Here is a 51,526-nt window from a genome sequence, read left to right as displayed (position 1 = left end):
TTTGGAGTTGTGATTTCTACGCCAGGCTTATAACGTGAGGCTTTCTGTGTCAAGAGTATATTTAGCGATGGCTTTTTGTGTCAACTGGATAAAGCAGATGCTTTTTGTGTCAGTGGCATAAAGCGGCAGCTCCCTGTGTTAAGTCTATAAAGCGGTGTCTCTCGGAATCAATGGTACGAAACGATGGCTATCATTTGCTCCACGGTTCCAATCGTGCAATCTGGTGCTTCAATATAAGACCATAATAAGACACGAGATATATACGTTTTTTTTTAGACATAAAGAGTGACTATTGACAAGACATAAAGAGATCACCTTACCGTACGATTTGAAAGTTTAGCTTTATGTTAAATTACTTCCATCTGGTAGATTTATTTCGACCACACTCATTGGATATGATTAGGAAACGTCTTTCATTGTCTTAGTAGTACTATACATACGCTTACATTGTCCGGGGTCCCGGGTTCAAGTCATGTTTTTTTTGTGATTTTAACCAAAAGTAGATGTCTCTTAAATTTCCGTACAAAATGTATGAACTGCTATAAGTGAATCAATAAGTAGTTGTATAAAAATACTTTAAAAGGGACAAGCAATTTGAATAGTTTATCATAAATATGTTTTCAAACAAAAAATGACACATATAGAACTTTGAGTTGCTGTGTAGAAATAGAGTCGGAGAAAATAATGCAGAGGGGTTACACAATATTAAAGGAAATTTGTAAGTATTTGAGCTACCATTTTACACGGGCATAGATGTATTCAAACATTACGTAGAACAAATTACTGTTTTTCTTTCACGTCAGCACAGAAAGACCAATATCTTGAGTCAGACATTGATATGATTGAAGAAGAAATTAAAAAAAAAAAAAGACTCATAGAATTGGAATTAATGCTAGAAGAAAAAGAAGATTGGTTCAATCTTAAGTCACAGATGGTAAAGAAGCTTGCATTGAGGGAGACTTAATAAGTTTCCTTCAAGCTTCTTTACCATCTGTAGTTCAATGAAATTATGTGCATGCACGCCACCCGGAACGTTTTACCTTTGACGACAAAGGGACAAGCTTAGTTCCCAAATCATTGAACCAAACATTTAAAGATCTGGAGCGAGAAGAAACATTCCGTACAAGGTACATGCCAGTTTATCATAGAGAAATCGAAGTATTCCGAAAACGAGGCTAATACCCAAATAATGTCCCGTATTTTAATGAAGTTTCCATCGAAACGGAATTTTTAAAACACAAATATTAAGAGGCATTTGGAGAGTGTTTTTCTTTTGATGACAAAAAGAAATATTTTCCAATAAAACCAGATCCGTCCCCTCATACACACCTGAGACCATCACAGTCAACATGTATTAAACAAGAAGGTAACAGAAAATTCTTGGTTTTCGGTCATCTTGGTGAGGTAGAGCTACTCCCAGCTGTCACAGAGGCATGGGATCTGGAAAGGTTTTCCGACATTCCTGTAAACCCAGTCTTTAACCGGGTTGGATGATTTAAAAGTTGTATTTTCGATAGAAAATTTAACCAGGACCAAAAATAGCCAATATGATGAAGATTGCGACTTGAAATACTAGTACATGAGATCGATAAACATTGCATATGAACTCAAACTTGGTAGGCAAGTCCATTTTAATGAGAATCAGATGAGAAAGAAAATGGTAAAACACTTACAAAACCAGGAATGATAACAAACAAAACCATTGAGAAATGCTGGCAAGATGGAGACAGTTCTTCTAAGACAAGACCAAATTGCTTGCACGCCCAAAATCACCATCGCCATCTAATGATAAAAATCAAAGATACTATTCTAATGTTGAAGAATTGACCAATGGGAATAATCTATTCAATATTGCGAGTGGAACAGCCAAACAAATCCCAACTGACACATCGAAAGAATGTGTTATTAAAAGATTTGTTAGCATGGGATCCGTTTTCGAAGGAGATGGTACAAAAATGCGCCCAAATTTTAAAGGGAGGATAGGCGACGAATGTGTTTCCTTAGAAAAGTATAGAAATGTGTACATCAGAAATCCAGAAGAATTGTACGAAGCTGTCAAAAAACAAAATATTGAAAAAGAGGAAAAAGAAGACCACGAAGAAAATGTATTGTATCACGAAGAAATCAAAGCTAGTCTAATTTGTATCGATAATACTAAAATTATATCAAATTTAAGAATTTTGGATAGTTTGATAAGAGATAAAGAAGAAAAAGAAAAAGCTAAATCAGCACTGAAGCAAGTTTACACTGTGAATGCTGATCATGCAATTGGTGTTACCCTTAATGATAAAATACGAGCCGAGGAGGAAAAGACAGTTCTGCCACAAGACCAACCAGGAAGTTGTTATGAGGATATATAGACGGTACAGTCAGTTATGAAAAGAAAGTTAATACCAGTTTTGACATATTTTTTGAAAACCCAAAGAAACGTATGTCTAGACCCAATCTATCCTCGAAAAAAAGAAAAATCTTCAATATGATACCTAACGTAACAGACCAGAATAGCAAGAGCAATGAAAATAAAGATGTTAAGATGGAAGAAAAGAAAAGAAATACTAGTTTTGATATTATGTTTGACAGTCAAAAGAAACAAAGGACTTAACCAAAACTCACTTCTTGAGGAAGAAAGGCACAGTTTCAATTGAAACATATTGATGACAAGAAAGGTAACAGGAATGATAACAAACAACAAGAAGATGCAACAACTGCTGACCGTCAAACTGATGTTGAAAATATTGATGGTACATACAAAGAAGAGCAGGAATTGAAGAAAAATGAAAGTTTTGATGTCTTCTTCGAGAGTCCCAAGAAACTAAAACCTAAACAAAACACAATATTGATGAGAACGAAGTCGAAAAAGAACAGAAGCATGAGAAATCGCAATCAATACCTAGTAAAACAACTGAGGTAAAACTCGGAGGAAAATCTATAATTGGAAAACTCGGAGGAAAGTTTACAAATAACGTTTTGATTAAAAAGAAAGATAACAATGAAATAAGGTTCAGATTCTCAATTTTTCATGGTACCACAACTATCACAAGCAGGATCCCTATACTGGTTAGGAAATTTAATGGAGAAAACACGTCTTTAACCAGACTAAATAATGAAAGGCCTCACGTTTTTTCAACCTGATGCATTCCTGTCCGTGTGTTGAGGGTTACAAACACCAACAAAACAACATAAACTGGTCCTTTTGCTGTAAGATCGTTCCCGGAGAGCAACCTATCAGTACGAGGAACTGATCTCAAAATCAATAGCACAAGGAATGCTTAAAGTCCAAACGATGATAGTGGGTTGCCTAGAAAAAGAGAGAGAGGCACAAAATTGCCCATGCAGAATCACCAGAAAATCTAGAATACCGATCCGAATAAAGGGCTATGTATAATCACGAGAGTGAATGCAAGCGAAAAATAGATGAAAGTAGACGCTTACTTGCACCTTTGAGCAGAATTCCAATCCCAAAAGATAAAATACGTCCAAGTGACTGCATCATACCAAAGCTCGATCCGAATGAACATTTATCCCAAATGTTTTATGTTTTTCAGAGAGAGAAGAGCAAGTTAAAATTTTTGAAGCAAAACGGAATCATGTTTCTCCTATACGGTCACGTGAGCACAGGGAAGAAAGGCGAAGGACCAGGGTCAACATCAGAATTCTTTCAATTACCGTCAATAACTATCCAGAATGCAATGGTAAAAACAAGTTATCCTGTATCACCATCAAGATTAACTTGTCTCACGCAGATATAAGGTAGAAATGAATCCTTAGATGAAAACAGAATATTGTCGCCTTCTGTTATGGCAACGTTACCACCAATAGTCAAAAGGAATGACACTTATATAAGCCGACCCCTGTCAGCCTCTTGATTCGCAAAACTTCCTCCAATAAAAAGCACAAGCAAAACGATGGAAATGGATGCTCCAATGTCGTCTGATAGGTTATCACCGGTGTTTACCGCATTCGAAAATACAGACAACCGACCATTTTCGGTAAGTGGATCACCAAAACTTTCACCAATTCATGGAAATCCATTTGAAATATGTCGTCCTACGTCATCAATATCTGGGTATACACTACTCCCACCCATTCCGAGTTATAAGCGAGTATAAAAAAGAAGATGTGGTATGATTGCCATGCAATGAGACAACTATCCACAAAAGACCAAAATGACACTAACATTAACAACTATAGGTCACCGTACGGCCTTTAACAATGAGCAAAGCCCATACCGCATAGTCAGCTGAAGACGACCAAAAAGCCTATGTTGAAGAATCCAACCGTGAGGAAACTGATTTATCACCAAACAGGGCAGAATAATTATGAAGCGCTTTTTTTATGCTATTTGTTTGTTTATGCGTTATATTATTGATATAAAGATTTTATCCTATATACACGGATTTATATATGATGGAAAAAAGTATACAAAGGAAAACATTCAGATAATTTTTGTTTAAGAAACACAAAGAAATAAGTGTTTTTTTGGAACTGACATTGGTGTTTTACATTTTTGAGGGTCTGTATGGCGGATGAAGTTTACTCTACATTTATTTAGTCTCTATTTTGTTTGGTCATATTTCTCTATTATTTTAGAGATAAGCCTTCGGGAAGATTTAGATATCATGAAGTCCCATAAAGTTTTGATTTCATGCAATCTTCACCTAAAAATGTATTTCATAAGTAACATCTTACAAATCATGAAATATATGTTGTAATCAGTATTGATATGTTTATAAAAATCTTTACTTTTGGAATGCTAAAATCTATAGATGAAAATAACACTCTGTATAAATTTTATGCGTCCGATGTACGTTCTAGATTGACCTTCATCATGCGCGCTCTAAACCAAACAAATGAAAGCCATGCATGTATAAATACTAAGTATAAACGGTAGGAGCTATAGGATCTAAGGGACAAAAAAAGGTTCGAAGTGTTTTCTTGTTTGTTGTGTCACTGTCTTAAGTGTACGGTATTTTCACATCTCATTATAATTAGCGCTCATTTGTACCTAGTCATCGAGAGGCCTCCAAGACTGCGAGAAAAAAAATGCACGTGTCATGGTGGTCAGCGTGTCCGGCCGAATATCGTGACTCAAGTTTGATATTCATCAACGGGACCCGATCAACAAAGAAGTATTGAAGCGCGACATTAATTTCAATAGCAAGCACAAAGACGGGTGTCCCATGTGGAACATATTTGAGTACCCTTCCAGAGAAACTGAGCCCCCCAATTTTGTTTGAAAGGGATTCGTGATGCGCTTGCTTAAGTGTTCAGTAAGGCGCTTTTTAATATTTGCGCCGTTTCTACTGCTTACTGTCTTGGTTCTCATTTTTCCGGAAAAACAGTTGTTAAATTTCAAAATTTCTCGTTTTGGTCAAGTTCAAGGGCAATAAAATTTACCCGACTGATGGTTTACCAATTTTGTGATGTGCTTATGGTTAGGTCAGAGTCAAATATTAATTAGTTTTTGAATGATGCCTAATCAATTGGGATACATAGTTTTATAGGAGCATGGAATTAATATTAAATATTATAAGGTACGCATGCATATACTAAACTTAGCTATCCTTTTATTAATAATCGGAGCATCAGAGAGTATTTATCCTTACAAACAAATCTTAACTGTTTTGTCGAGTCGTCATCGAGCCATGCATGAAAATGAGATCAAGGACAACAGTCAATGGACACATGACAAACGGAAACTTCATGACACAAAGCATCGATCAATATACAAAGTATGTCGAGCTTTCTACAACAAAAGTCGCAGTTTCGGCAAAAATCAAAGCATACTTTCAGTTCAACTTGGGTTTGTTTAGACACTTCGTAGAATAAATCAAATTTGCGTTTAGTAATTGCCATGGAATTTAAGTATGTGATGTATAACTTGGATTGGCTTTCTCAACTTTTTACATATATGCTGGAATTGTTACACGAGAATCCCAATGTTTATGTAAAAGTACGCAGGGTATAAAATTAGAAGGGGCCTACAGGCCAATGGCCCCTAAAATTTGGTGTGGGTTACTCAAATTTCTCATTTCTTTTGTATAGGACTATATATGTGGGATACAACATTTAAGCTGTGGGCCAACTTTGCCAAATTTCTATCCCCGATACACCTTTTGAAAACATGTGTGCCCGTTTATGATAAGTTTATCTTTGGACATATCTTGTTACAGTAATCTTAAATGCAGATCTTACATTGCTGGTCCTTGTTGTGTTAAGATTTTATTATGTTGAATGTATTTCTTACGATCTATTTTAGTTTGTGTGCAATAACTGCACAAGAAAAGACATCTTTCAATGATTTCATATTTCAGACACTTAACAATAATTTAATCAACAAGAACCTCTCAAGAGTGCCGGATTTCCTGCAGAGGTCGAACCATAAACAGGTCAGCATTAACACACAAGTTATGAACTTGGATTGTGATTGAATATTGGAATTTGACGCGACTGTCACAGGTTAAGCTAGCTTTTAAACCAGGTTTAATCCACCATGGTCTACACAAGAAAATGACTGTACCAAGTCAGGAATACGACATTTGTTATCTATTCGTTTGATGGGTTAAAGCTTTTTATTTTGTAATTTGATTAGGAACATTTCGTTTTGAATTTTCCTCGAGTTTAGTATTTTAGCGATATTAATTTTTTAGACTTGGCATAGGTTTGGGACACATACTTGTGAATTTGGGAAAAGATCAGACAAATTGGAAATTGAACATTTATCCATCATGTTGCATTATTCAAATCAAAGTTCATCGTTATTATCAGCCAATGACATATATAAGAAAGGGTAATTACTCATAATATAAACAAAGAGTTCAAACCTCTGAAATGACATAGAAATTAACACCCATCAGGTTATTTTACACTATTCTGTTCAAAGGGAAAGAGTCCATGGAACATATATGCCACTTTCTCCCATGTTATAAAGGGAAATAACATATCTTTTGTGGAAAGTTGTCTCATTGGCAATCATACCACATCCTTTTTATATAACTCAAGAACTATAATGTAAGGCTACCCCAATTTGTAATAGATCTGAGTTTTGTGTATATGTTTCATATTTGATTGGGGCAAATTAAGTAAGAGTTGAAGGAGAGAAGGGAAATGAAAAAAATCAGTCAAGGGAAATCACTCTAGAACAGTAAATGTAACAACACCAAACTTTTAAACTGTTTTGAGGTAACAACTTACAAGCATTGTGTAGAAGTTTCATATCATTTGTAAGATAAGAGAACAGAAAAGAAAATTCTGAAACTTTTCCATTTCTGAAGGGGCACAAGTATTGAACTGTAAAAGCGAAACCACTAAGATTCAAACTTGATCCGTGTTTTGTGTTAAAAAGCATTGTGTACAAGTTTCATAATTGTTTAAGGCAAATTTTATAGATAAGAGAGTCGAAAGGACAATTCAGCAATTTTTCCATTGGTAAAGGGGCATAACCATAGAACTGTAAAAGTGACACCACCAGGAATCAAATTTTATCTGTGTTTTGTGTTAATAAGCATTGTGTATAAGTTTCAAACATTTAGTTGCGGTTAATGAAAGTTTGAAATCAAACAAGAAATTCAGCCATTTTTCAATTTGAATAGGGTATAACTCAAACAGAAAAGCGATGCCACCAAAATTCAAACACATTGTGTTAAAGTTTCACAACATTCAGTTGAGGCAAACTAAAGTTCGAGAACAGGAGTCAAAATAAACTTGCTAGGATTTTTTATTGCAAGTTTTCTTTTGTGAAACAGACTGTATATCCCATAATAAATAACCAATTTTACATTTGAAAATCCGGTTATAGACATTTGCAATCAAGACATCATTTAAAAGTTTTTCGAAGTATTTTATACCAGTTCTGGAACTTGCAGAAGGACAAGGGAAAACTTAATGCCTCCAATTTGGCATACAATAATACAAGATTATATGGATTCGAATGGTAAGGGTTAATGCACAGATTTGAACAGACAGAAAACTGACCAACTTCAATAGCATACCGATTTTTCTTTGCACTATAAAGGCTATATAGTAAATAAGGAAAGGAGGTTAAATGAATACAAACAGTTTTTGGAGCTCTGATTTACCTGAAGATTTTAAACTTAAAGTAATAAACACAAGAAACCCACTGACTTTCATGATTATGTTCAATGGAAAGCAGTCAATTGTCATCATAAATACAATATCAAGTCTCACTAGGGCTTGATTCAGGCAACTCAAATATACAACTGACCAAAACATTTCTGTTGACTACAAAATCCTTGAAAGTTTATTCAAGAACAACCACTAACAAAATATCAAAAGTAAGTTTAAAGATTTAATAATTTACAAAACTTGTTCCACTGAGTGGCAATTGGTCTCCTTGTACATTTGTACATGATGTTTGGATCAAAAGATCACTGATAGCACTCAACAATATTTTTTCAATCTATTTTTTTTATATCAACAAACACTCTTATGCCAAAGTCTACATTAAAGAGCAAACAAGATCATGAAGGCTACCATAATACAGAAAAGTCCCATAGCTTCAGACAAAGCAAATCCTAAAATAGCATAGGAAAACAATGCTTGTTTGAGTGATGGGTTTCTTGCATATCCTACTACCAAAGCTCCAAATACATTTCCAATTCCAGCCCCTGAAATAAAATAAAAATATTCATGTATTCAATGGTCATACTTGGCTTAAAATGAAAATGGGTTATTCTTGGAAATAAAGTGTACCTAGGGGGCAAAGTGCTAGTGATTAATCATTGTGTCTAGTTTTTCAAAAATTGTACTTTTTATCAAAATGAGTTTGTAGCATGCATTAATTTCATGTGCTTACTATTTATTAGTATGTAGGATGGTAGCTAATTTAATTATGTCAATCAATTTAGTCCAGCAGGTTTACATTCTACTATGTAATTCCTTTAAGGCTTATGAAGTGTTCTACAACTGAGCAGCCATAAAAATCTAGTCTTCTGGAATTTTAATGTCATGATCAAAATTCTTAATCCAATCACTAATAGCTATAGTAACATAGGAGAACTTCAAATTGAATATCAATAAAAAGTTACATCTGTACTGTAGTTATTTATTTTTTCGTTTTAATCGTTAACACCCTGACTGAGTTTGCAAAATCATTTTCCCCCTGGTGGTCCTTGAAGAAAATCTGGTCCTCACTTTTGATCTATTGAAAAATGCATAAATGTGTCAGTCCAATACAAAATTTTGGTGGTGAAATCCCGAGGACTGACACTTTTCGCAAACTCAGTCCTTGGCTTTTCACAAAAATCATCTCAAAAGGTGAATCCCAATAACAACAATACTTAAAGAGGGTTACACAGTTAGCTATATAACTAATCGACAGAGTTGAATATTTTTACACTAGTCTACATAATTATCCATATTACAAGAGCCCTAACCTGCCTGGGCCTATATTTCATCTTTAAATGAGGGATCCAAGAGAATTTTTCCGATGTATTCAGTATAGTTTTGGTTTGTGCCTTTGAACTTAAAGTCGCTTAACTATGGCAACAGAATATGCATGCTCGAAAATCCTTTCTGTGATTGGACAAAATGCTGTCATTGTGGGTGATTTGGTTGTGTTTGAAAAAACATCTCGTCAATTATATTGTGATGGAAAGCAAGTGAAAAACTGTAAATATTTGAACTAGATCTTACAAAGATTTATATTTTTGAAATAATTGTTTCTCCAAAAGCTCTTTAAGCTGTTTATTCGGGACAATTATATAATTTTTAATGTAAACTTTGTTGTACGAACGTTTTAGAACGCTCCTACACATAAGAGATTTCCGCAGGGTTTTGGTGAATGTAAACAGAAAGATACGAGGACTGAGAATACTGTCGGAACACAGAGAAAACGGTATTCTTCTTGTTGTTTGCACTGGATTTTTGACAAAATGTTTAGGTGTCGTCACAATATTCTTATATATTATTGCCTCAATATAACCAGAGAATTTCCAGTAGTTACATTCAGATGGAGATTCAATTAAAGAGGTCCTGCATCATTAAGTCATTGTGCTTCTGAAGGTTATCGAAATGATAGTTTTAAACATATACTCACAATTTAAATACGTCGGAAATCTTTTTTAAAGATAGTTCTCGTTTTAACTATAATCTCATGAACTAGAGAATACTATTATTACCTGATCCTGCTGCTCCTACTGTGGCAGCTCCAGCACCAATATATTTGGCAGCCTGATCAATATCTTTTCTCGATGCACTAGTCTGGAAATTTCTAATCTGAAATTTAAAACGCATTCATAGTAATACATATATTCTGAACAATAATGTTGTTTTTATAATTTTCATATGAATCTGAGGATATAAGAGTTACTGTATAAATTTGTTTTGTTGTTTTGTAACCTCCACATAAAGAGTTTTCTTAATAAGGCACAAGAGAATACTGGCGTTTCTGCTGGCATTATCCAGCCTATAGACCTGTTTTGTCATTTCTTAACAAAACAAAAACTATCCAAGTTGACTCTTCCACTCGTTTAAATTGTTAAGAAAAATAAAACTATTTGCTCACCCTTTTAACATGTAAACATTTCAAAATTAATGATCCATGATTGAGGGTCTAGGCCATATAATCTCCATGAAATGGGATTGCAGATGTTAATTTAACTGCATACCAAATATCATTGGCTTAATACCATTAGTGGTTCATTTTGACATGACCTAAGTTACCCAATGGTTTACTTGCATGTAAAAATCACATAATATTAAAGTCAGTGGTGGAAAAATAATCACCATGGATATAAGATGTGCAAATGCAACTGTCAAACACACAGACTAACAGTTAGAGATTCCCCTTTATCTGTAAAACCACAAACCAACCTGTAAACTTATTTTAAACAAAGCAAAAATTTGTCAGTAGAATATGACTATAGGCACAATATATACAAAATATTCTCCAATTAGTATCTTCCCTGAAACTTAGTCAATCACAAACTTTCCCATTGTTGATGCAAAAGATGCAGCAAACAACATCATACTCAAGTCTTGCCTCTTTTACTTCATGGGAGACAAACATTGTCATTAAAGGGCAATAACTCATATAATGAGTGGCCTGATAATCTCAGTCTTGTTGACAATTTGTTTATCTTGTATCGATATATAAAGGAGTTGATCAAGATTATTGCAAAAAAAAAAAAAACTAATGAGAAGGTAAAAAGTAAACTCATTATAAATACCTAGCTTATCAAGACTGTTTTTGTACAAGTTACTATAGCAAATATTAAATTACCTGATTTATGATTGGTGAAAAATTTGAGTTAACTGGAACAATACTTTGACCAGACAAACCACTATAAGCAGATAGACTACTCCTTGGTGCTACCTACAAAATAAAATTAATTAATAAACAAACTTGTATATAAACAACTGTAAACCTAAGTAGGTTAAACACAGCATCAGTGCTTAAAATCTGAGGAAATCAAATAACTACATACTTGCTCGATATTTTATTTTGATGCATATTATTCACCAGACACTAAATTAACAAAATATTTCCTTCACAGCAAGACTTTATCAGATGACAATAGGAATATTTAAAATAAGGCACATCATGAATGTACTAAATTTCGGGTGCGTTCTGATTCTTAACTATTGAACAAGAAAAGAAAGTCTTTAGTTGAAATCTATGTCAGTCACACACTCTGGATGTCTTCTGGTTATTTTTGTCATTTGGTCAGTTTTTACCCTCTTATTTAATAAATGAGTTCCTAACATTTTTCATGTCTTTTTTTTTTTTTTTTTTTAATGTAGTCCACATGGACAACAAAATATATCATTATTCAGTGTAAATTTACATTTAACATACCTCCTGGTTTTGTGAAACGGCTGCGCTGCTTAAAGGTCTGGCTAAAACGCGACCTGCAACCTGAAAAATGAAAACTTTAACATTTTAATATCTTGTGGTACAATATTGTTCAATGAATTACTTCAAATCAAAATTTAGTTACAAGAACAGATTTCTTTGCAGAGTATTTTATCTGAACTGTCCCTCATGATCACTTACTTAGTAAATAGATCTGACACACGTTTCTTACTTCCATACTATGTAAATGCCCATAGTTTTCACTTCTTACAGCATTCACACTTAACTTGCGAGTCCAAAGACAGAAGCTAATTTTTTTAAATTTGAACAGCCTAAAGGATGCAAGACTTGTGGTTAAGCATGAAGACTACTAAATTTCATTTAAGGTTGAACAGGTTGGGAACAAACCCCCTGGATGGTGATTATACCTGTATAGAGGGATAAACCTTGTATAGAGGGATAAAATTATCCCTCTATAGAGGGATAAAATTATCCCTCTATAGAGGGGTATTTTTATTTAGACTGGATTTAAATAAAAACAGGGCAGAATGGCATTCTCTACTTATTATGGCAGTAACCTGCAACAGTTGATGCACCAATTGATGTACTTAGTTTAATATGCACATGCCCAGTTTGCTGCTTATCTGACTAAATATAAAATCTTTTGTTCACCATGATTGAAAGCTGTGATGATCAGGTAAATTCTACTCACTTATGCCCCACTGAACAGAATTTCTATTGTTAGATTTAACATGAAATTTAAAGGTCAACTATTCCTTTTGATGTTGATCAGGTGTTCAGATAGGTATACAATAGATTTCAAGTTTTGTCACTTTAGCAGAAAACAGGTTATCCCAATATTTAGTAAAGTGCATATGTTGATGCACCTACTGCTAGAGATTATAGCCAATATAATTAGAAAATGCCATTCTGCCCTAATTTGATTTAAATCCAGTGCAAACACAAATACCCCTCTATAGAGGGATAATTTTATCCCTCTATAGAAGGTTTATCCCTCTATACAGGTATAATCACCATCCAGGACTATATTGTTTTTCAAAATTTATTTTTTTGCCACAACACAGGTGTTAAAAGGTCTATATATCAGGTCTTTCAGTAGATCAATTGAAAATATTGCACTATAAACTGTCTTCACTATATGAACTGCTAAATCTACAGCCTCGGAGCTCAATTTTTGAAATTTTTTAGTTGGATTCTGTTGGCCTGTAGATATGAATTTTACAGGCCCGAGAGCAATTTTACAAGACAGGGCTGCCATTCAGTGTGAAGACTAAAATATTCTTATGGACTTGTATGATAAACAAAAGAATTTGGTTTGGCCAGAGTCCTTCACAACAACCTTGAAAATTTTAACAACTTTTCTTATGATTTTTAAGAAATAATCTTCAGTAGATTATCCACTGAATGCTAATCTGCCAATGTATCACACTCATACTTCTATATTGTGTACAACTCTGAATTCAATGTCCTTGAAGGACAGATGTATCATTTGCAGTGAAACAGGTCTATTGAGAAATTCCAACTCTCATAATTTAAAAGATTTGATTGCAAAACTTGTTAGACAGTTCTGCATAACATATAATTTTGAAAAATGTTAATTAATAACAGTAATCAAGTCATTTTTGGAAATGACAGGTCAAAGGTCGCCGCAATGACATTATAAATATACATTTTTTCTCAACTCCCTTGTTGATTATATGATAAATTTGTAGTTGGTTAAGAATTTACGACTTCAATAAATGTTGCTCTTGATTTGTAATATCAAAAGTTCACTGGTAACATCAAATCAAACTACTAAATATATAAGGATCAGTTGCAGTCTTACACCTGTATAAACGCTTGTTAAAACATGAAAATATACACAAATAACCACTATATTTTCTTGTATATACATCAAATTCATTCTCCCTAAACTTTACAAAACTCACCATGCATCTACTGGCCGGTGTCATCAACTTTGTACAGTACATGTTTGTTGTTCGGCTGTATACCTAAATAAATATCTGCAAAAAAATTACCGGTATATTTCAATGTCAAATTTAAGTATCGATAAGTAAATGAAGTACGTTTTTTGCAACTCTCAAACAATGCTACATAGATTTAAAAATATATTTTTCTTCTAATTATTTATCAACTTGAAAATTTAAAGAGCTGTCATCAGTAGGATGAAATAGATTGTATAAGCAGTAAAATTTCTACAAAAGCTTACCCGTCGTCCGGCAGAGGAGGTTACTAGTGCGCATGACCCTTGCAATTTCCGGTAAAACAAATTCTTGAATTATTTATTAGTGTTAGTGTTTTCGTTAGCCATATTTTGCCTTCTTTTACTTAAAAAAAAATTGTTTTTTAATAATTATACCTTGAGTGTTAAGAAATATTCGGATATTTTCGGATTATGCAAATTAGATTTAAGGTCAACCGATCGCATTTCACTCCACTGCGCAGATGGCGGTCTTCCTCATTAACGAGTGTAAATATTTGGGCTGTGGACTGGAATTCCAGTCGTTAGGAGACTTGATTCGACATATAGAAGACACTCATATTGGTATATTGTTGTTCTACGTTTTTTATGCATGATCTAAGTGAAATAGGCCGATACCCAAATTCCTAGGTATTTGTTTACACCTTGGAAGTGCGGGAAAATGTCAGTGACGTCACTCTAAATCTGGAAATCCCCTCTTCTATCAGCTGATCAGTGTATTTTTGAAGGCCCATTTTTGAAAGATTCGTTCCAACTCCAAAAAGTTTAAACAAATTCGTCCTAAGTTGCTTAATTTTTTACAGAATTGAGTTCACCATTTGAACTATTAAAAAAACATTAAAATTACTTTAATTTTTTAAAATGCTAATGTTAGTAATGAAATCACAGTCGCTTGAATTTTAGCACAGGAGTTTGAAATCCTATCAGTAAGGGGGTAAAAATATACCAAAGTCGACTATCACAGTAGAGCTTCTCTCGAAGAGAAAAAAACTCTCTTTGAGAGAAGCTCTACTGTGATAGTCGACTTTGGTATATTTTTACCCCCTTACTGATAGGATTTCAAACTCCTGTGATTTTAGTGATATATGTATGAAAAAAAAACTAAAAAAAATACTGTTATATGTATAATATAGGGGCCATATAACAGTATTTTTTAAATTTTTTTTTCATACATATATCACTAAAATTCAAGCGACTGTGATGAAATGTATTTGATAATATCCTCGTGTATTGTATACTGAGTGCCAATGAAAACGCAACACTTGGTTTTTCAAAAATAAAATTAATATAAGAAATGATAATCTTTCAAAGTAAATTGTTCTTGAAAATTAACTATTCTAACAATAATTCGATATCAAACAAAAATGTTTCATAGTCATCTTTCAGACGCTATAGGTAAACAAAACATCCAATGTTGAATCATCAACTCACAGTCCTAACAAAACATGTAACAACCCCGTTGTGCAGCGCAATCTCGACAGCGCCGTGGAATTAATCATCCCGGACGTTTAATGTGATCCCGAGGAATGTTGTTCCACTTGTCCCGCATATCAAACTCAAGCTGACTTTATCAGTTTATGATATTGGTGGTGGTTTTCATCGTCTAAACCATGTCCAATTTGATGCAAAATTTGCTCAATCGGACCAAAATCAGGCGAAACACATGACTTTTGGCCAAGATGGGTGCCAAATGTCTATGTAACCACCACTGACGTTTTTTGGTACACAACGAATGATTTTTGGTCTACAGAATTCAATATTTACGCCTAACGGCCGTTTAGATGTCACTAAGGAAAAACTTTGGTGCTCTTTAACAATTTCTGCGCAAATGGTGCTTTACTGAAATTGCTCCAAAGGATCTACCGTGACCACCATTGAACTCTCATGATCTTTGTACACCATCAGAGTCAATATCGAATATGTTTAAGACCAAATGTATCTGTCTGGCTGAGCGTTTCTTGCTTTTTGTACCCCGGGATTTCGATTTTCATAAATGGTCCATTTTGGTTGAATTTGTGGATGATTTGGGTTATTGTAGAGGCTACAACTTCAGTCTTCTCCTAATTGTATGCAGTGAAAGGCTTCATTGGATCATGCCCAAAACTGCATGTCGCTGGTTGTCAGAAAGTCCTGGCATTTACTCAGATGTTTATTGCAGTTTCCTTACAATAAGGGCGGGAAAATTCATGACATTAGCTAAGCTTTAAATGACAAAATCGTGAAAATGGTGCGCATGTTGAAAAGCGGTGAACTCGGTTTATGTCCGTTCAAAATAACCCTTACTTCGCATTTGTTCCAAAAATCACTCAACCATAAAGTTGTCGTCAATTGTCTTAAAAATCATTTTAAACCAACTATACAAAGTTCTAATATAAATAAAATTAAAATTATAAAAACAAATTAAAAAACAAAAGTGTTGCGTTTTCATTGGCACTCAGTATATTTTCGACCTACTAACATATTTTTCGGAAATTCCCAGTTATATGTTTGAAGATGGACATACCTAATATTTTGAGAGTCGCTAGTATACTTGTGCATAAAATAATTGTATTGGAAATATATTTCGATCTTTAATTTATTTTTTCATTTGAGTTCATTAGATCGATGGCACCTTGGTTGACAAAAACAAGCGTCTTGTGTTTTCGACCTATCTAAAAAACGGGTCAAAAGTCGGAAACGACATGTCGTACATATCCGGAATTGGTTTTAAATTTGATACCAAAGTTTATACCAAAGTGTTAGAGGCGATCAATCTTATGACTTAAAGAATTAAATGGTTAAATATACAACTATAAGATATAAAATATTATTTTGTCTTTTTTGGACAAGTTGTACACATTTCAGAATGAGGCACTTTGGAAGACTTGTATGGTCTTGTATACATTCATGTTTTTTGTTAAATACTTTGGTTAATCCATTGTGAAGTGAGGTTGGTGAGTATTGTCTGTAATTTCCACTGACACTATTTTTTCTGTAAATAAAATTTAACTGATATTTTATTTTTTCGGTAAAAAGCTGTAAGGAGCATGCGTATTGATTTCCGTATTCAAATTAACTTTAAGTATTACAACTAACCACCTGACAGTCATGTGACTTAATGACCTTGAAGTTAACTTTGCATGCAAAAAGACCTCTGTCATAAGTTTCGAAAATTTGTATATTTTAGACCGATTCTTTTGGAAGATAAAACTAGTATTAGTGAAAAGGGTACAAAAATTTGATATCAAATAAAAAAACGTAAATACTTAATATTATAACTTTATTCGAAAATTGTTCATCCCACGTGGTATCATTTGCTATTGTTACTAAGTATAGCAGCCAAATATGACGTCATGCGGGCATGCACAGCATACGGGAAGTGAAAGTAGAATAAGGTCGAAAACATCAGACGGTCGAAAACACAATACGAGACGATATATCCAGGTGTAATGATAAGTCATTATACTAAGGCTATTTTTTTCTTATTTTTTCTGTAGACTTAGCTTTCATTTTTTATAACCATGTATTGTCAAGCTTGGTAACTCGTAATTGTTTGTCAGTAACTAAATGTACGATGCTGTCTATATATATATTGATAAGACATAAAATAATCTACAGGTCTTGTCAAATTGTTCGATACATTAATATCACCTATACGTAGTTAGTCCGTTCGTCCTATGTCAGGTTAAAGTTTTTGGTCGAGGTAGTTTATCATGAAGTTATAGTTGCATCCATTTGTAACTTTGCATACATAGTCATTATGATTGGGAATTTCTAAAAACTACTACAAATTTAGGTTTTGGTCCACATTTCATTGTTGATTTAACATGAAAATGAGATTGTGTGAAACAGCTCTTTCTCAGGTTAAAGTTTTTGGTCGAGGTAGTTTATCTTGAAGTTATAGTTGAATCCATTTGTAACTTTGCATACATGTACATAGTCATTATGATTGGGAATTTCTAAAAACTACTACAAATTTAGGTTTTGGTCCACATTTCATGGTTCATTAAACATGAAAATGAGATTGGGTGAAACAGCTCTTTTTCAGGTTAAAGTTTTTGGTCGAGTTAGTTTATCATGAATTTATAGTTGCATCCATTTGTTATTTTGCATACATAGTCATTATGATTGGGAATTTCGAGCTGTAGTCATCAACTTGAAACTTAATACACAGGTTACATTTATTATCTCCAACTAAAATGCATTACAAATAAGAATGTTGCCCTCAATTTCATTTGACAAAGCGGGGCATGGTGTCTTTTGGACACATACTCTTGTTATTCCTATATCCTTTACATTTTAAAAATTTCTGAAATTCAAAATCCCACAGTAATAAGGGGGGATAGGAACTTTATCGAGATTAACCCTTTTAGGATCCGGAATTCTTTTTTCGGGATGCTCGGATTTTAATTTATTTAAAAATCAGGACCTCAGGATTTTGTTTTATTAAGCCTGGAATTTAGGGATCAGGACCCCTCCTACCCTCTCAGTAATTAATGAAGTTGTTTTATTTTTAGAAACAGACCCCTCACAATTACAGAATCAAGAACTGGAACAGCCTCAATCATTGGCTCCTAGTTATATACTTAGGTATGTTTTATAGAATGTTTGAATAAACATTGTTCTTTTTGGTACATGTATAATATTGATATTGTTATTAGTAAATTAAAACTATACTTAATATTATTGTTGTATGTATTTATATGCACATGTTTTTACAGATCTACACACTCTCAATACCTGTATGTTGGCATTGTACAAGGTCATGTTTTTATCTGACTAAATTGAGTTACAAACACGTCTGATGAAAGACCTGTATCAGATCATTGTGATAAATCAAACAAGCTAATATAAAAAAATCAAATTTGTACAGAAAGTAACTTTTTCTAAGGAAGAGTGGTACATGTAGTATAATAAGTTTAAATTGGTACATTTATGAATGATTTGTACACATGGGAATGAAAGGGAAGTAAGTCTAGCACAAATTGTGTGAATCAAAATCTATCTATATCTAGTTGGCAGGCAAATTATTTCTGCATGTCTTCTAGCTAAATTTAAAGCAGAAGTTTAATAACATATGAAAATTAAGCTATGTTTGTTCTGTCACAATTTATCAAAAGAAAACAAGTAACCCCTGTTAACGTGATCATCTTATTTCCCCAAAGCAGAAGTCAGGAACAAGTAAGACAGATACTACCAGTTGTATTGAATTAAAACAAGATACCAACTTTGTTTTAATTGTTAATATAATACATGTATATCTGTCTGTGAAAATTATCAAAATCAAAACAAATTTTATTGGTAATTGATTAGGAGGAATTCCCATAAGCATGATAAGTGGCTATGACTACATGTAGATCAATTAAGAACAAATAAATGTAAAAGAGATTTTGAAAAAAAAACCCATTTATACTGGTACTTGTAATTACTTTATTAAGCTGTAATAAAAGAAATCAGTTTATTTTATTGAAAATTTTAAAACATAAACATGTATTATTTGTATATTGACAGATTTTACACAGATGCTGATTTAAAGTTCAAAGTGAGGCCAGTATCTCCATCCTCCTCTCTCAGGAGTAGTACACCTATAGGTTAGTAGATATACACAGACCAATACTACAAGAGTATTAATTTGGCATTGTTAAAGGACACAAAAAAGCTTGACTATGACTTTAATTATTGGTTTTCGTACATTATCTTGTTGAAAATCATGACTCATAAAATATTGCAGATACATTTATCTCTGTTAGAATTTAGAACAGTTATGAGTTAACATTTATTTTGGTGTTTACTTGCATTCAAAAATTGATTTACATGGATTGAAATAAAATCTAGGCTAACATAAGTTCATAATTTCGAAAAATTTCTGTGAATAAGACTACGGTAATCAAAATTGATAAGAAATTATAAAAAGTTACAGACCTTTAGCCAAATCTGCATATAAACAAATCTGTTTCAGGAAGTGAACTTGATGACGAAGATTTGCAGACGGACGGGTATGAAAGTGATGATTCAGTTTCTGTGTCATCAAGTCAGGAACTTACGGCTCCACTTATACTAAGGTAAACATCAGACAGAAATATCATCACCTTTGCTGAACTTTTGCAGAAGGCGAGACGTAGGTGTTGCTTTTCTGTTGACAAAACTTATTCCTCATTGTTTTAGGGGTCAACAATTGTGAAGTTTTCTGTGAGTCAGTTTTATTAAAACAACTTGTAATAGATCAATGATATTTACTATAAAATTGTATTACTATCAGTTTATAACAGTTTGACAATTATTTCAAGGCCATGCCCCCATGGTCATTGTTAAGTGACTTTGAATTAATTAGAAATTTTCAATGTTAAGTTTTCCTTCTAATTCTTAATATAAAAAAGAAGATGTGGTATGATTGCCAAAGAAACAATTCTCCCCCAGAGACCAAATGACACAGAAATTTACAACTATAGTTCACTGTACGACCTTCAACAATGAGCAAAGCCCATATTGCATACACATGTAGTCAGCTATAAAAAGCCCTGAAATGACAAAAGTAAAACAAGTCAGTTTGAAAGGAACTACTTCTGAAGATTCAATGATATTTTCTATAAAGTTGCATAACTATCAGTACTCCTAAGTTTGTTGACCAGTTCAAGACCCTTTACCCTAGTTCATGGTCCAGCAATTTTGAATTTATAAGCAGCATTAATTGCTGCCTATCAGAATGTCTTATTTTTTTTTTAACTTTCTGGTGACAGGCATGACATATCTCTGTGTCAACAGTTTGTTGTTCTATTGCAGTATGTTAACCAGAAATCCAGGAGAATGTGATAAACCTATTGTCTGTCCGATACCAGGTTGTAAAAAGAGCTACAAAAATATTAATGGAATGAAGTACCATGCTCGGAATGGCCATAAAAAGGATATAGGGTATGTCCAAATTACTAAATTTTCATTTTAGATGTATTTGCATGGATACTGCTACAAATAGTGATTAAAAAATTGAGAAAGGAAATGGGGAATGTGTCAAGAGACAATAACCTGACCAAAAGCCTTTAAAGGCCAATAACAGTCGAAGGCCACCAACGGGTTTTCAACACAGAGAGATAATCACACCACCCATAGGCGTCCTTCAGCTGGAACCTACACAAAAATGTATACTAGTTTCATTGCAAATGGAAGTCATACTAAGTTCTATAAAATAAATGAACTAAAATTTAAACAAAAAAGATTACAAATTTCTGAGGCTCCTGACTTGAGACAGATGCAAAAATGAAACAATATATTTCAATTTCTACAAAATATTCACTGCCAAATTTTCATTATAAATTAGTATTTCTGCAACCATATAATTTAAAAAAAATATTATGAATCAAAAACATGTCAAATATTTGACATGCACAATTTCGAAGTAAATATTCCAACATAAGTATAATAAATTGGTATCAAATGTTAGTGTGTCTTTCATAAGTTATTGCCTCCTTTTTTTCAGATTCATTCAGAAGGCATATAAATGTGAATGTGGTAAAAATTACAAGACATTACATGGGCTGAAAAATCACAACTCAAATTTGCACTCCTGTGATTCATTAACCATGAAATCTGTGACCTTGACTAAAACAAAGGACATGTTGATAGCAACACAGATATTTGCACCAAGGGTCTTAAAGAAAGAACCAGCAATTAAACATGTCAGCATGGCACCAAATATCATAAGACAGACATCAACTTCTTGTCAGTTTACAAATATCTTAAAGTTAAACAAAGATATCAGCCATGAAAAGTTGAAATCTCCTGTGCTTAGTATGAATTCAATGCTGGCTTCAGAAGATGTACATGTTGACGTTATGGAAACATCATTCCTGGATGACGAAAGTCAGTCATTTATTACTTCAGAACAAGCAAGATTCCAGTGAATTTACGTTTTGATAACCATTTTGTCAATTTCATTGCAGTATTTGTTACATTTCAGGTCTTATTCAAAGACTTGACATCAGGGGTAATCTTATAATATAAAAATGTCTTTCAATCATACAGTGTATGGAAAACCAAAGTGCCAAACATTTTCATTTTCTTATAGTGCATATCAGATCATTTTTTCAGCTAGAATTAATCATTTCATTTATTTATATTTTATTGTTACATTTTCATTTCATTGTTAACACAAGATAACTTTAATTACATACTTTGTTTTATCTGGTCAAATGACGGTATCCTCAGTTTATTGATACAGTCAAAATGTTACATGTTAAAATTTTCATCTTTATTTTCTTACAAATTTGAGATTTCTGATGAATTTTAAAAAATGGTAAAAAGTTATGAAATCCTTTAGTTATGTATTAAATACAATGAAAAATTGATTATATATGATTCATTCCACTGTTTGACAGTTAATTTACACCATTCCATTCCGCTAATTATGACATTTAAAGTATTTCACAGTTTTTGAAATATACATGTGATATTAACATCTATATTTGTCTAAGACAAAAATGAGCTACAGTTCACACATTCTGATCTAGTTAAAAAAACCTCTTGCAGTTTTGAATGAATTGCTGTAAAACTGATGTTTTAGGGTGACTACATTCTGATTTATGACCCTGTCTTATATTATATTCTGAATATACAGAGCTCTTTCATATTGAATCTTCTACAATCACAAACTTACAATGACAATTTCCTACCTCAAAATCACATAGGCTGCAGATTTTTGTTCTAACATTTATGTTAAAGCTCCATGCTGTTCTCTAACTGTTTTTTACTTGCAATAAAAAGAGTAAAACATTTTCAAGGGAGATAATTAAAATCAAAATGTCTCTTAATAAAAAGACATTAAAATAACATTGAAACTTCCAATTTTGATGAAACCCCAAAGCTACCTTTAGTATCTTTGAATATGATTAGATACATAGTTTGTAGTATTAAGATTGTAAAATATAAAAAAAACTCATAAAAGTGCAATATTGAAAAAAAAAGTTTTGCTATTTTGTTGTTTTATACATATGTTATATTGTTTTACTGTTCAATTATGTGCATAGGTGCTAGAATTTTTATAATCTGATAGAAAATAACATGTCTTAATTTTGTTCTGCTATGAATATGTTACAAACATAGATTTAGCTTTGTTTGTTTTCATCTGTTGGTCTGGTCTTGTTATGCATCTTAAATATTTTTCTCAAGAACCTGTGGCTAAATATATATGATATTTGATCTTTATGTACAATTTTTATACTCATGCTTGAATGACTTGTATATTTTTGTGTTAAAGTTCAATGATATTGGTTTTTTTTCCCACAATACATGCATAATACATACCTGTAACAAAAGCGAAATGAGTCAGCATGATATTTATTTCCTTTGTTTGACTTAAATAACTGTCCACAATCTTAACATTTATTCTTTGCCTTCTTTTAATATTATCAATCACCTCGCAAGGTTTCATATATTAGGATTTTAAAGATGTCTTTGGAAATGTTGTGTTCAAATAGTCCATTTGCCAATTACTGATTTAATTCTGTTATTACACACTTTTTAAACAAATTACTTCCCTTTGTTAATCATAGACTGTTTATATGCTAGACAAAATTTGCTTTTGCCCACTCAATGTCAATCGTAGACTGTTTCTCTGCCGGACAAAATTGGCTTTTGCCCACTCAAAAGCATAAGTTCAAAGTGATATATAGGCGTTTTAACAAATTTCTGTTGAAAAATAACTTCTTGTATCAAATGTATTGAACAACAAATAAGATTCAATCCTTATAAAAGATTGGCTTATTATACTACAATAAAATAAAACAAATTAGATGTTATTTAATGGTTTAAAAACTTAAAGGTTACACACATTACGCACTTATATATTTGCACTTTCTGCTAGCTCTCCATTGTCAATAAAAGTTAATGTCCCTTCTAAGGGAGACAGCCAAAAAAAGGATTTCTAATTACAGGATCAATTACAGGGAATTTGCAAATAAACTATTATATCAATCACTATTGCTGGTCAAATTACAGTTGCTAAGTCTTTTTTTTTTATAATTTCTCATTTTAAGTGGTTGCATACAATATATGAAAACAAAGATTTTGATTTTATTTTTAACTATTGTCATGTAATAATGTGTTCTGATGATGTACATTTGTTTTTTGACATGTTCCTTGATGATGTATGTGTGTTTGTTGACCTGTTTTAGGGATAATGTAAATTGTTTTTGTTGAAATGTTCTAATGATGATGCTACGGGAGGGTACCCAAATTGCACCTTTTGTGACAGTTTTTTTACCTACGTTTTTTTAGGATCCATTCTGTGTTTATTTTGAAAATGTATCCTTATTTACTTTATAGTAAAACCAATTTGGTTTTGAATTCATATTGCATCATAGAAAAATGGGTTTGAACAGACCTCCAAACAATCGACAATTCCATTATGAGGAGTACCCACATTGAATCCATGCTTGAATTCACATCCTTAAAAATTGAGTAACAGATGTTTGTTCAATTTCTTGACATAAGTCAATGCTTACTATTCATTGCTTGTTACATATTTTATTTTCTCATTTTTAAAAGATGACTTTTTGATAACGTGGCATGGCCATGCAACGTTTCTGTAGATTTAATTTTTCAAGTGAGTGTTTCATCTATTGATATTTAGTGTGAACATTTTTTTATAATATTTAAATATATTCAGCTATATTGAAAGACATGTATAATGTTAACTTTCAAAATGCAAATTGTTTAGTCTCAAAGAAAACTTGTGAGATTTTGCAGCTATTTTTGTTGAATAGATGCAATTTGGGTACTGTGGTGTTAATTGGTTTTGATGACATGCTTAATGACATGTCTTATGATGTTTGTGTAGTTTTTTTTACAAGTTCAATGATGTATATGTGTTTGTTGACAATGTTCAGTGATAATGTATGTGTGTTTATTAATGTGTTCAATGATGATGAACATGCATTTGTTGATCTGTAATGTAATATTGTATGCTCTGTTTCTTATTCAATCCTATACAATTCTTTAACAATGAGATCACAATGCTCTGACACAATGTAATACATTTCAAAAACATTCGGATAACCAGAATTAACTATTCAAAAATTTTGCGTCAATGCCTCAAAAACCGCTTGTTTTGATATTACAATGCAACAGATAACTATTATAGAAGAAATTTAATCAATTAGATTTAAATGAAGCAGAATATTTTGGTCACTATGACCTATTTATCATGCTTGAGTAACTTCTGTTATGAAGCCTTTTTATATCTGCTCTATGTTTATTTGTGATGGTTGATTTTGTCACTTCTTTCATTTTATTTTTTTGTAAAAATGTTTTTCTTCAACAATTTTTTCATCAAGACATACATTTTATGCTTGACTGGTTCATGTAGTTCCATATTTGTATCTTTTTGACATGGACCTTTAAAGGTGGAGGAAGTCTGTCTTACAGACACAAAAAATGCCTTTGATCCTGTCTCAAACAACTTCCATGTAAATGAAACATTTTGCCAGAAAACGAGATTTTTTTTTTGTATATTTGTTGTAGATATGTTATCTAGTCAGTAGATAAGGGTCCGTCCATTCTTTTATTTAATACAATTATAAAGTGCAGTATTGAGTGCATAATTATTCAGAAATCTCGTGTATTGTTGGTGCTCTTTATGATGTTTTAATGGTGCTGTTTCTTTAAGACTTTTCAGTTTACAATTGGTCTAGCTTACATGTAGTTTATGATAAATCACAATTTTGTTCTAGTGCTTTTTCATGTCCAAAAACGGAAATTATTTTCACACTGAAAATAATTGAAAAGTTAAGCTTTTAAAAAGTAACTTATCAGAATCTAATAAATTTTAATAATGTATTCAAGGGAGAATGAGTGTTAAAATACAGGGCCCTAAAATACTATAGTCGACTCATGTAATTAACGGCTTGAAATCTTTGCAATTTTATGACATATCAGGTTGTGTATATATTTACTTTTGTTTGTAGTGTTTTTGTTTGTTTGTTTATACATGATGATTGATCTGTTTTTATGCATAATCACATGATTAATTTGGGGAAATATATATTTTTGAAAACTGAGTGTTTGTAGCATTTTCAGAAAAAATATACTTGTAATTCATGAACATTTCAAAATATAACTTGCAATCAATTGTAGTCAGAAGATTTTTTTTATGAAAATAGTACCATAATGTTATTTTAATGAGCAAAAATTAAATGGAAAGATTATAACATACTAAAAGAGCAGAGGTGTGCAAATAAAATAATATAAGTTTTATATTTCACCAAAATCTGTTTATTCCCTTCTGTTTTAAACAATTTTAAAAGAAAGGGATCATGTTGCTTAGCCTATTTTAAGCTACTTTTTTTTTTTATATACAATTTCAGTATTATTGTGAGGAATTCAAGGAAGTAAACTTGATTATGAGAAAAGAACAAACACTGTATTACCATTGGAAGCCTTTATTGCAAATTATGGATACTTTCAGGAAAATAAGAAAATAAGTATTCACTTTTATGATTTTTCTATTTCAGAAATACTCAATTGTTATTTTGTAAAACTTTCTTAGGGGAGATATTTTCTCAGCATGACAGTGCATGCAATTATTATGTTATCCTTAGACCTGGTTGTACAATTAAAATAAACTGTTGGTCATTTCGTATGTTTTTATTATTTATCCCATGAAAAATTTGTTTTTAAGCAGGGCTCTTAAAAGACATATTACGGGTATACCTTTTTACACGCTTACTCAAGTATGTCTTGAGCCATTTTTTAAAAATATTCAACATTATGAAGAATGGTTATCTCAGTATCAGTGTATGCTTTGAAATTCTCCATATGCATTGACATAAGATAGCAACATTGTCAGCATATTCCTCTGAAACTCGTTTTCAGAGATTAGGGCCTGTTATTGAAATCATTCAAATTTCTAAGCGTGATTATTAAAAATTTACCAGTAAAATAAAATTGATTTGTGTTTTGAGCATGAGTTAATGAATTTCCTGGATATTTCATAATTCTATACAGATTCCTTAGGTTAAAATTTCTGTATGTCATGTTTGTTGCATTGAACACTTTTGTGTTAAAGCAACTGTTATACTACATTTGGTAAATAGAATCAAGGTAAAAATGTCTGTCAGACAGGGTTCACAAGACTTTGGCCTTATCTTATTGATCACTGATTGACATAGAATAGATGGCCTGTTTTCAGATTCTATTAGCAATGCATGTGAATTTCTCACTTATGAGTAATACAAAAATTATATTTGGTATATGGTTTTCTCAGACAGGATTCACATGACATTTAATGGATCAGTGAACAAGGTTAACTAGAGATGATTTATTTAGGTCCATGACTCATTAGTCATGCATTGTGTTTTGGTCAGTTTCTGAAATATTTCCCGTAATTGGTTAACCCTACTTGGTGTATGGAATGATTAGAGGATGTACATGTATGTCTAGCAGATATCAACTGTCCTTTACCTCATATCCATAATTCACTGATTCTCGTAAGGTTTCTATAGTTCAGCTCTCTTCTCAGATTCTATAAAATGTCTACTTATTTATACCCCCACAATTTTTGCATTGGGTATTATGTTTTTAATCCCTATCTGTCCGTCCATCAGTCCTGTTCTTGTCATAACAACTATAAAACCACACAATAGAATTTCATTTTTTGTTCTAGGGATTCTGCTCCTTTGCACTTATTGGCCTCAATATACTATTATATCATTTGTTGTATTGGCAGGCTTCATCTAACCTTGACTCAATTTTAAAAGTTCACTTGTTAATGTTAAGTTTTCCTGGTATTATGTTTCTTAGATTTTATAATCAATAGGTCAACTTTCTTCGGTGTATTGAATGCTTTCAAAGGTGTACATGTCTGTCTTACAATATGTATCTTACTTTGACCTTATTGCCATATATCATTGATTGTGTAAAGTTCATATGATATGTGTAGAAAAACCGTTATCTTTTAGACTCGATATCATTTTAATTAAGGTAAAGCAGACCAGACATTTCAATGCCTGACTTTGGCCTTATTTTCTTGGTTGTTTGATCAGTGTTACGTTTTTGTTGTTATGTCTGTTTCTATGATACAATAAGCATAAGTTCAACTATATTTGATGTACAATAGAATTTCATTTTTGTTCTAGGCATTCTGCTCCTTTGCACTTATTGGCCTCAATATACTATTATATCATTTGTTGTATTGGCAGACTTCATCTAACCTTGACTCAATTTTAAAAGTTCACTTGTTAATGTTAAGTTTTCCTGGTATTATGTTTCTTAGATTTTATAATCAATAGGTCAACTTTCTTCGGTGTATTGAATGCTTTCAAAGGTGTACATGTCTGTCTGACAATATGTATCTTACCTTGACCTTATTGCCATATATCATTGATTGTGTAAAGTTCATATGATATGTGTAGCAAAACCGTTATCTTTTAGACTCGATATCATTTTAATTAAGGTAAAGCAGACCAGACATTTCAATGCCTGACTTTGGCCTTATTTTCTTGGTTGTTTGATTAGTGTTAGGTTTTTGTGGTTATGTCTGTTTCTATGATACAATAAGCATAAGTTCAACTATATTTGATGTACATTGCTTTTTAGGGTTCATCTGACCTTGGACACATTGCAATGGATGTACGACAACTCTTACCCTATTTTTACCAACTTTAACAATGATTAAGTAAGGATTGAAAACCAAAAGTTTTCGTTGTTAGTCCCGTTTATTATAAGCAACGATCTAGTCAACAATGGTTCGATGTACGGAATGATTGGAATGTGTACATATCCGTCTGGTAGGGTTCATCTGACCTTTTGTCTCATTTAAATGGTTCATAAATCAACGTAAATGTTCGTGGTTTTGTCAATTTTTCAGATTCTCCATACATTAAGTCAATTATAGTTGGTGTATACAATGTTTGTAAGGTGCATTTTCGTCTGATATGGTTCATCTAACCTTGACCTGATTTTCGAGGACGTTTTTAAATGTTAGGATGAACAGAGAAATGTACTTAAACCTTGACCTTAACGATCCTTATAACACAATATTAATAATTTGATTTGGCAGAGGCTATTTTATATAGGATACTTAAAAATTCCAAAGATCTTTAAGAGTACATACAATCTAACTCTCTTTCATCTTGTAACAGTATTAAAACATTTGACTTTTCTACTCTTTACACAAGTATTCCACATTCCAAACTAAAAGACAAATAAAAAGAGTTGGTATTACTTTGCTTCATAAAAAAGAATGGCCAACGTAGATACAAGTATCTTGTCTTAGGGAGGGATAAATCCTACTTTGTAAAGAATCATTCTGATTCAAACCAAAAATTCTCTTAAAAAAATTTAAAAATCACAAAAATACTGAACTCAGAGGAAAATCAATTCGGAAAGTCCATAATCACATGGCAAAATCAAAAATCAAAACGCATCAAAAACGAATGGACAAGAACTGTCATATTCCTGACTTGGTACAGGCATTTTCAAATGTAGAAAATGATGGATTTAACCTGGTTCTATAGCGCTAACCCTCTCACTTTAATAACAGTCTCATCAAATTCCGCTACATTTACATGATGCGTTAAATAAACAGTCACAATTAATAAAATAGTCAAAATATGGGTACATCAGTCATCAGTCATCATCGTATAACAATTTAACAGGACACAAAAACTCTACTATCTACGAACACATGGATTGATTTGAGTGTCTGACGTCAGAAAAATTATATACGTCACATAAATTTGTCGTTCAATGTGCATACAAACAATTTTAAAATTTTCATAGGCAATGTACGCATACAGGGTTAAAAAATCAAAAGTATGTAAGAATAAATTACAGAAATAGACCGAGATTCAAACTAGTCCAAAAGTTATACATACAATTTATGAGAATCCAAAACTTTTAAAAGGAACAATTTAACAGGACACAAAAACCTATCTACGAACACATGGATCGATTTGAGTGTCTGACGTCAGAAAAATTATATACGTCACATAAATTTGTCGTTCAATGTGCATACAAACAATTTTAAAATTTACATAGGCAATGTACGCATACAGGGTTAAAAAATCAAAAGTATGTAAGAATAAATTACAGAAATAGACCGAGATTCAAACTAGTCCAAAAGTTATACATAGAATTTATGAGAATCCAAAACTTTTAAAAGGAACAATTTAACAGGACACAAAAACATCTACTGTCTAAGAACACATGGATTGATTTGAGTGTCTGACGTCAGAAAAATTATATACGTCACATAAATTTGTCGTTCAATGTGCATACAAACAATTTTAAAATTTTCATAGGCAATGTACGCATACAGGGTTAAAAAATCAAAAGTATGTAAGAATAAATTACAGAAATAGACCGAGATTCAAACTAGTCCAAAAGTTATACATAGAATTTATGAGAATCCAAAAATTGTTAATTCCACTACGCCATTGATTGATTTTGACGTTTGTGGTTCAACGTATATAGTAATTCATAATAGAAATATATCATAGTGACATATTATAAACAAATATCATACTGACGTGATCTTTTAAAGTACAGAGTCACGTTATAAGCACAAAAGAAATTCAAAGAGTCACATATACAAAACAAATCACCAAAAAATGAAAGCCAATACAAACACATTGACGAGATGTATAAGTACCGAGCCACGTCAAACGGATATCACATAAAACCATTCAATAGTAAAAGTAATCTTAATAATAGAACAAAAACAAATAAAAGAACAATAAAACATGTTGTTAAGATGATACACAACATCAGTACGCAGAATCTATACATCAGGACCATCGTGTATTATTTGAGAAGGGTATACGGAATATTTATCAACAAGGTCTTGGTACCTTCCGATGAACTTTTTTAGAAAAAGGACGAGACGTTCTTTGACATACTTATGGTTCATCAACTTTCTACTCAGACACTGATGACGTTTTACAAAGTCTGAGTAGGAGCTGCAAGCTCTTGAATATCGAATAAGTTGGGAAATATATATTCCATATGCAGGTGAAGTTGGTATATTGCTACTAAGGTGGGGGAAATTTATAATTTCGAAATTAAAATCGTCTCGTTTGTCATAGATTCTGGTACTGAGATGACCGTGTAAGTCAAATTCGAGATATAAGTCTAAAAATGAGGCGGAGGAAGCCGTGTCTGTTGTTTCTTTAATCTCGAGTTCTGGGGGATATATTAATGGAACCCAATCAGAAAAGTTCGGATTGTTTAAGGAAAGAACATCATCAATATATCTGAAAGTGAAATTAAATAATCTGGCTTCTTTGATCCTCTTGTTTTTGACAAGTGTCTGGAGGAACTCCGATTCATATGAAAATAAGAAGAGGTCGGCAAGAAGAGGTGCACAGTTTGTTCCCATAGGAATGCCGACAACTTGTTGGAAAAGTCTACCTCCAAACTCAACAAATATGTTGTCGATAAGAAACTCCAGCATACTGACTACTTGTTCTTCTGTGTAGCATGATTTACCTTTTTGTTTGTCACTATTAACGAAATATGCTTTATGAAATCCCAAAGTAATAAATTTATAGCGTATGCTACCATTTTTATGTTGAAAGGCATTGTGGATAATTTCTTTTAGGCGATTTTTCAATCTTACATGGGGAATGGTGGTATACAGGGTTGAAAAATCAAAAGTTTTGATGGAACTTATTTCAGAAAGAGACCGAGATTTGAAATTGTCTAGAAGTTCTTTAGAATTTTTAAGAATCCACATATGGTTAATAGCACTACGCGAGTAAACAGTTTCACAGTATTTCTGAAGACCCTCTTTCACTGCGGACAGAATTTTAGTCAATCTAATAGACAATTCTATAGTGGAACATGAAGATGAGCCAGCAATATACCGTTGTTTGTACGGAATTTTATGAAGCTTTGGTATCCAATACAAACAAGGTAAGTCCTCCGATTTGGTGTTCAATGTAATGTTTATTGAAGCAATGAAGGACTTATGATTTGCTAAAATCTCATCCTTGTCAAATGATATGTCTTTGTATGTGGGATTACCTGAGTGCTCCGTTATACCCAATTCTTTTACAAGACATTCGTAGTAATACGATTTACATACAAAGACAATATTATTTGAAGCTTTGTCCGCAGGAACAACAACATACTTGTCATGAAGAGTTGATAGACATTTCATGACCTCTTTGTCTCTGAAAACGGACTTTGGTCGATCGTTCACACAGTTTTTCAACTTGTGAATGCGACGTTTTATCAGAGACCTGATAGTTTTAACCCATTCTGACAAAGTGTCAAGTTCAACTTCTTCTCGCTTAGCCCATGCTCTGGCGTAGTCCTCAATAGAATTCATAATTATTTTGAAGTTATGGTTCCAATTGATGTGTTGGGGTTCTCTAAACTTAGGACCATGAGAAATCACCTTTCGGAGATTTTCATGTTGAATTATATTTAGATCCCCAGTTATAACATGACCAGAGGGGCTGTAATTATAAGGCGAGTGGGAACAGTCACATGTCTGAGGGTTTTTAAGGTATTGTTCTAAGTCAAGGTCCTGCAATGCCTGTTTATAGTTAAATATTTTAGGTGCAATGGTTTTGGTGTAACTGTAGGATACAATAGGAACAGACTGATTTTGAAAATAAATAGGAATTTTAGATGTTACCTCCTTGTGATGTAGAACGTTGCAGATTTTGATTGCATCGATTCCTCTATTGGCAAAATCAACAGGAAGGAATCTCCTCTTTTCTTCATGTAAAGGTCCAGATCTTACTGGTTTGAAAAGACGGAAAAGAGCTACATCACAAATAATACTGACTAGTCTGTATATTGATGAAAATGTATTGGTGCCTCCTTTGGCAAGTGCATAATCTCTCAAACGTTTAAGAAAATTAACTGGCAGTGAAAAGAGAATAGTTCTTATGTAATGTAACCCTAGTGGATGATGAAGATGTGAAAGAAGGTCATCAAAGCTCCCAGATGGTGATCTAGATTTGGAAGACTTTTTTACATTAGGCCGATGGTAATGTTTTTGCCCATGACTACGTTGTTGTCGTAAGGTAGTATTAAATAAACCCATTACATTAACATCACTGCAGGCAGGACTTGACAAATTTCCTACTCCTTTAATATTGTCAATGCAACCATATGGCATTGGAGTCCCTAACTCCCTTATCCAAAAAAATTCTCTATCTTTGCGGAAGGGAGTACATAGTACAGGGCTATTTGTGTGGTGATAAATTTTCTCAATGATGCGTACTTTCATGGATAAAGAAGGATCATGGTCCGGTTGATTAAAATGGTTATAAAGAACCCTAAATTGAGGATCTTTATTATCAGACCGGTGTTGATTCATTCTTTTACGCAAAGTTTGACGAGTTTCACCAACATAAAGAAGTCCACACAAAGTACATTCGATTCCGTACACGACATTGTCCGTGGAACAGTCCAGAGGCTCGAAAGATTTAGTATAATATGTTTTAGATGTTAAATTACTAGTAAAATCAGGAGTCGTGATTAACATATCACAAGTCTTACACGTACTCCTTTTTCCTTTTTTATGTTTACAAGAAGAAATGATAGGTGTTGATTCACTTGTAGCAGGTGTATTTAAACAGTCGAAAATATTGACGCAGCATGGCTTTAATTTAAACCGATAGTAACAAGATGCTTGATTTCTTGATTGACAACATATTTGTTACGTTCGGAGGACGTGTTTTTCAACAGACTGTCGGCATCCAAATGGGAACAAACTGTGCCCCTTTACTTGCTGACTTTGTTTCTTTGTTATTATGAGGCTGACTTCATGCAGGAACTTCTTAGGAAGAAAGATAAGAAGTTAGCAATATCCTTTAACTCTACTTTCTGCTATATAGATGACGTTCTTTCACTAAACAATTCAAAATTTGGTGACTATGTGGATCGCATCTATCCCATCGAATTGGAGATAAAGGATACTACAGATACAGTTAAGTCGGCTTCATATCTTGACTTACAACTAGAAATTGACAATGAGGGTCGGTTGAAGACAAAACTTTACGACAAAAGAGATGATTTCAGCTTTCCAATTGTGAACTTTCCATTTCTAAGTAGCAACATTCCAGCAGCACCTACATACGGGTTATATATCTCCCAATTGATACGATATTCCCGTGATTGCATTTACTATCATGATTTTCTTGATAGAGGGTTACTGCTCACAAGGAAGCTATTAAACCAAGAGTTTCAAATGGTGCAGTTGAAATCATTCCTTCGTAAATTTTACGGACGCCATCACGAGTTGGTTGACCGTTATGGAATAACCGTTTCACAAATGATATCGGATATGTTTCTTACGTCGTAACTACAATCCCCTTCCCTAAACTTAACTGTATCTGTAGTATCCTTTATCTCTAGTTCAATGGGATAGATGCGTTCCACATAGTCACCACATTTTGAATTATTTAGTGAAAGAACATCATCTATATAGCGGAAAGTAAAGTTAAAGCATATTGCTAACTTCTTATCCTTCTTCCTTAGAAGTGCCTGCATTAAGTCAGTCTCATATTAATAAAGAAATAAGTCGGCAAGTAGAGGGGCACAGTTTGTTCCCATTGGAATGCCAACAGTCTGTTGAAAAACACGTCCTCTGAACGTAACAAATATGTTGTCAATAAAAAAATCAAGCATCTTGATAATATCAGTTTCAGAGAATTTTTTGTTTGAATCAGAGTGATCCTTTACAAAGTAGGATTTATTCCTTCCTAAGACAAGATACTTGTATCTACGTTGGCCATTCTTTTTTTATGAAGCAAAGCAATACCAACTCTTTCAATTTGTCTTTTAGTTTAGAATGTGGAATACTTGTGTAGAAAAGTCAAATGTTTAAATACTGTTACAAGATGAAGAGAGTTAGATTGTATGTACTCTAAAATAAAAGATCTTTGGAATTTTTAAGTATCCGCATCTGATTCACGCCACCTCTAGAATAGGCAGTTTCACAACAACTTTGAAGGCCGTCTTTGATTGCTGATAAAATAGATGTTAATAATTTAGAAAGAGGTTTCGTGGAGCACTTGGAAAACCCAGCAATATACCGTTGTTTGTAAGGACACTTATGTAGTTTAGGTATCCACTACAGTGATGGAAGATCCAGTTCTTCATCTTTGGTTAAAATTCCAAAGGAACAAAGAACAGACCTATGCTTATCCAGGATTTCTTCTTTGGTAAGTGTCGTAAGGGTATATGTTGAGTTTCCAAGTGAATTGTCAATACCTAATTCGTTTATCAAGCAGTTAATGTAATGACTTTTACACACAAATACGATGTTATTTGGGGCTTTGTCTGCAGGGACAACAACATATTTATCATGGAGGTCGGATAGGTGTTTAGCAACATTTGGGTCTTTAAAGATTGACGTAGCATGGGCATTGATGGACCCATTCAGTTTCTTAATTCTGATTTGTATCAACGACCTCACTGTCTTAATCCATTCGGAAAGAGTGTCTACATCTTCCTTCTCGCGCTTAGCCCATTGCCTGGCATAATCCTCGACTGAATCCATCAAAATTTTTAAAAAGATGGATTTAGGCTCACGATACTTCGGACCTTTCGATAACATATTTTGTAGAGAAGTGTAATTAACAATGTTGAGGTCACCGGTAATAACGTGGCCAGCAGGATTATATGTGAATTGGGAACTAGCACAAGTGCAATCAGGAGGTTTAGACTTGAAGTCGGCAATATCGAAATCCTGCAAAACGTGTTTGTAATTGAAAATTTTAGTTGCAATAGGTTTGGTATAGGTATAAGAAATGATTGGTACAGACTGGTCTTTGAAATAAGGAGGTATTTTCGATTGAACTAATTTATGATGAAGGATATTGCCGAAGTTGTTGACGCCATCGAGACCTTTGTTGGCAAAGGAAAGATTAAGGAAAGATCTTTTCTCTTTTTCATCTTTTCAAATGCGGACTGGCTTGAAATATCTGTGACTTGCAATATCCGAAATTATAGCTTTAAGTTTGTATTGGTTTGAATGAGGGTTTGTAACAGTTGATTCCAAACATAAATTGAACAGAAAATGAAGTTTTGTAAGGGGTAATGAATAAAGTTTCGTGCGAATGTGATGAATACCTAACGGCTTTTGTATAAATGACAGCAGGTCATCAATAAAGATATCATGCAGAGAAGGTGATGTATAATGACGATGACCATGACTGCGTCTACGTCGAGGAGTCGAGATGAAAATATTCATCACATCTACCGAGTTACACGAAGGACTAGATAGAATACCTATACCATCAATTTTGTCATTGCAACCATAAGGTGTCGCAGTTCCCAATTGTATAATCCAGTTGTTTTCTTTTTGTCTACGGAGAGCCGTTGAAAGATTAGGATTGTTAGAGCTATGGTATATCTTTCCGATAATGCAAACTGTCATAGAAACGATGGAATGATCGGGCTGATTAAAATGCTGGTATAGAATGTCGTTAGCATTGAGGTTCTATGACCGCACATACGTTTGTTTAGCCTTCCTTTCGTTTCACCGACGTATACCAATCCGCAAAGGTTGCACTCTAATCCGTAGACGACATTTATCGATTTACAATTCAGATCATTGTAACTTCTGGTAAAATATGACTTCTTGGTCAAATTGCTAGTAAATTCAGCATCTGTAATTAAAATTGCACAAGTTTTGCAGCGTTTGGTCTCACATTTCGAAATGTGACAGTGTTGTACTGTGTCATCAAAACCAAAATGTCTTTAAGGAGAACTGAACATGACTGTATGTGTGTAATATTGCCATTATCACTAGGACGATGATCTGAATGAGTCATATTTGAGATATTTGTCATGTCTTGTGACGAGGGGACACCTGTTGTATCAGACGACACCGTGTCCATGGTGACGTCTGTTTCGGACTTTTTTTTATACTGGTTTGATCTTCGTAAATTCATGCAATTGTAGTTTGTAGTATTTAATTTTCCAATTCCAATCTTAGTAGCAAAGATGTAGTCTTCAATTGCATTATTAGCAAAAGAAGGAGGATATCCTGTTTTCTGTTGAAATGGGTGAGGGATAAACTTATTTGATCCGTCGTCAAACTGATATTTGCATCTCATTTTTCGGGCTAGTTCTTCAAAATCAATGAGAAGATTAGCCTTTGAAATTAAATTATTTCACGTGTCTAAACCAATCCAAGGAGTAATCGAGCATTTCTATAATGTCTTTGTCTTTTTTGGAAGACATTTTGCAGTTTTCTGATCATTATAATTTGTAATGAGGGCTTAATTTTGACAGTCGTTGTTTGTTCCTTAGTGTACTGGTGTCATGTAATTATTTAAGTTTTCTTTCTATTGTGTTGGATTAATTGTTTAATTGTTTTTATTCCGCATGGTGTTTCGGATATCAAATTAGGTCACACTCAGACCAAGGCCGTTCATCCTCGTCAGATGCTCTGGCCAATATTTAGATTTTTTATTTGATCTATCAATATGCTTGTATTTTATATCGGATGCGATAATCTTAAAGAGCTTAACTGGAAAAGACCTTAAGATGTTACAATACTCGTCTTTTCCTTGTCGTACTGTGCCATCTTCACCTGCCAATAACCACTATGTAAATCAATAATCGAATACCAACTTGTGACCCTCAGAGCATCCAAGCAATCTGCTATTCTGGGGAGCGGATATGAGTCTTATTTTGTCAAATTGTTATTTTTTCTGAAGTCCGCGCGTAAGCGTCAAGAACCGCCAGATTTCTTTGGTACTAGTACGATTGGAGACGACCATGAACTCTTACTAACCTCGATAATTCTTTCTTCCTGCATCCGGTTTATTTCTTGATCGGCGGCCTCCTGTTTAGCCAGAGGAAGACGCCTCGGATTCTGTTTAACTGGCCTGGCATCACCCGTGTCAATTGCGAGTTAAATTAGGTCACAACAGCCTTGTTGTGTCATATCAGTAGTTTTTTTAAACTGCAATGTCTGCTCTGCGGACAACTCACGACTACTTGCCACGAAAAGATCCTCAAGGTGGTTAGGTAAGATCCAAACAATATTTTCCGGGTCATCTTTATTAGTTGTTGCTATTATATTCCTTTCAGGAGGTCCCGACTGATAGGAACCTTATGGTAGTGTCTCTCATGTTGCAATTGTATCATTGTTAGGGTCAACTTCCGATCGTGCTACATAAAAATTCGTATCTGTATTTGGCTCTTCTGGTTCAATAATAGCGTCAGAAATATGACTTGCATCTCCTACTATTGTTGCTGGTGTAATTGAATCCGAAAAAGGTGGTAACATTTTAAATCAACGGTAACTTTAAAAATAGACGTCATAAGCAGAGATGGTATTTAACATAATACGTCAACATAAATCAGTAGACATACAGGTAAATATTCAAACGAGCATATACTTTTAAGAAATTTAAAAATAAGACTGTTTTACGCATTTGTGGTTCAAAATTTCATTGTTTTGGAATTGGAAAGTTTTGTTTAAATACATTTTACCGGAAAGTTAGATTTTTCTATTTAAGAGTCCAAAGCCAATCAAACTATTTTGGCGTTTAAATCAAAAACTATACTAAAGGATTTTAAAGGTATATCTGAGAGTTCTTTGTTACACTTTTATTGTCCTCTATTTTACCAGACATACGCTACTAGTAAAGTCTTTAGTACACTTTTCTACCTTTATGCAAATTAAATAAATATTAGATAAGGCAAAAGGGACACAAATCATGCGCTACTTGTAAAGTCTCTAGTACACCTGTTTTGCTTAAATAACTTTATAAATAGGGAGATTAGTTAAAAGACATACTCTAATATTAAAGTCTCTGGTATTTTGTCTTGATTAAAATAATTGAAATAAGGATAAAGGTCATACGCTACTAGTAAAGTTTCTAGTACATTTGTCATGTTTAAATAACTATATAAATAGGGAGATTAGTCAAAAGACATACACTACTAGTAAAGTCTCTAGTATATGTGTCTTGACTTAAGTAACTGAGATACGGATAAGGGTTTCAGGACTACACTGCTAGTAAAGTCTCTAGCAATTATCTTGAAGTAGATAAGAAAACCAAATTACAGATAAACACTATTTTGAGTAAACTTCGATATAAATTGTATGGCATATACTGCCAGTAAAGTCTCTAGCGCAATTGTCATAATAGCTTAAATTTGTATAAACTGAGATGAACTTATTTTCTCTTCATTAATCTATTTGTACATTCATTTACAAGTAAATATTTAAAAACCTTTAGATCTTAGGCATACGCTCCAGCACAGGGTCAGCTAGCACACTTGCCTATCTAAATTTTATACACTTGATAAAGCTCTAGCACAGGGCCAGCTAGCACACTTTCTTGTGTACTTAAGTAATAGCATTTATAATACAGAATTTAATACATTAAAAACCTTTAGATCTTAGGCATATGCTCTAGCACAGAGTCAGCTAGCCCACTTGCTTATCTAAATTTTGTACACTTGATAACGCTCTAGCACAGGGTCAGCTAACACACTTTCTTGTATATTAAACTGTTAAATATTCTTATTGTTTAAGTAACATTACACAATTTAAACTCAGAAGTTAAGTACTCAGTTAAACCGTTAAGTGATATATATATATATATATATATATACCTCAGATATACCTTGTTTAATATTAGACATACGCTACTAGTAAAGTCTCTAGTACACTTGTCTCTTTGTTATATGTAATATTTGCTACTGGTCTCATTGTTATATACCACTATCAGTGTATCTGAAGAAAACCCTAGTCAAATAATAAAAACACACTATTGTTATTAATATATTATTGATAAACTGTAGTTTTTAATAGTCCATTATATATATTGAAAGTGACCATAACATCATGCCAATAATAAAGTATTGAACTTGAAAACGTATTTCCCTTTACTTTAGATTTTAACAAATCTAGCGAGACATAAGAGTTTGCTTTTCAAGTCATTATTTCTGGTTTATTGTGTCACCTCAGTTGGTTCTGATTTTGAGATTTAGTCTTGGGTCAAGGTATTGCGTACGTTCATTGTTTGAAAGTTTGCTGACAACCTTATTTGTCATATAGCTCTTGCGCGCTACATTATTGGCATCCTCGGTGGGATCTGCTTTTCATTTGCGGATCCAGTGATACGAATATCTTTTAATTATGGTAAAAAGGAAGAATCGAGCACTACCCAGACCAGGTGAAAGGGGCGAAATAGACACAGACAGATGCCCTCGAGACTGACACAGATTGCAATATGTAAACAGACTTTTCAGAGCCAGAAACTGACGACAGAGATGTTACATTAGTACCAAAAGTAAGCTTGATAAGTTTGCCCAGCACTAGCTCTATACCAAATAGTTCAGATATCAGACCAAAAAGGAGTTTGAGACTGTCCACGAAGAGAGAAGTCCACACAGAGAGTGAAAGAGAAGAACTTGAAATGCAAATTCATGGTGACACAGCTGATGTTTATGGTATAATTAAAGGGGCATTTAAAAAAATGACAGGTCAACCGGTGACAGCAACCCAATCAGCATTTAAGGGTTTGATACCAAGTTAACTGAAAAGGGGGAGACAAGAAAAGCAAAGAAAAGACCAACAAAGTCCAAAAATGACCAAGGCAGATTACATCCTGTGATGTCCAACTTTGCCATCCAGTCAGACAGTGATGATAGTTCAGATGAAAGCAGTTATGAAGACTCTATAGAAGGCAGTATAGATACATGTAACATAACAGAGCCCAAAAGAAAACCTGCTATGTCTAGCAATGTTAAATTACCTTCTCTTGTGAAGCCTTTAACAGAGCTCACTAAGAAGTCAAATGAATTTATTTGGTCGAATGAGTGCCAAAAATCTTATGAACAACTAAAAGAAGTATTTATGAGTCCAGAAATAATAGGATATTTTTTAGACAAGTGAGATTAGATACAGATACAAGTGATTTTGCCATTGGAGTAGTTTGAGCCAAATTCAAGATGGAAGACCCAGAGTGATCGCTTATGGCAGTCGTACCTTAAATAAAGCTGAGTGCAATTATTGCATTACAGACAAAGAATTGTTGGCAGTCCGTTATTTTATTGAATATTATAGGCAGTACTTATTGGGTAGAAATTTTATGGTCAGGACTGACCACCAGACCTTGATATGGTTATTTAGCCTTAAAGAGCCTAAGGGCAGGATTGCCCGGTGGATTGAAATATTATCCGCTTTTGATTTTACTGTTGAATACAGACCAGGCCCCAAACATGGAAATGTAGATGCTATGTCACGATGCATAAACCATTGTTCAGAAACAGACCATATGGAATATTTGAAATGTGGTCCTTGTGCTAAATGCACAAGAAGAGCTCGTGACATGGTGACTTCCATGATTTTCCCCCTTTTATAGAAGAAAAGAAAAATATTAAAAGTCTTAATGCAGTAAAGACAAGGAAACAGACGGAGGAAGCCAATACTTAGACCATTTGGAAAGCAGGACACACTATAAAAGAGCTCAAGAAATTCCAAGAGGAAGATGAAGCCATTGGCCATATTATTAAATAGAAAACAGATGGAAAGAGACCACCAGGGAGAGATGTGGAAAGTTTAAGTCCAGCTACTCGACATTATTGACACCTTTGGGAAACCTCATTTCTTAAAGATAATTGACTCTTTAAAAAGAATTCTCTAAGCCAGATGAAACTGCTGATCAAATACATATTTTAACCCCACAGAAATTGAAAAATGAAATTTTAGCTCAAATGCATAATTCCATTACGTCTGGATATTTGGGGAGGAGAAAGAGAGGTTTTTCCTGTACCGGACTCCACTGCTGTTACCTGTGACTACTTTATTTTAAATGATGTTATATGCCGTCATGGTTGTCCACTTGCCTTCCACTCTGATCAAGGTCGCAACTATGAGAGTGATATTTTTCAAGAGCTGTGTTCTATGTTAAATATTAGAAAAACATGTACAAGTGTAAGAAGTCCAAAGGGTAATGGTCAAACAGAGCGATTTAATCGCAGTTAACTGTCAATGATTAAAATCTTATTTACAAGGTAAACAGACAGACACGGATTTAAAATCTCGGTTGTCTTGCAGATGCTTACCGGTCCACTCCGAATGAATCTACAAGTCTTACTCCTAATTTGTTGATGTTAGGAAGGGAAATCAGGTTTACAATGGAGGTGACACAAGCAAAGGTTTTGGTTCAAGGCGAAGTCCAAGTAAATCCAGGCGATTTTGTCTGTGAATTGTCTAAGAGAGGTTGCAAAAGGCTCATTATGTTGCCAGAAAACATTTATCAGCAAATGTTAAAAGGCGGAAAGATTACTATGACCAGAAAGTAAACTTGGTCATTTACAATATTTTTTATAAAGTTTGGTATTTAAACGAGACAAAGAAGGAAGGCTTAAGTTCAAAACTGCAACCCTTATATTTGGGACCTTGCCTTATTACAAAAAAGTTAAATGAAATTAATTTTCAAATACAACTATGCTAAGGGAACCAGAAAAGTGATTAATCATAACAAGCTGAGACCTTACATTGGTGAAAACATACCCAAGTGGATGACAATAGTTGAAAAACAAAGTTCTTCACTGCTGTTAATGGCCGGTTTAACTCAATTATCCATTGTCTGTACTATACTTGAGTGATGAACTGAAAGTATAAAAATTAAATTTTTTGCTAAATATCAGAAGAGATATCAAATTTTGAATTCATGATTTTTTAATTCTTTCAAAGAAATCTAACGTGACAAGTTAAGGATCAAATTTATCTTTTTCTTAGCAATATAAAAATTGTTAAGTATTTAAGTTAATGTTAAATAATATAAACTTGGTGTATTAAATTTTTATATACCTTTTTATAAGTAGGTAATATAACTTACCTTCTTTTGGCTTAAGGGTATAAATATCTCCCCTTTATTAAGCTAAACACACTTCAGATACACTGCCAAGTTATTTCTGGGACCAAATTCAATTAAACTGGACAAGAGTTCTAAAGGTCCAATACTCTTTGTAGATGAGTTTCCAGTACGATGCCGCCAAAGCCAACAGAAGGGCAACCATTTGTCTTCTTTGCACAGATGCACCAGCTTAGCCTTATATGAGACAGAAACACAGAGTTGTCATGCACATATTGGTGAACCATGTTTCAGTTTCCAGAACACCATACAACTGCGCCCTCTGTCAGTTCAGATGCACTAATATGGATACCCTGAAGCAGCATGTCAACTTTCACAAGCCTCATCAGACTTTACAGGATAGTCTTTCAGCATTACCAGACAAGGACTATTTTCTGATCGCAGAATAACCATACTTCCCGCAGGCAGGAAGGGATTTTAAACTGTTGCCAAGGCAGAGACCCGGTTTGGGTTCAACAGTAGATTCATTGAAATTAAGTTCAGGCAGCAGCACCGATGGAGTATCGCCTCCAACCTTACCTACATGTTTGATTCCAGAACGGCCAATACGACGGGCTACTGTATACATACCTACTTTTATGCCACCACCAGAACCAGTACAGTTTTTCAATTACAATCCTCCATCTGATACCTCCTCATCTTTACCGCCACCGCCTTTTGACTTCACACCAGGAAACTGGTCATCGCCATCCATCCAAGCTTCACCACCCTTGCCAACAGAAACAAACATTGTGGATGAAATTATACAGGAGAATCAGGCTGCACTGAGAGACCTCCAGTTCATCAACACCATTGATTTTTTTGATCTGCCAGATAGTTAGTATCAACACCAGAACTGGCCTTACCAGTGAGGAACATTATAATGAGAGACCGGGAAATTGAGGAAGAGGAAAATTTGTTGCCCCAGCTGTTATGTGCCAGCAATCCTCCTGTTACACCCTCAACAAACCATCCGTCAGCGGAGTGGAATGGTGTTTCATTGAACCAGGGTCCTGCAGCTAATTCTTCGTCATCTGGATGTTCTGCTCTGTGAGAGGTTGAGCAGTCGATATCCACTTTGCTAGAGAACACTCGAGGACAAGAATGAGTATTGGCCAGTTGCACACAGTGATCGAAAATATGGTATATCAAGTACAGGGTTTACGATCTGTTGTGAGGGAACAGAGAGATGAGATACGGAGACTGAAGAATGATCGACCTAACAGAACAATTATCAACAGATCGAGAAAACAGCAAAGGCGCCGGACGCCTTCCCCCAGCAGACAAAGATTTGGCCATCCTCTACCACCTGCAAAGTGAAGAAGATAAACTTTATATATATGGTAGTATTTAATTTTTGGGTAAATATTTAGGGTAAAATTTGGAATATATCATGAAATTAATTTGAAATAACATAAGGGAGAGTAAAGTAAATTTTAAAATGTTATCGAGTTAAATAATGGTTTTATTCAAGATATTTTAAGTATTGGAAATTTTTCAGAAGTTCATAATTGCATAATTCAAATTGTTTCACTTAAATTAAACATACCTTTCTGTTCAATCATTTTCTTTTAAATTTATCAGATCAATGGCATTTCCTGTCATTCAACTGAAAAACTAATTTTAGATTTAGCTATGTGTTTAATATAGCATGTTAAAGGGTTGATCATTTAACATTGTATGTATTTCAAGTAAAGGAATATGATATAGTTAATTTTGTATTGGATAATGGTTGTCGATGTATCTGGTTAAATGGTGATAGAAAAGAAATTTTAGAAATTATTTTTAATGTTAAAGTTATAACATTAAAGTAAAGAAATTATTGCATAACTCATGATTTTCTTTTAGATACATACCTTTACTTTTGAAAACTTCACTGCTTTAATGTATTCATGACTGGACACTAGTCATAATGTGCTGAATAAATATTTTGGTGACAATAGTTATTTTTTGATATTTGCAAGATAAATATTTGGATTTAATAAATTTTCGAAAAAGTGAAAAGCTTTTAAAAGGTGACACCATACTGTGAGAAGATGTATTCTAGTCCGTCCAATTTGTGGGGACATAAAACTTAACAGGGGGTAAAATGTGACAAGTAACCCCCAGGGCATGTATTTTTTTTAAATTTTTTAAGATGCTGTAAATATGTTATTTCCTTGTTATAGATAAGATATATGTTTAAAATAGTTGATAATGTTATTCATGCTATATGAGTGATAAGTTCCTATGATAATAGAACTTAACCGTGTGTTTATTGTTCTTTGAACAGATATTTTAATAAATTATTCCAAGTCAGTAATGTTTTCATTTTTGCATAAATTGAAAACATCAAGATTTTTGTTAAAATTACTTTCCATATTTTTATGTGTATCTAGTCATTGCAAATGCTCTAATAATTGTGTTGTTTATTAACTTGTACAAACAAATGGGTAGAAAAAGAGGAATATTGTGATATTTAGTTTTGAGACTTGTTGTTATTTTGAGAAAGTTCCCGTACTTTTTCGGGATCGACCCCACTTTAGACACACTTTCTGTCAGATTAGGACAATGACAGCCAAACTTACTTATATACACTCTTTATAAAGTCGAATTGAGTTATAGAATTTCCTTTTCCCCACTGAAGGTTATGCATTTTGCTTGAACTTGTCGATCTTCGTTTCTGTTACAGACAGCATGTATATCGCTATCCGCCATTACTTCAGATGAAAGGCTAGCGATTTAATTGGTTGATTTAAGCAATAAAGTATTTTACCTTATTTTTGGTGGAAATTTGTTATAGAAATGTTTTGTTTTACGATAAATGATAGAAAATGTAAAAGTTTATATTTTAATAATTGTGTATTCTTTGCCGTTTCAACTTGATAAAGAATGGATCTTTTTGTTTGGCTATTGGTTATATGTGCACCGTGCAAGATGGGGCACTTAAGGGTATCGTGCATGCCCCTGTGCGGTACATATGCACTGTCGTGCAACGGCGGATATTATATAACCTTTCGAAAACGCTGCACTGACGCCGCTGCACGACAGTGCATATGTACCGCACAGGGGCATGCACGATACCCTTAAGTGTCCCATTTTGCACGGTGCACAAAGAATATATTTTTAAACAGTTACAACAACTCAATCCAAGTAAAAGTACTGGATTGGATGGAATACCATTAAGGTTTTTAAGAGATGGCTGAAGTATTTTAGCAAAGCCGATTACTATATAGTTAACTTGTCGATAACTTCAGGCATAGTACCTGATGAGATGAAAACCGCTAGTGTGTCCTACATTTTAGAAAAACAGTAGACTGGATGTCGGAAATTATCGACCAGTCAGTATTTTAATAGTAGTTTCTAAAATTGTTGAAAGATCAGTATATTCACAACTTGAAAAATATCTGGTGGAAAATGATCTACTGTATAATTTACAATTTGGTTTCAGATCTGCTTATTCTACAGATACATGTCTTATTTGTTAGATCATATTAAATAAAGGCAACAGTAGTATACCGCTAAAACTCATAAATCCATGGACAAAAAACAAAATAGCGGTAACAAACTAAAACCGAGGGAAACGCATTAAATATAAGAGGGGAACAACGACACAACACTGAAATGTAACACACACAGAAACAGACCAAGCATCAGACAAAATCCCACGAGAATAACAAATATAACATCAAAACCACATACATGAATTTGGGATAGACAAGTACCGTGACACGTCTTATCGCAATGTGAATTTACACTAAAACATAAGAAAACAAACGACGCAACGTCAAAATGTAACGCACACAGAAACGAACAATAATATAACAATGGCCATCTTCCTGACTTGTTACAGGACATTTTTTAAAAGGGGACAAAATTGGTGGGTTGAACCTGGTTTTGTGGCATGCCAAACCTCGCACTTTAATGGCAATTTTAAATATATCATTGAAATGACAACATAATATTATAGGACTACAATACAAATAAATAGGAGAATATATTAAACAAAGAAACACATGATAAATAGATAACAAAAAGCATCAGGTTTAAAATTCAATACGCCAAAAAACGCGCCTCGTTCTAAATGAAACTGCTAAGGGACTTTTTACTGGAATGATAATGTTAGATCTACAAAAAGCCTTTGACACTGTCGACCATATTATATTGTGTAACAAACTACAAAAAATGGGTGTCAAATGTACTAAATGGTTTGAATCATATTTATGTAAAAGACAACAAAAAGTTAGTATTAATGGTACTGAATCTGATTTAAGATATATTACATGTGGAGTACCACAAGGGAGTCTTTTAGGACCACTTTTATTTCTATATTATGTTAATGACATGTCTATAACTATAAGTATTAGTGAAGACTGCAAAATTTTATTATATGCAGATGATAGTACCATACTGTACTCTCATTAAACCCAGAAGTTATATCGGAGAAACTGGGTAAGGAAGAATCTTGTAGCAAATGGCTGATTGATGATAAATTATCACTTCATTTAGGGAAAACAGAAACTGTTCTGTTTGGGTCAAAACGTAAATTATCTAAAGTTCGTAACTTTGATGTTACTTGTAATAATCACAGAATTTCCTCCCAAAATTTTGTAAAATATTTAGGCCTTAATATAGATAATTATCTTTCTGGAGAATTTTTTTTTAATAATTTTATTCAAAAGATAGATTCAAGATTGAAGTTCCTATGCAGACAGGCAAACATGTTTATCAGAACAATCAAGAAAGACTTTAGTAACAGCCTGTTCTGCATAGTACATACTGTTTTGTTTAAATAACTTAATAAATAGGGAGATTAGTAAAAAGACATATTTACTAGTAAAGTCTCTAGTATTTTGTCTTGATTAAAATAATTGAAATAAGGATAAAGGTCATACGCTACTGGTAAAGTTTCTAGTACATTTGTCCTGTTTAAATAACTATATAAATAGGGAGATTAGTCAAAAGACACACTACTAGTAAAGTCTCTAGTATATTTGTCTTGATTTAAGTAACTGAGATAAGGATAAGGGTTTCAGGACTACACTGCTAGTACAGTCTCTAGCAATTGTCTTGAAGTAAATAAGAAAACCAAATTACGGATAAACACTATTTTGAGTAAACTTTGATATAAATTGTATGGCATATACTGCTAGTAAAGTCTCTAGCACAATTGTCATAATAGCTTAAATTTGTATAAACTGAGATTAACGTATTTTCTCTTCATAAATCTATTTGTACATTCATTTACAAGTAAATATAAACCTTTAGATCTTAGGCACACGCTCTAGCACAGGGTCAGCTAGCACACTTGCATATCTAAATTATAAAAACTGGATAACGCTCTAGCACAGGGTCAGATAGCACACTTTCTGGTGTATTAAACATAAATATTTAAAACAAAATAAACATAAAACTCTTTAGATCAAAGGCATACGCTTCAGCACAGGGTCAGCTAGCACACTTGCCTCTAAATTTTGTACACTGGATAACGCTCTAGCACAGGGTCAGCTAGCACACTTTCTTGTGTTCTAAAGTAATAGCATTTATTATAAAGAATTTAATACATTAAAAACCTTTAGATCTTAGGCATACGCTCTAGCACAGAGTCAGCTAGCACTCTTGTCTATCTAAATTTTGTACACTTCATAACGTTCTAGCACAGGGTCAGCTAGCACTCTTTTTTGTGTATTAAACTGTTCAATATTCTTATTGTTTAAGTAACATTACACAATTTAAACTCTGAAGTTAAGTTCTCAGTTAAGTGATATATATATACCTCAGATATACCTTGTTTAATATTAGGAATACGCTACTAGTAAAGTCTATAGTACACTTGTCTCTTTGTTGTATGTAATATTTGCTACTGGTCTCATTGTTATATACCACTGTCAGTGTATCTGAAGAAAACCCTAGTCAAATAATAAAAACACACTATTGTTATTCATATTTTATTGGTAAACTGTAGTTCTTAATAGTCCATTATATGTATTGAAAGTGACCATAACATCATGCCAATTATAAAGTATTGAACTTGAAAATGTATTACCCTTTACTTAGATTTTAACAAATCTAGCGAGACATATAGTTTGCTTTTCCAGTCATTATTGCTGGTTTATTGTGTCACCTCAGTTGGTTCTGATTTTCAGATTTAGTCTTGGGTCAAGGTATTGCGTACGTTCATTGTTTGGGAATTTGCTGACAACCTTATTTGCCATAAAATTTCAGTGTTACATTAAATAAATAAAATATGTATAAGAAAATCTTTCAAGTCATCCTTTTTTGGAATGAGGAGATAGCTTCTTTTCTTCTTCCTTACTTTTGGCTTTCTCATTAGGTTTTGATGTTTCTGTCTTCATTTTCTTAGGAGTGGTGGAAAGAGGTGTAATAGGTTTGACCGGCGATTCAAATAGCGCAATCATATCCTCTGGTAACTACGGTAAACTTTCATCATCATATCCAAAAAAGATTGGAACAGGGATTTTATGGGTGAAAAGTTCATCATACATTTCTCTGGGGATTTCTCAAATGTATGCATCTTCATCGGTGATACCGGGATGACAAATGTTGGATTCATTCTTGGTTTATCTTTGTTTTGCCATTTCAGGTTCCTTCATCCTTAATGCCAGACTGCTGAAAACTTTATGCGAACAGTAACGACATTCATGCTTGTTCCTCACATGTCTCATCATTTTCTCCCTGGACAAATATTCTGCACCACAGTGCATGCATGTTAACATCATCTGAATAAAGAACATTACATTTTTATAATAGAAAATGAAAATACATTTGACCAGGTATCCAACGGTATGCAGTAATCATCAGACATGTTAAGACACATAGGACATTTATTACACATCCCCTGTGCACTCCAGTGAGGCAAAACCAGGACACAGGTGCAACTCATTGCCTCTAGAGCTTTTCTATTCCAGTTAATGATTTCTTCATAAGCTATCTTCATATTGTCAAATAGATAGATTTTGGTACAAAGTATATGCTGCAGTTCACATCTAAGTATCAGTTTTCATTATACCAAGTGTGTTATGTACACATATATTGTTATACTTTAAAAATATCAATGTAATATTAATATTATGATATTATAATAAGAAATGTTTTATTGAAATAGAACTTAAAAGGGCATTATTAGTTATTACAGGTTAATAATATGAAATTAGTTTGAGCTTCACATGTCTACAAGGCAACAGTATGATCAGTGCTTTGATTATTTATATTTTTGTTTTTAGTAGAAGTTTGTGTTTTGTTTTAAATAACCCAGTAATTTACCTCTCCGTAATATGGTTTTAAACGGTCGTAATGAACTACCTGTGACCTTGAAGATGGATTTTTCTGAATTTTGTAGGTTATATCAGACAGAACAGTTACTATGTTGCAAGGAAGCTACAAGAGTTCCAAATGGTGAAGTTGAAATCATTCCTTCGTAAATTTTACGGACGCCTTCACGAGTTTGTTGACCGTTATGGAATAACCGTTTCACAAATGCTATCGGATATCTTCCTTACATCGTAATTACAATCCCCTTTCCTTTCATGAATGTGACCTACCGAATTAAGACTATGGCGATATAGTGACACCTTTCAGTATATCTTTGCTAAGATCATCCTAAGACAGCTTTGAGACGAGGTCTGAGATATGTCCATAGAAAGTCATAAGAGAATCATAAGACATGTCTCAAGATATATCTTATGACCGGTCTTAGGAATGCTCCGACCCCTGGACATTAACTGTGTAAATAAAGGACAAAACACACTCGCATGAATGAATTATACAAAAGTGATGAAAATATAATTGAGGTTATTTACATCTGTTGCAATAATAGAAAGATATTTTTTATTTTTAAATCTGTACAAGTTAAAACCATTGTTAAGCAATATTTTGTACATGTTATAACTTGTATTTTTGCATTATACAAGTTATAACATCTTCAATAGTTTTGTACATGTTAAAACTCGTCTAAACATCAGCCCAACAATGTTAAAACTGTAAATTTGATTCGCAATTTTTTTGTAGAGTTGTCACTGGTTCAGACGTATATATAATTATTTTCTGTGACTGTATCTTACCTTAATTTGTAGGATCCTTTACTATAGATAATTTAGCTGATCTGTAAAAAAATAACATCTTCATGCCTTATATATCATGTACTGTAGTACGCCGTTGGATTAAACTGACATGGAAAGGTAACACCCGGCCCCCGTAAGCTTCATTTTTTTCTATTGACCTGGAACCACAAGAACCAGCTGAATCATATCTTAATTAAACTTTATTGTACCGGTAAGCAACACTTAAGAACCAGCAGCTTTAAATTTCATTACCAGCATAACTGATAATCAAGAACCAGCAGACCTAGGCTCATATTGTTTGTTTGTATGCACTTTAACCACCGCTCCTCGATCTGGGAAATTGTTACTGAATTTATTATAATTTTTTTTTAAAATACTTCGTATGACGAGATCTGAAACGTTAAATTGTTTCCAGCATTTATTTAAAGTCTTGAAAAATTATACATTTGAAGTTTGGGTTTTCTTCCCTCCATGTCAAGACACCACAGGGACAGTCAAACTCATAAATCGAAAAAAAACCAGTGCCGAAGCCATGAGTAAAAACGTAAGCGACAAACAGACAAACAATAGAATACATTACACAACATATAAAACTAAAGAATAAGCAACACGAACCCCACCAAAAACTGGGGATAACCGTGTCAGTTTCGAACAAATCTGGTGCAGGGTGCTTTGAACCGACTTTAATGAACCAATATAGGTTGTCAAACAATTTGGCAGCAGTCTGAAGTATGTAGGTTTCACAATCAATCGTTAATAAAACAAAAAATATGAAACTGACACGCCTGAACCAAGGAAGGATGCATTTGAATAGCTCATGGAACGACAATGC

General features: G+C 33.3%; 2 protein-coding genes across 2 annotated transcripts; one reads left to right on the top strand and one right to left on the bottom strand.

Annotated features, from left to right (window-relative positions):
* Positions 1-8,295: 8,295 nt before the first annotated feature.
* On the bottom strand, positions 8,296-14,105 carry LOC134707405 (ATP synthase lipid-binding protein, mitochondrial-like). Its single transcript, XM_063567119.1, has 6 exons — positions 14,046-14,105; positions 13,765-13,839; positions 11,819-11,878; positions 11,243-11,335; positions 10,140-10,236; positions 8,296-8,627 (listed from the first exon to the last, which is right to left on the bottom strand). The coding sequence occupies exons 2-6, from the start codon at positions 13,804-13,806 to the stop codon at positions 8,464-8,466; spliced, it is 456 nt and encodes a 151-aa protein (XP_063423189.1). The 5' UTR covers positions 13,807-13,839; positions 14,046-14,105; the 3' UTR covers positions 8,296-8,463.
* Positions 14,106-14,213: 108 nt separating this feature from the next.
* LOC134707404 (juxtaposed with another zinc finger protein 1-like) lies at positions 14,214-26,420 on the top strand. The gene is made up of 6 exons (XM_063567118.1): positions 14,214-14,381; positions 18,314-18,386; positions 19,308-19,387; positions 19,756-19,858; positions 20,577-20,705; positions 21,268-26,420. Exons 1-6 carry the CDS (start codon positions 14,282-14,284, stop codon positions 21,689-21,691), a joined length of 909 nt encoding a protein of 302 aa, XP_063423188.1. The 5' UTR covers positions 14,214-14,281; the 3' UTR covers positions 21,692-26,420.
* Positions 26,421-51,526: the final 25,106 nt, after the last annotated feature.

This window comes from Mytilus trossulus, chromosome 2 (genome assembly GCF_036588685.1).
Source record: "Mytilus trossulus isolate FHL-02 chromosome 2, PNRI_Mtr1.1.1.hap1, whole genome shotgun sequence".
Classification (NCBI taxonomy): domain Eukaryota; kingdom Metazoa; phylum Mollusca; class Bivalvia; order Mytilida; family Mytilidae; genus Mytilus; species Mytilus trossulus.
The sequence above is the reverse complement of the archived record's forward strand: the minus strand, read 5'-3'. Positions and strand labels throughout refer to the sequence as shown.

What these genes read in the sequence shown, in the direction of transcription:
- LOC134707405 (XM_063567119.1), bottom strand. Translation starts at nt 13,806, where the DNA reads ATGTACTGTACAAAGTTGATGACACCGGCCAGTAGATGCATG. An exon ending in TTTCACCAATCATAAATCAG is followed by an intron (nt 10,237 to 11,242) that starts GTAATTTAATAT and finishes TTTAAATTTCAG; the next exon opens with ATTAGAAATTTCCAGACTAG. An exon ending in AGTAGGAGCAGCAGGATCAG is followed by an intron (nt 8,628 to 10,139) that starts GTAATAATAGTA and finishes ATTTTATTTCAG; the next exon opens with GGGCTGGAATTGGAAATGTA.
- LOC134707404 (XM_063567118.1), top strand. Translation starts at nt 14,282, where the DNA reads ATGGCGGTCTTCCTCATTAACGAGTGTAAATATTTGGGCTGTGGACTG. An exon ending in TATAGAAGACACTCATATTG is followed by an intron (nt 14,382 to 18,313) that starts GTATATTGTTGT and finishes TTTTATTTTTAG; the next exon opens with AAACAGACCCCTCACAATTA. An exon ending in CAGGAGTAGTACACCTATAG is followed by an intron (nt 19,388 to 19,755) that starts GTTAGTAGATAT and finishes AATCTGTTTCAG; the next exon opens with GAAGTGAACTTGATGACGAA.